Raw genomic sequence first — 72,089 nt, forward strand, 5'->3', positions numbered from 1 at the left:
TAGTCAGAAAATAGGGAGACGCAGCAGCAAAGGGAGGCGTGGGCATGCCTTGGCGCCACTTGCCATTGGCCACACCCCATCCTAAAACCGACCCTATTTCCCTCGACCAATCAGGTCGCTTTAAACTCGCCACACGCACATAAGTTGTGGCTGGGCCCATACTTGCCGGGCCCATTTTCCGTCGACCAATCAGGTCGCTCTATAGCCGCCACACTCTCACCAGAAGTGTAGCCATGCCCATGCTTGGCCGTCCCTCTTTTAGTCGACCAATCAGGTCGCTCTAAAGCCGCCACACTCTCACTAGAAGTGTAGCCGCGCCTTATGTTTGGCCGGCCCCTTTTATTGGCCAATCAAGTCGCTCTAAACTTACCACCATACATTAAAGGCCAAACGCACCCTGCCGCGCCACCATACTAACTGCCAAGCCAAACGTGCCCTGCCACAACAACATATTGATCGGCACACCAACATGCCACTCTGTCGCGGTAACATGCCACTTCGTGGAAACCTTCCATAAATAGCGCCCTATGTGCTAACCTACCTCTTGTTCGTGGCCAACGCCATGAAAAGCTTAAGATTAGGGTTTTCGGGTCAAAAGCATGCCTATGCATTAACCAAAGCCCTAATTTTCAGTCGTGTGATGATTTTTCAAAAGTTGTTGTAGTGATAGTGGTAAAAAGATTCGTTTCAGATTTATGAAGGAAATAATTTTTAGATTTAATAAAAATAAAGCAAATTAATTTTCAAATAGTGATGTCAAGATTTAAAATAGACTAAGGCTCCGGATTCACTATTACTTCAAGTTGACTGGTTACAAAAATATTTCATAATTATTATCTAGCTCTTTTTCCATTAAATCACTTATTAATCTATAAGGTGTCCAAATATTAAATTGTAATCCTTAAGCATGATTTATCAAAGAATTAATTCTAAGCATAAAACATCAAACTGATTCACAACTAATTAAGAAAACCATTTTTATCTCCTTTTTTATTGATCCAAGTGAATTAAATGAAATAAATAATTAAGAAATTATAAAAAGAATTTACCAATCAAACATGAGTGAATAGCTCCTCCGTCGCCTCAGTCACCAGGTATTTTAGCCGCTCATCATGTTGGAAAACCTCTCAAAATATTTCATTGATGCTCACAAGTGTTTTACAAATGATGAAAAGGAAAATAATTGAGTAAAATCGGGTGTTTGCAACACTTATAATTGTTGCAGAACACTGTTACAGAAACGATAGAAATAAACTGCTGCTGACGGTAATTCTAAGACCCTCACGTGTTAGCCGTTATCACTGTTGAAGAACGACTGCCCTGGTCTGTCCGTTCTTCGTGTTCTTCAATGGCAGCAGCAGCAGCATAAACTTTCTTGTAACTTGATTTTCTCGCTCTGTTAATGCTTTATACTTCTCCCAAACTCTCCATCCCCTCTATACTAACCCAAGAGTTATATTTATACACCTTTGGACCAAGAATAACTTCTCATTAATCCAAAAAAATCTTCCCATTACTCGACAGTGAATGAAAATATTCCCAAGAAATTTTCTTTCCATGCACGCGTCTGCTGGCTTGTTTTAACCTCTCCAAAATCTTCATAAGATGTGCCCAAATCAAACAGAATATCTTCTTACCCATCTGGTCACGTAACTTCCATAATTGGAACCAAACAGGACCCGTAATAACTCATGGCGCTGTTTTGCCGAGAACAAATTATCCAACCCAATCTGCTTCGTGAAATCACTTGCACTAGCCATGTTTAGCTTAATCACGTTCAGCCCAGCTGTTTCTAGCGATTTAATCTCTTCAAATCTGCTCCAAAATTCGAGTCCAAAATTATCCAGTGAATATGCATGAAATAACCAGTTTTCCCGCCAAAATTATGTTTTGAATTTGGTAAGAAAACTGACCTCCCCCTAATCCAGTTATGGTGTCCCTTTAGCACATGCCCCTCATGGGGTGCCCCTTATCCAAAGTGAGAGTCTGAATAACACTTGTCCTCCTGGGAACTTTTACCAACTTTTCGAGCCGAATTTTCCAAAAAATGTTTATTTTCCAAAGGTGCCTACAAACATATAAAACACCAAAATTAGTACAAACTCGAATTCCAACAATATACATTATTGAGATCAAATTAGACACAAAAATGTGTCTATCATCGTGGCACAAATCATGTCACTTCGACCCCACAACATGCCACGAGCCGTGTGGGACCCGGGAAGCCCTAGGGTTGGCGCCATATCATAGCCACCCACGGAAATCCCTCCTCCAGTGGTCATTTCCACACTATGGCCTTGCCATAACTCCTTTGGCATAGCTATGGCGCCATTTGCACAAAATTATCGACATGCCGCGGCCGCATGCCACACACACTAATTAGGGTTTCGACATGCCAAACCCTAATTTGGGCAAAGTTGATACGCCAACCAAAGCCAAATAACGTTACCCAGAGCGATGGGATTGATGTGGCAACATGGCCAATGTTGCCACGCCACACGTGGGTCCAACACCATATCACCAAACCCTAGCATTATCCATGCCGCCAAACCCTAGCCTTGGCCATGCCGCCAAACCCTAGCTTTGGCCATGCTACAACGCCACAGGCATGACCATGCCCCAACTCTACTTGCATGTCACTATACCACGCCTACTAGCATGCCACTCTGCCATGGATACTAGCATGCCGCTATACCACGGCTACTAGCACGTTTCTATGCCACGGCTACTAGCATGTCGTTATGCCACGGCTACTAGCATACTGCCATGCCACGGTTACGCCACTGGCATGACGCTATGCCATGGCTCCACCAGGCGCCACTATGCCAATGGCGCCACTCCGCTATACAACAAGATGCGGCCATAATCAATGGCCATCCTTCCTCATGTGATGAAATCTCGGCCATCCAAGTTCGCCACCGAACTGACAGACTTGTGGCAAGTTTCAGGCAATCAGCTGCCTAAATTTAGTGGCCATGGCTACGCCAGGCGCCACTTGCACCACCGTGCCAATGGCATGCACGATCCATGCCATCCATGCCACATTGTCACTGGCGTAAACCAAAACGCCACCGCGCCATTATCAAGCGCCAACACAAGGTATCCATAATCAACGGCTACCCTCCTTCATGAGATGCGATCTCAGCCATCGAAGTTCGCCACCGAACTGACAAACCTGTGGCAAGTTTTAGGCGACCAACCAAAATGAGCCTAATAGCATTACATGCTATTTTCCTGCGGAAAGTCCCTTGACTTCCAATTGCCACCCGTAGCGAAGTGCTACATGTTTTCCACGAAAACACTCGAGACATCAACATGTCACAAACTGGGGGATGCTCATCAGGGTATTGGTCTGGCGGTTTACAGCATGCGGCGTGCAATGCGCCCATTACTAGAAAGTGTCATGAAGTGGGACAATTAGTGGTGGTAAAAAGTAACGGTGTAAACGAATTCATTTCCTTCATCATGGAAGCATAATGTCTGACGGTTACACAAATTCACTTCCTTCATCATGGAAGCATAACGTCTGACGGTTACACGTTACTCTTTTCTTCCACCACTCAATCGTTTCCACTTCCTACGAGACCAGGGTATGTTTCAATATGACTTGTATAAATAGGGTTCACCTATTTTCACCAAAGGATAAGTTTTGGACGGCAACAATACAGTATCTAGAAATCACCTGGTAGCTTTCCATTCTGCTAGTCAGTTCTACTTTGAGATACAAAGTCATAAACAACCACACCTTCAGAATCAACTATTCTAGTCTCAACACTCTCTTCGCTTCCCTACCTAAGACCAACCCTTCTCCTTCACTTTGTGACCGAAGCAAGCCTGGAATGGCCATTTCTTGGTTTAGGCCAGGATTGTACAGATTGATCTCTCGAATCAAAAGTACTCCCGTGCAGTACATTGTTTAGGGTTTAGATTCGTTTCTCATCCACACACCCAAAAACAAAGGAATCCAATCTTTGAAAACCGTGGCTATATTGTTCATGAATTGATTCAAGTGGATCAAACCGAATTTGTTTCAATTGTGTCTATGAATAAAGACCTAAGCAATTGAACAACTCTTCAACTAGTTCTTATGATTCATTTGAACTAGCTATGAGAAAGATGAATACGGTTAATATGAAAATGCTCATATGGCTAACCATTGGTTAACTATTTGTGAACCAACTAAGTGTACACATTTAGGTACGGTTACTCAAACCTAAATGAATACATTTTATTTGTGTGTGTGACAAGCTAAGTTTCGATCTAACGGTTGAAAGATAATAGCTTGGTTGAATCAGGTTTTTCATCTAACAGTGAATATTGAATGTTTTTTAGCAAGGTAACTTAGATTGCAAACCCTGATTTGAAAACTATATAAAGGAGGCATCTAGCATCTGGAAGACTAATCCCCACACCTCCTGTGTGATACTAGTTGGTTTTCTAGAGTCGATCCTCCTTTAACCTTAGGTTTCTTCTCGAGACCCTGTAGGTTAACGACTGAAAGACTTCATTGGGATTGTGAAGCCAGACGAAACTACTTTTCTTGTAGTTGAGTGATAATATCTTTCCATTTTCTATCGTACGAGTTCAATTGAATAATAGGCTTGAGATTATATCTTCGATAGGGAAAGATAAAAATAAATCACAAACATCTTCGTCTCATCGTTTGTGATTCCACAATATCTAGTTTCGCTACCATACGATTTAGATTATTATGAGGTGATTGATAATACTAGGCTGTTCTTCGAGAATATAAGTCTAGTTTAACAATTAGTTCATGTTCACCTTGATTTATCAAAATACGGAACAAAAACTCTTGGGTATTTCTGTGGGAGACAGATTTATACAATTTTATAGACTTTTCTGTGTGAGAAATATTTGTCTATCAAGTCTTCAACTTTGGGTCGTAGCAATTCTTAGTTGTGGGTGAGATCAGCTAAGGGAATCAAGTGCGTAGTATCCTGCTGGGATCAGAGATGTAAGGAGCGCAACTGTACCTTGAATCAGTGTGAGATTGATTAGGGTTCAACTACAGTCCAGACCGAAGTTAGTTTGTAATAGGCTAGTGTCTGTAGCGGCTTAATACAGTGTGGTGTTCAATCTGGACTAGATCCCGGGGTTTTTCTGCATTTGCGGTTTCTTCGTTAACAAAATTTCTGGTGTCTGTGTTATTTCTATTCCGCATTATATTTTGTTATATAATTGAAATATCACAGGTTGTGCGTTGTATCGATCAATTGTGAAATCCAACCTTTGGTTGTTGATTGGAAATTGATTGATCCTTGGATATTGGTCTTTGGTACCATCCAAGTTTTTATCCTTGTATTTGATAAAGACTCGTAGATTTCTATTTGCTTGAGTAACGATCAAATCAAGAGATAAATATATAAAACTATTTGATATACTTTTCTATTGATTGAGTCTAACTGTCTAGTTGATTCTCATAAAAGTATATTGGAGTTTGTCCATACAGATTGCTAATCGAAATATTGGGTGAGGTTGTTAGACCCCCGCTTTTTCAACTTCAATACCCTGACATGAAGGTGGCTGATATATTATTGGATGGTGAATGGGTAATTCCAAGTGAAATACTGGAAATGGTTGAAGTAAATGAACTTCCAGTTGTAAATAATGAAGATGATAGGAGAGTGTGGTGTGGCTCAATTACAGGGGATTTTTCAGTAGCTTCAGTTGTGGAGTGTATCAGGAAAAGTATCCAAAACAGAAGTGGTCAACTCAGGTATGGAATACTTCCATCCATACAAATATTTCAAGCACTATGTGGAATCTTGTTAGTGGTGCATGTCCCACTGATGAAAAAATGAGGAAAAGAAATTTCAGCTTAGCATCAAGATGTGTTTTCTGCAAAAATGCTGAAGAAACTTTAGAACATGTATTATGGCATTGTGATTATAGTGAAATAACCTGGAAATGGTTAGGAGACATGTTTTGCTTCATCAATACAAAATCCTTTGAGGATGTTTTTAATGCTGCTAAAGGAAAAATTCCAGCTGTGCAAGAAATTTGGAGAATTGCAGCTTTTATTACCATACAAGAATTGTGGTTCTTAAGGAATAAGTGTGTCTATGAAAATGAGAAGATAAATGCTAATAAACTCAAGACCAAGATTATGCACTATATTGAAGACTGTGAAGTGAGAATGAAATCTCCAATGTGGAACTCAACATATGATTTACAAGTGTTGAAAAAATTTGTTCTGAAATGCAGAAAAGTAAAAATGACAAGAATCAGAGAAGTTTTTTTCACCTTGCCAGAAAGAAACTATTTTTTACTCTGCTGTGATGAAGCCTCCAAGAGTAACCCTGGGATTGTTAGATTTGGTTTTATTGGCAGAAATGACAGTGGAGATTGTGTAATAGCTGTGTCTGGTGGACTAGGAGTGACTACAAATTTTTATGCAGAAGTCATGGCTGTGTTATGTGCAGGAGAGTGGGCAATTCATCATGGTCACTTTCTGCTCATTTTTAGATCAGACTCATAATCAGTAATTGAAGCCTTCAGATCAATGCATATCCCCTGGTTTGCAATCTCAAGATGGAAGAAAATCTGTGAAAAAGCCTTGGATTGGAGATTTATACACAGTTACAGAGAAGTGAATTTCTTTGCAGATACAATGGCAAAAAAAAAATGCAAATCTTCGAAGGGGTGAGTGCATCAGTTACAATCATAGGACACCTTTCCTTACACAAATGGAAAATGAACAACAAACTTACTACAGATTCAGCTAGAATTATAATTTTTGGTAATTTTTGTATTCTTTTGTTTTAAATCCCTTTATTGGGTTCTCTTTTATAAACCTTTGTTAAATATTTAGTAATCAATGAAAAATATTATTATCGAGCAAAAAAAATGTTGGGCTTGATTTCCAAATGAAAGATGATCAAACGGATTAACTACCCACAATTACTCGATCATTATCTTTTCCCACAAAGTTTTTGGATATATATTAAATGCTAGATAAACTATCAAGTTGATTTAAGTAAGTGTTAATGGGTAATATATCGGGTGTTTGATTTACCACCATTAGTGGATTCTTTTCGGTTCGAGATCCTTGTTCTTTTTGGTTCCTAGACGCGAGAGCAAAATTAGCACTTAACAGAATACACATGAGCCGGTCGCACACACTACATAAGGACATTTTTGACAGAATTTTAGACTTAGGGGGTAACTTGCTAATATTAACAAACTAGGAGGAAAGCTAGATCACTAATTCGTTTAGGGGATACCTCCAAAACCCCTGGTGATAAAGCCAACGAAACTTACTGAAGCGCCCAAAATATGGGATAAGGGAAGCCAGGTCGGTTTAAAAGAAAATTACTATTTTACCCTTCATACTCATCCAATGATATCTTCTTTGTCCGGTATCCGAATAACACGTTCGAGTAGTCCATTTAGCCTAACTCTTCGAGACCTATTTAATGATACTAGTTTCGTATCTAAATTATTGTTAGACTAATTTCTATTAATTACAATTTATATTACTAATCGAGTTATTAGCGGCTAAGACGTGTCTTGACTGGTCTAATAACGTTGGCGAGCTTAAGGATCTTTACAAGTAATTACCAATTATATACTTGAGAAACCTTGATGCAATCCTCATATTCTCAAGTTAATAATGAGGATGCATACATCACTATAATTAGATAGTGATGGAGTGAGCATAATGCTCACATCTTGTGTCACAAGGTAACTTATCAAGGTTTGTTATACAAACATGCCTCTTACCTCGTCGAACTCTGGTTCTTTTACACTTATTCTTGTCTTCAGGAGTTCCCTGTTGGTTATCCAAAGCCAAATTCATCCTCTGCATGTCATTCTGAAGTTTGGCAATTCGTTTTTTGTTCCTCTTGAATTTCCAACACTTACTTTGAACATGATTTGCATTTTCACAACATAAACACTCTAAGGATGATTCGTTTTGCAGATTTGACTCATGTTTATCACAATTTTTAACATCTATTATTCCAAAACCGGCCGGAACAAAAGAGTTGTTTGTGCTCACAGTCTTGCTTTTGAACCCCAAACCATTTGTGTTACCAAAGGACTTCTGACCGAATAACATAGCTGAAATTTTATCAGAACTTCCAGATAACCTTTGCAGGTCACACTTAAGGGTGTTAATCTCTTTTTTCTTTTAGAGATAGGGTTCTGGTGAATTCATCATTAAGACAGTCAATCTCAAGATTTTTCACCTGAAGTGATGATTCAAGTTTCTTCAATCTCATTTTTGGTTGATGATTTTCTTGATGAATTTCTTCATTTTTATCAAAGAATTCAAAAATCTAAGTGTCAAACTTGCATTCTGTATCAGAATTTGAGTTAGTAGAAGTTTCTTCAGTGAAAGCTCAAATTTCTGTGCAAACATCGTAAGTATGCGGATTGACCAACTGAATTAATTTTTCTTGTATTGAATCATCTGAAGCATCAGAAAGAGAGAGATGTTCCTCAAATATTTTGCTTCTTCTCACAATATCTTTGATCTTTTATAAAATCAATGGTCTGTCAAGATTAATATGATTTGGACAACATTCATCAGCCCAAGAAAAGTTAGGAAAAAAACTTGTGTTGGTCACAACATTGAACGCTGATGTTCTGGTTGTGTTCTGATCCTGATCAAGAACTTTTAACTTTCCGATGAGTGAGTTTCTGGAAAGTGCATCAAGGTTATTTCCTTCAACGATGGCATGCTTCCTAAAATCGTATCTAGCTGGCAACGATTTGAGAATTTTCATCACAATGTCTTTTTTCACGAATAGCCTTACCCAATGCAAAAGATGTATTAGCAATTTTAGATACTTTGTGATTAAACTCATCAAACGAATCTTCATCAGCCATACGAAGGTTTTCCCAATCATAATTTAGGTTTTGAAGCCTAGCTTCTTTCTCAGAGGAATTTCCATCGAATACTGTTTCTAAGATATCCCAAGCATCTTTAGACTTAGTGCACGTAGTCACATGGTGCTGAAGATCTGAGGTAATGGCATGGATAATAGCATTTAATCCATCAGAATTTTGCTTTGCAGCGATAATATCGGTAGGATCATATGCACCAATATCCTTTGGAATCTGTAACAACCGGAAGATTATAGCCATCAACTACACGAACCCATGATACAAAATCACGTGCTTGGAGAAAGGCACGCGTGGAAATTTTCCACCTAAGTAATTCGAGCCATCGAAGACTGGCGGTACGTTTATAGAGATAGCATTTCTGTCCATAAAGTCAGATTGCTACAAACACAGACTTATGAGGTCTTAAATGTGTTTGCCTGCTCTAATACCAATTGAAAAAGCGTGGATCTAACAACCACACCCAATATTTTGTTAGGAAATCTATATGGAAAAATCCAATACAATTCCAAAAGAAACAACTAGACAGTCAGACTCAATCACGAAAAAGTATCCAGGAGTTATATCTTTATTTCTCAAATCAATCTGCAATCGAACAGATAGAAATATGTGAACCGGATCAATGTGAGAAATAAATTGTACGGTACCAAAGACCAATGCTGAAGTGTCAATCAATTTGAATCAAAAACCAAAGGTTGGATTTACCAATTGATTGAACTATGCACAACCTGTGATATTACAATTATATAAACAAATATAATGCGGAAAATAAATAACACAGACACCAGAAATTTTGTTAACGAGGAAACCACAAATTCACAAACAAAAAAAAACAAGGGACCTAGTCCAAATTGAACACCACATTGTATTAAGCCTCTAAAGACACTAGACTACTATAAGATTAACTTCGGACTCGAATCTAGTCGAGCCCTAACCAATCTCACACTGATAAAGGTACAGTCGGGTTCCTTACGCCTCTGAATCCCAGCAGGACTCTACACACTTGATTCCCTTAGCTGATCTCACCCACAACTAAGAGTTGCTACGATCCAAAGTCGAAAAATTATAAACAAAATTGTTTCCCACAGAAATGTCTATTCTGAGAGGTAAATCTGTCTCCCACAGAAATACCTACGAAGTTTTGTTCCGTCTTATGATAAATCAAGGTGCAGAGGAACCAATTGATAATCCGGTCTTATATTCTCGAAGAAAAGCCTAGAAATATCAATCACCTCACAATAACTTAACTATATGGTAGTTGAACAAGTTATTGTGGAATCACAAAAAATGAGACAAAGAGCTTTGTGATTACTTTTTATATCTTACCTATCGGAGATAAATATCGAGTCAATCTTAGAGAAGATAGTACTCAATGCAATAGAACAAGTAAGATCAGAATACACCACTACAGATAAAATAGTTGGATCTGGCTTCAGAATACCAATGAAGTCTCCAAGTCGTTAACCTACACTGTTTTGAAAAAACCTAGGTTAATATAGAACCGACTCTAGTACGCAACTAGCATCACACAGGAGGTGTGGGGATTAGGTTTCCCAGTTTCTAGAGTTCTCCTTTATATAGCTTCCAAATCAGGGTTTGCTTAGTTAGCTTAGAAACAAAGCATTCATTATTCACCGTTAGATGAAATCATGATTTAAGATGCAAGCTAAGTTTTGCTTAAAACTAAAGCAATATCTCTCCACCGTTGGACGGTCTTAGCTTGTCACACACAAATTAAATATACTTCATTTAGATATGGGTAACCGTACCTAACCGTGTATACTTAGTTGGTTCAATAATTGTCAACCAAGGTTAGCCATATGAACACTTTTTTCTAATCCACATTCGTCTAACACATCTAGATCAACTATGATGATCAAAGATAATCAACGTATCTAATTGTGTTCTTCATAGAGTTGTTCAGTTTTCCATTATCTTATAGTAAAATACAAGAACGAATCGAAGCAAAATCGGATTGATTCGGAAGAATCAATTCATGAACATTTAAGTCATGGTTTGCAAAGAATGCATTCCTTATTATATAAATGTATTTTTCATGAGTATGAAATCATACTTTACCGATTTAAGAACTTGGACCACTTAAGTTTACAAACAGGTATGCAAACTTAAGTTCCGGACATTGGTCACAAGCTAACAGTTTGCAAATAGGTACACAAACTTTAGCTTCAGACCGAACTCAGTTGAAACCTTTTTCGAACGGGTACGCAAACTTGGTTCCAGGACTTCGACAGTTAAATCAGCTTGCAAACGGGTATGCAAACTTAAGTACCCTGACTTAAACGGTTGAATAAGCTTGCGAACGGGTATGCAAACTTCTGGTCTTGAATTCCGTCAAAACAGTTCGTACACTAAGTATACAAACCGTAATGTATCCAGACATGGGTTTTAACTCTTAACTCTCATTTCAATCATTGAAACATTCTTAAAAGACGACAATGGATGTTTCACACACACCATTAGATAATAAGAAATTTTCAAGTGATTGAATGATCAATACGAAACATTCCAAGTCGACATCAAATGACTGTCTCACACAAATCATGTAAGATGTTTCAAGGAAATTTCCACATGATCATCTTTTGACATAAAGCCAAAAATAATAATGAATGTAGCTAAGACAGAAAGATACCAACACGTATTTCGAGAAATAGATAAGCGAGTTATACTCGGCTCGAAATATCAAATGTGTATGATACGAAAGACTATATCATATACGACTTTTGTCTTAATAGGAGATAAGTAAGAATAAAATAGACTTCTGAGGATAGATAAGTTTTAGTCTCCACATACCTTTTTGATGTATTTCAAATAGTGATTGTAGTTGCAGTGGTAAAAGGGGTTCTTTTCGAACTTGTGAAGGTAACTTTTTTTTTTTAATAAAAATAAAGCAAATTAATTTTCAAAGAGTGATGTCAAGATTTAAAATGGACTAAGGCTCCGGATTCACTATTACTTCAAGTTGATTGGTTACAAAAATATTTCATAATTATTATCTAGCTCTTTTTCCATTAAATCACTTCTTAATCTATAAGGTGTCCAAATATTAAATTGTAATCCTTAAGCATGATTTATCAAAGAATTAATTCTAAGCATAAAACATCAAACTGATTCACAACTAATTAAGAAAACCATTTTTATCTCTTTTTTTATTGATCCAAGTGAATTAAATAAAATAAATAATTAAGAATTTATAAAAAGAATTTACCAATCAAACATGAGTGAATAGATCCTCCATTGCCTCAATCACCAAGAATTTAGCTGCTTATCATGTTGGAAGACCTCTCAAAATATTTCATTGATGCTCAAAAGTGTTTTACAATGAAGAGAAAGACAAGCAAATGATGTAAAACAGAATTTTGCGACCCACAGAAGGCGTCCAGAATCAACGACAAAGCTGAAGTGCTTTTGTCATTGAAGAACTACGACCCACAAGTGACAGTCGATGTCACTGTTGATAAACGACGGCCTTGGAGAGTCTGTTCTTCACGTTCTTCCTCCTCGCAGCAGCAGCGGCATCAATCAATGGTATCTTCCTTGTTTCGGCTCTGAACTCTCTCCTCCTTCTCTCTAAACTTTTCTAACCCTTTTTATGACTTGAAACCACTCTTATATATCCCACAGACCCCAAATATCTCGTATAAATTCCGACTTTTTCTTTTCTTTTTCTTCTCTGCGCTGTTGAGAGAATAATCGCTTCTGTTGAGCTTTTTCACGTGCTGTTAACTATAAAATAGCTACCAAACTCTTCCCTAGACTTGAATAAGACCATGTACATGTTAATCCAGCGTCAAAGTCCTCCAGAAATCTCTCAAAAATCTTCTAAACTCGAAACAGAACACGTCTCTCTGTTGAGACTTTGAAACCCTCTCTCGGCCATTCCAGCCCAATTGGCCGGATCCAATTGATTGTACTGGGCTTGAGTGATCTTCTACAGTCCATAGAAACCGATTTAGGCCACTGAATCTCCTAAAATCACGTAGAAATTCGATCTCCAAATCTGCTCCTCGCTGCATGCATTTTCCCGCCAAAAACCATTATTTGAAATTTGAAGAAGACCTCCCCTATCCAGTTCTGGTGTCCCTTTAGCAGCTGCCTGGAAATGGGTCACCCCTTATCCAAAGTGAGAGTCCGTATAGTAATTTTCTCCCACGAGCGCAAAAACCACTTTTTTAGCCAATTTCGCCGCAAAAGCTTATTTCTCCAGAAATACCTACAGGGACATAAAAAGCCATAATAAGTACAGAAATGGGTACTAACACAATATACAATTGGGCTATATTAGACACATAAATGCGTCTATCACTTTTGTTGATGAAGTTCCTTCGAGTTCTTCAGTAGATCTTCATCTTCAGTTGTAAGCGCCATGAAGTCTAAAGCTCAACTATACAATCTATCCTAGTCTGAAACTCCTATAGGTGGACTAGAAATCAAGATTATAGTTTTGATAAACTAAACTTTACAAACAAGCTTGAGATAACAACGCTTGTGAGTTCGACCGAGCAATGCTCTAACATCATCCTTATGAACAATTCCTAAACATGCAACACCTTTTATGTTCACCAGTCCTGGTGCATGCGGATGATCAATACTTCAATATGAACTTAACATTATCTTGCACCAAGGCACCAATACACTTCGTCCATAGTTTTCAAATGCTTATTTGTTGAATGTTGTTTTGGTAATTTCCATAATTTGAGTTTCTCATGGAAAATATCCAGATAGTTGATATCCGAAGAGATCGTGAACTTGGATGAATCTTTGTGACATGTTCTGCCAAACCAGTGCATGTCTCCATTTAACAAAAAAATACCATTACATCGATCTGACATAACTTTCTTGGTTAATGAAATCAACGAAAAACAAAAATCTAATGTAAGAGGTCCATTATCATGTTGTCAAAAACCTTGAAATGAGATGAAATTTCAAAACTCACTGCATAAGGGAATAACAAATAAAGCACAGTGCAACCGCTGCGACACTGGTGGCCATAATTGGTACAAAAGAAGCAAGTATCATCATCATATATATATAGTCAGCACTACAGGCATGCAAATAAAACATAATTTTTATGAATTCTATAAGTTGCGCTTTTGTTGCACCACTAATGACCATCCTCATCAACTACTTTCCTACGACACACCTGGTACAGGTCATTGGATGCAAAAGGCAACAAAAACAACAATTACATGTGTCTCTTATATCAAGTACTAAAGGGATCCAACTTCATGAGACTTTTCATTTTACCAACGAATGTAGAACTAACAACTATATAAAGATGATAATACTTTGCTAAATAAAATTCCTCACAAGAATATCCTTTTGATTCATATGAAATCACCTACAGAGTACAGTTCTTGCAGGGATGAACTTAATAACACTTCTCCTTGTTTAGGCAACCCCACAGAAAAACAAAGCACACTGATAACAAAATATGGAAAAAGAAAAAAGACTCCATCCCGCATGAACATCACTTGGATGGTTTTAGATTGGGTCCAAAACCATCTCCAATCATTTGTAGAGGCAAAAAAAGTCGGTACAAACTCATAGATTATTGCAGAGGCAAAAGAAGTCAATACAAACCCCATAAATTATTTAAAAAGAAATTATTGGAACCTCATATTGTAGGTGTTGTTGTGATTCATTAATATATGCTCTTGCCTCATTCATAATTAGGGTCACACTGAAGTACAACCGGCAATTGGTTCGTTCTGATTAAGCCTGATTTATTTATATGTGGAATCTTGTAATGAATTCCTCCCTTGATTCTTATTACAATAAAACTTATATTAAATAATATGCTTGAGACCACCATAATCCTATTATTTAAAAGACATATTATATAATCGATAATTTAATAATTTATTATTTTATGGATATATTAATAATACATTAATTTAAAGAATATTTCCTAATTTTTTGAAATTGAATCATTGTGGTTTGATACAAAGTACCTCGGAAGTGTAACCATTGACGAATTTGATAGAAATTTCTAGATACTAAACTATTGGAAATTGTATAAATATTAAAATTATACTACATATACAATGTATTCATAAACCCTAACCTAATACAAATACTAGTATATAACATACTGGTTGCATATAAATTAAATTTGATATATATTAAAATTATTTTTTATTCTTCCAATGGAATTATTATTTTATATAATATTTGGGACCTATTAATGCGTAAGAGAAACTTTTAGGATGTACTACATTATAATATCATCGAATTTATTATTTTAGCATTAAGTACCCGAATCGGGACCAGAGAATTTTATTATTTTAGCGAGATTATTATATTATCGAGTATTATATTTAAAACATTTTACTGTATCTATTTCATGCATGACTGTAAAGTGAAAACACATTGTTCGAGCTTTCAGTTGAAAACAATTTAAAAGATCTAGTAATATGTGCAATGAATTCATCAACTATAGTTGGAGCATCTTTACGTTGAAGTACAATGATAGCTCCGAGAAAAATTAATTAAAGGTCTAGGACATTCAAGTATGAACTATTTGAAGGTTGAGATAACAAGCGAATAGTGACCCCATGACTTCTAACAGCTTGCATAAAATTTTCATCGTTCTCATGAAGATATGGTCTCGCATTATCTTGTTGAAAAATCACTGTCTTCTATCTTGTGCAAGGACAATTCTCAATAATAGCAGGTAAAAACTCATTTATCGTATAATTTTTTTTTTCTGTAACCGACTTCATAGCTTTAGTTTCCATAGTACCAGCAACATGATTTTTGCTGCTCCTATTTCCAGCATCCCTAATCACAAACATCCATATCCCTATCTTTCCATCGAACATTTCTTGCACAGTATGATCAAATCCAGGACGAACCAAAGCAGTTAGTGTTAGAGCACACTGCTCGGTCGAACTCGCAAGAATTGCTATCTCAAGCTTGTTTGTCAAGTTTAGTTGCCAAAACTATAAGTCTTGATTTCTAGTCTACTTATAGCTATGTCTCGGATTATGATAGAATGTGTATTTGAGCTTTAGACTTCACGACGTTCATCGATTGAAAACGAGAAACTACTAAGGGGATCTTGTGGAACTTCATAAACAAAAGGTAGGTGGAGACTTGAACTCATTTATCACTCAGAAGTCTATTTCTATTCTATCTCCTATTGAGACAAAAGTCGTATAGCTATGTATAATTTATTTTATACACATTTGATATTTCGAGCTGAGTTTAATTCGCTTACATATTTCTCGAAATATGTGTTGGTACGCTTTCGCTTTAACCAAGTTCATATTTATTCTTGATGAAAGTCAAAAGATAATTATGTGGAAAATCGCCTGGTAACATCTTATATGATTTGTGTGAGACATCCATTTGATGTAGACTCGTAATGTTTCGTATTAATCTATTGATCACTTGAAAATTGCTTTGCAGCTAATATTTTGTGTGAGATATCTATTCCTGTCTTCCAAGAATGTTTCGATGACTAACATGGAGTTTAGAACGATTAACCATTGATTGGATATAGCATAGTATGCATACTTGTATGCTAACTGTTGCAAGTTATTCAAAGTCCGAGAACCATAGTATGCATACCTGTATGCGTACTAGTTTGATAGTTGAAGTCCGGAACTTAGTATGCATACCCGTATGCCTACTGGCTTAACATTTCAAGTCCGGGAATTCAACCGAGGTTGGTCATATATGATAGTATGCATGCGTACCCGTTCGCATACTGGCGAACCCAGACCAAATCCGGAACTCTAAGTATGCGTACCCATTTTCATCCTTGAGTGGGTTAAGTTCTAAAATCGGTTTGTTCATGAAAAAATACATTTATATATTAAGGAATGCAATCTTTTGAAAACTGTGGCTATAATGTTCATGAATTTATTCAAGTGAATCAAAATCGATTTTGCTTTAGTTGTGTCTTGCATACTTCTATGAGAATATAAACAATTGAACAACTCCATAACTAGTTTAATTTGAGTCATTTGAACTAGTGGTGATTAAGATGAAAAAGGTTGATATGCAAGTGTTCATATGGCTAACCTTGGTTAACTATTGTTGAGCCAACCAAGTGTACACGTTTAAGTAAGGTTACCTATATCTAAATGAAGGCACATTTCATTTGTGTATAACAAGCTAAGTTCGATCTAACGGTTGAAAGATATTAGCTTGACTCTAATCAGGTTTTCATCTAACGGTGAATATTGAATACTTTGTTACCAAGGTAATATTGATTGCAAACCTCGATTTGAAGACTATATAAGGGAGAACTCTAGCAACTGGGAAGCCTAATCCCCACACATCTTGTGTGATACTAGTTGCGACTAGAGTCGATTCTCCTTTAACCTAGGTTTTTCCTATAACCATTATAGGTTAACGACTTGAATACTTCATTGGGATTCTAAAGCCAGACCCAAATATTTTCTCTGTAGTTGCGTATTCTGATCTTACTTTGTTCTATCGCGTTGAGTACTATCTTCTCTAAGATTTGCTCGAGATTTAATCTCTGATAGGTAAGATAAAAGGTAGTCACAAACATCTTCGTCTCATCGTTTGTGATTCCATAATATCTTGTTTCACTTCCGCGCGATTAAGATTTTTGTGAGATGATTGATATTATTAGGCCGTTCTTCAGGAATATAAAACCGGTGTATCAATTGGTTCCTGTTCACCTTGATTTATCAAAATACGGAACAAAAACTCGTAGGTATTTCTGTGGGAGACAACTTTATCAATTCAACAGACTTTTCTGTGTGAGATAGATTTTTTTATCAAGTCTTCGACTTTGGGTCGTAGCAACTCTTAGTTGTGGGTGAGATCAACTAAGTGAATTAAGTGCGCAGAATCCGGTGTGGTTCAAGTGGCGTAAGGAACGCGACTGTACCTTAACTTGTAGTAGGCTAGAGTCTGTAGCAGCTTAATACATTGTGGTGTTCAAATCTATAATAGGTCCCGGAGTTTTTCTGCATTTGCAGTTTCCTCGTTAACAAAATTTCTGGTGTCTGTGTTATTTCTTTTCCGCATTATATTTTTTATATAATTGAAATATCACAATTTATGCGTAGTTCAATCAATTAGATAATCCAACCTTTGGTTGTTAATTGAAATTGATTGCCACTTGAACATTGGTATTTGGTACGGTTCAAGTTATTTCTCTTATTGATCCGCTCACAGATTCCTATCTGTTCGACTGCAAATTTATTTGAGAAATAAAGATATAACTCTTAGATGCATTTTCCTTTATTGAGTCTGGCTCTCTAGTTGATTCTCTTGGAAATATATTGGAGTTAGTCCATCCACATTGTCGAATCGAAATATTGGGTGTGGTTGTTAGACCCCGCTTTTTAGTTAGAAACATAATCTTCTTAATGTATCTTGTACTTTTACATGTACGTAAAGGTTCATCTTTTTCAGCATGAAAATAGTATTTTTGGCTAGTATTATTAATGTAAAACCACTTCTCATCGATATGGATACGACCATACATGTCAACAAAAAGAAGGATTTTGGGATTCATTTATACCTTCGATAAACCACTCTTTATTTCTTATTATCATCGGTTAGATCCGGCCTCAAGGCATTTGATTGTGGCCTGATATTTTCATTACTAATTCTTCCATATATAGTGAAAGTTGATAAGTTTAACGAATATGCAAAAGACCTCATGCTTGTTCGGCATCGTAAATATATAGATTTTATCAATTCCAAATCAATCTGAATTTATTTCTCCCAACCCTCTTCACCATCTTAGGATATATCAACCATCACACCATGTTAGTGATTTATCATTTTCCTAAATTTCCATTTATGATTGCTTGGATCAAATTCTGTATAATTACTCTGTTCAAATAGGAGGCCAGATTTTTCTTCTTATTCCCCAAACATATGTTTCGTGGTTGTATCATGTTGTTACTTGGAGAATGTATCTCCTCTTCATTTTCTTTCTCCTATTCTTCATGATTATCATGTCCTCTTCTTGGCAGCATACATTTAAATTAATAAGACAATATTGGCTCTTATAATTTGCTGGAATTGGAGTATTTCACAAATATTCTACAAGAATTTCATTCAAGTCAAAATCCATTTCTTCTTACAATTGATTCTCAGAGTAATTATGTCAAACAGGGAGGATGACATATCTTATTATAATAATAAAAAAAGGAAAGACATAATAAATATAGGTACCTTGAGCATAATCGGTGAAGATCAATTCCATCCAAATCAGTAATGACTTCTTCAGTAGAACAAATAACACTAATTCAGGAGATGATTTTGATTTTGAATCTGATGTTTTTCTTTGTTGATCAATAATGCTTCTCCCATAATCTGGAGAGACAATGAAAATTCAGGTATCCCTTCTGAGATCCTAAGATATGAATGTAAACTCTTTAAAATATTCGTACTTTAATGAAGATTACAAAATACTAAGTATGAATTCTTTGTCAGATCCGACATTGGGTTAAAGTTTTGTATTAAAAATCAAAATTTAGTGATTCACTCAATAACATGCTCTAACTAAAATTTTCCAAAATCAGATAATATTTTCAACAAATTTGAAATAATGTGATTTTGTATCCTTCAAATCAGGTGGAAAAAAGATTTTGAGATGACGTGATCTGAGAATTTAGTTTTTCGAATTTAAATATTGCTGAATAAATTTGGTAGTTATTTGAATGCCGCAGAAAATTTAAGTCACAGCTTAATTTAAAAATTTAAACTAGGAAGAGTGATTTAGAAAAAAAACAGAAAAAATTGACGGTAATGATTAAGATTTTTATTTTTTGTGCAAGTCAAACCTGCCAATTTTTTATAAACAGAGGGAGCAGAATAAATGATGTATGAGACGAATGAGGAAGCACGCCTCAACATTTCATCCTCTAAAACTTTTTTTCCTAGTTTTAATATAATTATCTTTTCTATGAGGGAGAGAAGAAGAGGAAAAAAAAAAAAAAAAAAAAAACGACTGTGAGGGGCAAAAATGATTTTTGTGGCACCTTGTGGTTCCATTAAGCAAGGTGCACAATTTGTAGGCTCCTTCCTCCAAGTAGACGCCCTAACCCGCAGAATCAAAGTCAACAGATCGAGTCGCTAAACCCTGACTTTTCTCTATTTCTTCCCCCACTCTCTCTCTTTATTCTACCCCAACAATCTAGGGTTTTACTTTTTTCTACGCGGGCTTCATTATTTTTCCCCCCTTTTCAAAAAAATTTATAGGGTTTCTGATTAAATTTCTTCTGAATCATGGCTTTAATCGAAACACAATCAAATGGTATACTAACAGGAAAACATTACGAAAACATGTTGAAAGAGTCAATAGATAGATTCTTAGAAGAATTTCAGAAAAAGAAAGACACAGATTTCTCTGGTTTCACTTCCATTTTCTTCCGTTTTCTTCAATCAAGACTCATCCCACCACTTGAAACCATCTGGTTTTACTCTAGTGTGAAGTTTCTAAGCAAAAAATCTGATGATGATTTGATTAGACGGGTTTTGGAAATTAGGGATTTGTTTCAGTTACTTTCAGCTTCTTCTGCTCCATGTAATGGGGTCAAATCTATTGCTGTTTTAGCTCCGGTTTTGTTTAAGCTGTATCATTTGGTATTGGAGTTGACGAAGAAAGGCGAGAGCGTGGGGGTAAGAGAGAAGAAGGCGATGAGAGAGATTGAGGGGTTAGTTGATGGTGTTGTTGGGTATATTAGCATTTGTGGTTGTAATGGGGGAAATGATGATGGTGGGGATGATTTATCTGTATCTTGTTTTGGGGATTTGGTTAAGGTTTGGACTATTAAAGGTGGGAAGAATGGTAGAGATGAAGTTTTGAGAGAGTTTTTGCCTCTTGTTAGTGATGAGATTAGAGTTGGTTTTGGTGGTGAGGAGGAGGGGATTAAGATTGATTATCTTGCTGGGGTTGTTATTGTTGAAGCGTTTTTGCTGAGTTTGTGCTTGAAATGTCGTGGGGGTGCGGGTAGTGGTGTTTCGAAGGTGGAGCTGGAGAAAGAATTGAAGGCATGGGTTGTTGGTTCAATAACTGGTTTTAGAAACTGCTACTTCTTCGGTGCGTGAATTTTTTCATTTGCTTGCACTGAAAGATGATTGTTCATTTTCTTATAAGTTAAAATAGAATTACATCAGTGTAAGTTGTTTTTGGTCTGTCGGTGCTTTGTGGTTTCAGCAATGTTTAGTAAGAATGTGATATTGCCATTGCTTAGCCTTAATTTGATTTTGTGAATAACTGCTGTTTGTATACATCATGAGTTTTCCTCCAAATAATTGTCTTATTGCTTGTTTGGATTGTGACTTTAGGTTTTGTGATGAACATTTTGGTTAATCCCCATGTTTGATTCTTAAATTATTACCTTAGTTAGCATTCTAGCGGGCAAAATAATTGTTCTGCTGCTCGGGGGGATGTTTCTGTATCTGTTTTATGTTATACATTTTCCTTCTCTTGTTTGTTTTTTGTTTTGTTTACTGGTCATGCTCTTGGTGCTTAGTTTGATTTTGGGAATGACTGCTGTTTATACACATCACGGGTTTTTCCAAATAAGTGCCTTATTGCTTGTCTGAATTGTGAGTTTAGGTTTTGTACTGTACATTTTGGTTATTCCCCATGTTTGTTTCTTAAATTACTACCTTAGTTAGCATTGTAGCGTGCAAAATTATGACTCAATGTTTAGCTCAACCAAATTTGCTGTGTTGGGGGGTCTTTCTGTATCTGTTTTATGTTATGCGTTTTCCTCGTCCTGTTTGTTTTTTGTTTCTTGGTTATGCTCTTTGTACTTAGTAGTTTTTGGTTGGTGATTGTCAGGGATACTTCTAAGGATGTTGTTGGAGCCAGCTTTGCCTGTCATTTCCCTACTGGTAAGTCGTGTTGCTGTATTTTTTATTTCCCCTTTCACTGAGACTAGGAAGGCCCCTACAGACTAAGTTGTTTGTTATTGTCAAGTATGCAATTGCGGTCTAGTTTCTAGATCTGGATTCCGAGTCTTTCCCCTACATATTATGGATTTCATGAAAATAGTCAAGTACTCAAGTCACTGTATCATGTCTGTTTTGATTTTTTTTGTTTTGTTTTCTTTACTTAACGGCTTCCTTCACATTTTCTTATCGTGGAGATAGCCATTCTCAGTTTTGGGAAGTAGAAATTATCTGCATCAATGCTAATTGCCAAGAACTTGTATATTCAGCCTTGTTATGGAAGCGGGTTTCGTTGTTGTTGGTAATAGTATGGTACAGGGTTAGGTTTGGTTTTCCCAAAGAAATAGTTTGTTCGTTGTGGCATAGTGGTTATGTTATACTTTACAATTTTTGTAGTTGAAATTTTGGCCCTTACCGCTTCGTGGTTTCTCTTTGTCCTGTATCTTCATATGTTCAACTCTGTAACAGCTCATTAGTCGTTCCTTTATTCTTATATACTATTTGAGCAGTTCATATTTTCTCTCTACTTTGCTTGAATTGAAACTTTTGCTAGCTCTTTTTAGCTAAATTTGGGTTCCCCAAAGCTAAGAAAGTAAATTCTTTTGCTTGTGCCCTTTGAATGTTTTTGCAAATGTTTGTTTCAAAAACTTAGTTTCAGATAACTCATTTAATGCTAGCATGATGAAGTACTGAAGTATCTTTGATTCGTTAGTGTTATTGACAATGTAGGTTCTGTTGTTTTCACTCTCCAGGGTTCCAAAGACGAAGCTCTGTTGCGAAAAATTCTGTTTGATGCAGTGATTCTGGTGGACTATTCCTTCCTTAATTCTGACAGAGAAACTGGGGCATCAGCTGACTACATGAAAAATCTTGCTATTACAAAATTGATAGTAATTCATGAAGCCACACAGGCTGCCAGGTGAGAGAAGGATATAGTAATTATATTCTAGATTGTCACGTATTGTTGCTTTGTCGACTCCATTGTCTTAAACCTCAATAACTCAAATTGTATTATTTTTTGCTTTGAGCAGGTCCAACAAGGATCAGACAAAAGCTATTACTTGCATAAATGCTTTCTCTAGATCTCCTTTGCCATCTCAATTGGTCAAGTGGGCCTCTAATCAGATTGGGATAGAGCAAAATGCAAATAAACTGAATATCACTACACCTGAGACTCTTATAAGTAAGCATCTTCTTTCCTGTCATTTTAGTTAGTTGGCGATTATTTTTGTTATTACCCTCTATTCAGTTTTCCAAATTGTCTTTCCTCATCCATAACATTTAATAATTTGCTGTCCGGAACTATGTTTAGATTGGCTATTGAACATAGAGCAGAAAGGAGTGCAAGTATTTGATCCACGAATGTCAAAATTACGTGCCAAGTTAGTGCTTGATATGTCTAAAATGAAGTATGCGGAGTCAACATTCAAGTCAAACAGCAAGGTGGCAGACGAAGATCTCTTCTTCATTGATACCAAAGGTGGAGCAGAAGAAGCCAAAGATGAAGATGATCAAGAGATGGTTGATAGCGTGGATGCTGCTTTTGTAGCTGCTGCTCGTCAAATCAAAGCATCAAATGAAAAGACAAGAAAGCGCAAAGGAGTAAAGACTAATGTCGGTGCTAAAGTGAAATTCCAAAAGTACGATCTAGATAACATCTCCGTGGAGAAGATGTCAGCATCTAGTGACAGTGATGATGTTAAAAGCAGTGGAAGTGAGGTGGACGATCCACTTTCTGAAGATATGGAAGAATAAGGTGGTTTGCTAGATTGAAAGCAGGAATACAGGCATGATTCACTTGGAAGAATACCAACCTAACTTTGAGCCAATAGTTGTTTTTTGTTTTTATTCAGAGCAAACTCATTAGATAATCTTAACTAGTTGCATGGATAATGTCATTCTGCAACTTTTCCTGCATGAAGTCTGGAAAATTGCTGTACAATTTCCTCTTACCTTTTAGGTTTAGTTTTCCTGGCGAACTTTGCGATACAGTCTGCAACTTTGTTACCTTTCCTTATTAATATAAATTACATCACAGTTAACAGAAGGAGAGATGACAATCTCTACAGTATGGCTCAACTTGAATTGTAACAGCTATACTGTTATAACATCAGGGGCTATAAGCATAATGAACATGCACCTTTAAACCTTCATAATATGTGGATGTGAAATAGGACGGTTTAGAATTGTGCATGCTCTTGAGTTAGATGCTGGGTCGAGGAAACACCATGGTAGTTTCCTAAATCAATTTTCCGCGGAGATCAGATTTGCGCGGACTCGAGACGTTCAGGTATCTTATTTATTGTAGGAATGTGTTCTACAATCTACAGGACTTCTTTTTTCACGGCAAATTCTAGTTTATACCTAGGTCTATAAATACGAGTCATAAACTTTTGGTTTTCTGTATCGCAGTGAATCCTGAGAGTTGCTTGAAGAAACAAGTTCCATTCTTTGAGTTTGAAGAAGTTTGTTTTGCTGCAGTGGAGTAAGCAAATCGCAGAAAGGTAATTCTTTCTTTGTGTTCTTGTTTGATTTCAGCATACTTTTATTGTTTATGGTAGAAGGTTTCCGCATAGAGGTTTTGGGTGTTTATAAAGTAGGAAAATCTTAAGCACAAGAAGATATTCAGTTTAGAATCTGACTTTTTTGTTTCCAGATAACAAAATCATGAGTAATCCAGGCGACTGTAAACCTGGATTTGATGAAGAGAGTGGTAATCTGCACGAGAAACACTGTAAACCTGTCGATGATGGTGAAAGTTCTTCTTCCGGTCCTTTTGATCTTCATAGTACTAAGAATGCTTCTATTGATAGTCTCAAAAACTGGAGAGAAGCTACACATGCTGTCTTGAATCAGTACCGTCGGTTCCGGTACACACGGGACTTTAAAAAGGATGAAGAAAAAGAAGAAACTATAAGCAAGATCAGAGCACATGCTCAAGTCATCCGGGCTGCAGTTCTTTTCAAAGAGGCTGCGGTTAAAGCCAAGGAGCAGAAGCCGTTTGAACCTGCAGTTCCTCATGGAGATTTTGGTATTGGACCAGCTCAGTTAACTGACATGACCAGCAATAATAACTTTGGTGCTTTAGAACAGCATGGTGGCGTTAATGGGTTGTCAGATATGTTAAGAACAGATGCGGATAAGGGTATTACTGGAGCTGATGATGATATTCTTAGTCGGAAAAACATATTTGGGGCTAACACTCACCCTCAGAAGAAATCTCGCACCATCTGGAGCTTCCTTTGGGAAGCTTGGCAAGACCGGACGCTTATTATCTTGATCGTAGCCGCAGCAATATCTTTGGGTTTGGGGATTAAGTCAGACGGTTGGAAAGAAGGGTGGTATGATGGTGGGAGCATTGCGTTTGCTGTTATTCTTGTTATAATGGTTACTGCTGTCAGCGATTACCGACAATCTCTTCAGTTTCAGAGCTTGAATGATGAAAAACGAGACATACATATGGAGGTCACTAGAGGTGGTAAAAGAGTGGAGGTCTCGATATTCAACCTCGTGGTTGGTGATGTTGTTCCTTTAAAGATTGGTGATCAGGTCCCTGCAGATGGAGTTCTAATTTCTAGCCACTCTCTTTCTGTTGATGAATCTAGCATGACTGGGGAGAGCAAGCTTGTTCTAAAAGATCCCAAGCATCCTTTTATGATGTCTGGTTGCAAAATTGCTGATGGTTATGGCACTATGCTGGTAACTGGTGTTGGGACAAACACTGAATGGGGGTTGCTGATGGCCACCATATCAGAGGACAATAATGAAGAGACTCCTTTGCAGGTACGTCTGAATGGTGTTGCAAGTTTTGTTGGTATAGTTGAGCTCGTGGTAGCTGCTTTCGTGTTCGCTGTTCTTTTGGTTAGATATTTCACTGGCCATTCATCAAATCCATACATCAAAGGGAAAACAAGTTTTGGTGATGCAGCGGATGCATTTATTAAGATCTTCACGGTTGGGGTCACCATTGTGGTCGTTGCAGTTCCTGAAGGTCTTCCTCTTGCCGTTACATTGACCCTTGCTTATTCAATGAAGAAGATGATGGTTGACAAGGCTCTGGTGCGGAGGCTTTCTGCCTGTGAAACTATGGGATCTGCAACAACTATATGCAGTGATAAGACTGGCACATTGACATTGAATAAGATGACTGTCACCGAGGCTTATATTGGAGGAAACAAGACTGATTCTCCTGACAACGTCTCATTGTTATCTGCCACTGCACATTCTCTGATTAAAGAAGGTGTTGCACTGAACACCATAGGAAGTGTGTTTACCTCTGATAGTGGTGAAGTTGAGATTTCCGTGTCTCCTACAGAGAATGCGATTCTTTCATGGGGTGTCAAGCTTGGGATGAATTTTGAAGAGCTAAGGTCGCAATGTAAACTTCTTCATGTTTTTCCTTTCAACTCGGAGAAGAAACGAGGGGGTCTTGCTCTACAACTTCCTGACTCTCAAGTTCATATTCACTGGAAAGGTGCAGCTGAGATAGTCCTAAGCTCGTGCACAGAATACCTTGATGCGGATGGATCCTGCAAAAGAATGGATGAGGGCATGGTGAAATATTTCAAGGACGCCATTTCAGAAATGGCTGCAAATAGTTTGCGATGTGTTGCTCTTGCCTGCAGATCATATGCAATAGAGAATGTTCCGAAAGATGAAGATAGTTTGGCCGAGTGGGTTATCCCTGAAGATGAACTAGTTTTGTTGGCTATCGTCGGGTTAAAGGATCCTTGTCGTCCAGGAGTTAGAGAAGCTGTAGAACTATGTACCAAGGCTGGTGTTAAGGTACGCATGGTAACAGGAGACAGCAAAAGCAATAGCTCTGGAATGTGGAATTCTTGCTTCTGATGTGGATGCTATGGAGCCAACTCTCATTGAAGGAAAGAGATTCCGTGAGTTGTCTGAATCCGATAGAGAAGAAGTTGCTGGAAAAATTTCGGTAATGGGTAGGTCTTCTCCCAATGACAAGCTGTTGCTTGTTCAAGCACTGAAGAAAAGAGGTCACGTTGTTGCAGTGACTGGGGATGGCACCAACGATGCTCCTGCGCTAAAAGAGGCTGATATAGGTCTTGCCATGGGGATTCAAGGAACTGAAGTAGCAAAAGAGAGCGCAGACATTATTATACTGGATGATAACTTTGCTTCGGTCGTAAAGGTTGTGCGCTGGGGAAGGTCTGTGTATGCAAATATTCAGAAGTTCATTCAGTTCCAGCTCACAGTTAATGTTGCTGCTCTCGTCATCAATGTTGTCGCTGCAGTATCCTCTGGTGAAGTTCCCTTGAACGCTGTCCAGCTTCTCTGGGTCAATATTATCATGGACACTCTTGGAGCACTTGCATTGGCCACAGAACCACCAACAGATCGTCTAATGGACAGAGCTCCAGTTGGTCGAAAGGAACCGCTCATTACAAATATCATGTGGAGGAACTTATTTGTGCAGGCAATATACCAAGTGACTGCTTCTCGTCCTTTACTACAAGGGTGAGAGCATCCTGCATCTGACGAAGAGTGAGCATGATATCAAGGTGAAGAATACTTTGATCTTCAATGCATTTGTCCTCGCCCAGTTATTCAACGAGTTCAATGCACGAAAGCCTGATGAGTTTAACGTCTTCCCGGGAATCACCAGAAATCGCCTCTTTATGGGCATCATCTCAGTAACTCTTGTGCTTCAGATCCTGATCATCTTCTTTCTGGGAAAATTCACCAGCACCGTGCGACTAAGCTGGGGATTGTTTCTGATTTCTGTTGGTATTGGTCTTTTCAGTTGGCCTTTAGCTGTACTTGGGAAGTTTATACCAGTGCCTGCAACTCCCCTTAGCCATTACTTCACAAGACTTTTCCGCAAAATTCCAAGTCCTGAATGAGGTTCGGGGTTCTGTAGGCGTAATTTATTAGTAATGGATGTTTAGGATTAGTTTAGTTGCAATTCCTATAATATTTTCTGTTTTTTTTTTTTTTTTTTTTTGCTCAATCAATTCGAAATGACACGTTACAGTTATCTGTTTGCAAAAAAGAAAAGAAAATTACATTAGAATTTTACCAAGTACACCTCAAGTAGTAAAACCCATATATACTGCTGTGGATGTAAGGTATTTACATTATACATTTCTCATCCATCTTCTGGTTAGTACTCTTGTGGTTCCTGGTTCACAGGCAGAAGTGATCCACGTCGTGACGCCAAAACCTTCTGTTTGCAACTGTCTTGGAACTTCAAAGTTCAAATAATCTCCTGAATCAAAAATTTGAGGAACCCGAAAATTGATAAATGCAGCTTCAGTTAACACCAACGACAATAAAGAAAAGACTTGGAAGCAGGGAATCAACAACTAGAAAACACTCTTTTTTTTTTTTTCCTAGACAAAATCAGCAAGGTTGGTTGTTTAAAATTTATGAGCACAAACGAAACAAGAAAAGCCGTATGCATTCAGAAGTTAAATTCTCATAGAAGTGGCCTCTTACCTGGTCGTCTTTCCAATATCCTTTTAAACATGTCAGGTGAGAAGAATAATCTGGCGGAATGACAATGAGCAGACTTGCTCGCAGCTGCTTTAACTGGGAACTTCTTGTGTACACAAAGCATCTAAGATTGTGTTAAAGTTTATATCTTGATCTGACTCAGTCGTGTAACAGACCCATTCTTCCTTTAGCTCCATGGCACATGTCTCAACATTCAGCTTGTTTCTTTGATTAACCTCTGAGAAACAGAGTTTAACAAGCCAATACAATGATTTTGCATCTGAGAGTCTGAAATTCAGCATGAATGCAACCTGAAATTAGGAATAAACATCTTATCAATATAACAAGGAACCGATCATTAACAGAACACGAGTAACAAAGTCACAGCAATAGTGATTCTTTTTTCTCATAACTGATAATCTACCTAAGAATATGATGCCACACGAGAAATAACCTGTAGTTATATCATGTCCTTTCCTAATTGCGTGCTTGTAGCTGAGCTATTTTCTGACACATCCCAATAGCTAGTCATATAAGCTTTTAATCAGGCCATCACCAATAATCCCGACAAGAGCAAGAACCATTCTGGAAGTGGTGGAAACGAGTAACATCCCGGATAATAATATCTCTATCAATGACATCTGAGAGGAGTTTCATGGCATTATGACAGTCTCCACAGATACGCAGATTCTTGAAAATCCGAATGGGTTTTGCAGGTCCCTTGCTTATGAGGGCAAAGGCAAGGGCCAATCTTTCACTGTGATAAATAAGACTTTCCTTCTTCTTTTCTTCAGAAACTTTATTAAGCACAAACTGGGTGTTTGGAACATATCCTGCTGCTTTCAGTTTCTGGTGCAGTTCGTCCAACTTCAGGTAAATCTCTTTTACCTTTGGATGAGAACCATCTTTAGATAGAAATGTATGAACTTCACCATTAATCTCAACCCAGCTACACCCTGGTTCTTTTTTCACGCCTTGGCTAGACATCTTCAATCTGACCTTTTTCACATCACCCCACATTCCCTTTGCTGCATAAATGTTGGATAGCAAAACATAAGTCGAGTCTGTTTCGGGTTCAAGTTGAAAGAGTTTTTCAGCGGCTCTTTCCCCATATTCCACATTACCATGCATTTTACAAGCACCCAAAACTGTCTGCCAAACCAATGCATTAAGCTTGATAGTCATTTTCTTGATGAAATTATCTACCTCGTCAAGTTTACCTGCCCGACCAAGGATATCAACCATACAAGCATAGTGTTCAATTGTTGGAATAATGCCATAAACTCCTTTTATTGATTCAAAATGTTGTTTTCCTTCTTCGACCAGGCCAACGTGGCTACAAGCCGAAAGTACACCTATAAAGGTTATCTCGTTGGGTTGTATACCTTCATCTAGCATACTACTAAATGTCTGAAGAGATTTCTCTCCATCTCCATTCTGAGAGTACCCACAGATCATTGTGTTCCACGAAACTATATCCCTCGATTCTGAACTTTCAAATACCTCCTCTGCATCTTCTATGGCCCCACATTTCCCGTACATATCTACAAGAGCACTCGTAACAAACACATCACATGAATGACCGGACTTGGTGACCTGTGAATGAAGCTGTCGGCCACTTTCCAGAGCTGATATAGTAGAACAACCTCTTAAACAGCTAGCCAGAGTGAACTCATTAGGCTTCACACCTTCTTGCTGCATTTGGCGGAAGCACTCAAACGCCTTTTCCCCTTGACTTGCCTGTGCATATTCACTGATAACTGTGGTCCAAGTGAATAAATCTCGTTCTTTCATTATTTTGAAAACCTTGTGCGCATCTTCCAAGCACCCACATTTGGTGTACATGTCTACAAGTGATGCTCCAACAAAATCATCCGTTTGTAGATTGTTCTTAACGATTTGGCCATGGATTTGCTGGCCAAAGCTCATATCTGACAGGCTAGAACAAGATCTCAAGGTGCTAATGAATGTGTATTTGTTAGGTTTAAAACCTTCCATAACCATCCTATTGAAGATAATTGGTGCCTGACTACAAGCATCACCTTCATGGAACCCAGACAAGAAGGCATTCCATGAAATGACATCCCTGTCTTTCATGGCCTCAAACACCCTGAAACCATCTTGAACTGATCCCCATTTCATGTACATTGTGATAAGTGCATTACTAACCGACTTATCAGAGTCAAACCCAGATTTGTAGATGCAGGCATGGACACTTTTGCCGTATCGGAGTTCACTTAAATTGGTGCTAGCACTAACAACACTAGCAAGCGTATATTGATTCGGTCTAAGACCAGCTTTCCCCATGTCAGCAAATAGTTTTGTTACTTCTAAGGTTTTTCCTTGCTGATCAAGACAAGCAATCATTGTACTCCAGGCCACCACGTCTGGATTTAAAACTCTAACGAATATTTTTTGTGCATCTTCAGCCAGTCCACACTTGGAATACATATCAACCAGACTGCTGCTCAAAATCCCATCAAGTTCAGTTCCAGTCTTGATTGCAAGAGAATGAACTATCTGACCTTCTCTTGCGTTTCCTAAGCTTGCACAGCCCTTTAGCACACTGGATAAAGTAAACTTACTGAATCTAATATCCGACTCATACATTTTACGGAAAAGATTCAAAACCCTTCTCCCATCACCAATCTTAGCATACCCATTCAGCAATGCATTCCACGACACAACATTTCGCGCAGGCATGTTAAAAAACACTCCCTCTGCAAGTTCCATCTCACCACATTTTGCGTAAAGATCAAGAAGAGCAGACCCAACAAATACGTCCCCTAGAACTCCAGCTTTTACCACTTCTCCATGCATCTGCTTCCCAAATTCCAGCGCCAAAGACATTGAACAAGCCTTTAAAGCAGAAGCAAAAGCAAACCCATTTCCAAAAATACCTTCACTTCGCATTTGACGAAACAAACCAAGACCCTCATAACCATTTCCTGCTGCAGAATAACCCGCAATTAACGCAGTAAAAGACACAACATCCCGATCCGGCATTTCATCAAACACAAGATGAGCAAGCTTCAAATCCCCACACTTTACATACATATTTACAAGACATATCCACAAATATGAATCAGGGTTCAACCCACTAATAATCACCTTCCCATGAACTGCTTTACCATTATAAAGAGACCCTTTCGTTGAACAATCCTGAAGCAATCCAGAATACATCTTCAATGTCTCCTTATCATAAAACTTTGGTACTACTCGTTCAACACAACTAGTTGAATTCATAGGTAATGAATTCATCACTAATCTGGGTTTCTTCTTTTGATGTGATTTTACAGAAGAAACCATTGAAGAATCATTGTTATTGTTAATACTAGTTGTATTACAAAATGGGTCTGGTTCTATAAAGTTGAAAGACCATGATAAGGATAATGTAGACATATCAGAGCAATCTAAAAATTTGGGTTTGTTCTTCTTTACTACTTGATGATAACGTAATGGAAAGAACAAACCGCGGAAACTAGAATGTGTCTTAAGCATTAACAGCAGCAACTTGTCAGAAAGTGGAGGCGATGCCAAAAGAAGAAGGGGAAGACGTATTATTCCTACGGGTCTTCCTGTTTTCCTTTCGAATAATACAGATTCGTTTTTAAAGACAAATGGCCTATGGGAATAAATTAGGGTTGCACAAAGTACCCGCTGGCCTGTGGCCTGTTAGGTCTGAGAGAGTTCATGGATGCCCGACGGCTGGTCATGGACTTGCGCAGCTTTGCCCGATCTTTTTTTTATATAAGCAAAGACCTTCAAAAAAAGCTAATGATCCCCCTCTATAATTGGCATAAGCCAAATTGGAGGCACAGACCCGTACATAGAAGATTTGTTTTTTTCTGCCCATTGAGCAAGCTCATGAGCCACGGAGTCACAGATACGAGGTTGAAAGGAAAATACACAAGCTACTAAACTAGAAGAGAAAAGTTGAATATCCTTAAAGATAGTATCCGTACTAGGATCACCGTTAAACATTCCAACAGAAAATTGATCGATGAGATCCTTAGCATCACTTTCAATAATGATATGAGAAAGCTTTTGCTCCACAACTTTTTCCAGAACTGCCCAAATACCTCTAGCTTCAGTTTCTTTAGCAGAATCCACGTCGAAAACTATTGAGGCACAATAGGAGGCTTTGCTTGAAAAATCTCTCATCACATAGCCTACACCATTATCCACAGAAATGTCATCAAAGGCACCATCAATATTACATTTTATCCCTCCAGGGGGTGGGGGCATTCATTTGTCACAAAATCCTATAGAAATAGAAGAAGGGATGGGAAGTCTAGGTTTCCTAGTCAAAAGCATAGCTCTGGTTCTGTGTAAAAAACCAATATGAGATTCCTTAGAGTTTTGAAAAACTAGATTATTCCTAATACTCCACAGATACCAAAAAATGGTAACAAGGAACATCATCCAATCTAGAAAGGATTTACTAGTAAAAGCCCGAGTATTGATACACAGAGAAGACAAGAACCAAACACGACTGACAAAGGGACAAAGGACTAAGGAATGCATAACAGACTCATTTGGGTCCTGACATCTAGTACAAATAACACAGAGCATAGGCATTCTAGTATTTAAAACAGTCCTAGTAGGTATGGCATTTCTAGAAGCTTTCCAGGCAAATTTTTGTATCATATGTGGAACTCTGATTTTCCAAATGTGTTTCAAAAGATTGCTACAAGGGCAAGACCTCCTTTGGTTCCCAAGTAGGCAGATTTCGAAGAAAATGTACCATTCTTTGAAAGATCCCAAACCCTCCTGTCACGAATGCATAGATGTCTTAAGGTAATATAGATGATCTTCTCAACAGAAGCATCATCAAAATGGGTATTGAGTCTACTAACATCCCAGGATCTAGTAGCAGAGTCAATGAAATAAGAAACTTTAATGTTAGAATAAGGCGGGACAAGATGATTTGGTGTTGCAGATCCCAGGGTTGGGATCCATTTATCACACCACGGGTCAATGAATTTACCATCTCCCACAATCTAAGAAATAAAATGTTTTATCATCTCTTTAATGGCATGCAGACATTTCCAAGTCCAAGAACAATTATTAGGACATTTAACATTCATGAAATCAGTTCTAGGAAATAGTTAGCTTTTATTGTAGTAGATAGAAGGCTATTAGGATTTTCAATAATCCTCCAAGCATTTCTGGCTATCATAGCCAGACTATTTAATTCGGCTTTCCTGAAACCTAAACCACCTTCAGATTTAGGAGCACAAAGGATATCCCATCCCAAAAGATAAAGTTTTCTATCTTTTGGATCCAAAGTTTCTCTCCACCAAAACTTACAAAGGTGGGAGTCCATTTTTCTTCAGATAAATTTAGGAATAAGGAAAGCCCCCATTTGGTAAAGAGAGATAGCTTGACCAACATGCTTAATCAAGGTAGTTCTAGCAGCCTAGGATAACAGTTTTTGAAACCAAATAGAGATTCTAGCATCCACAGCTTGGAGAATACCCATATAGGTTTAAATTTTAGAAGCTCGAGAAACTATAGGAGTACCAAGATATTTTTCTCCCAAGTCTCTGTTCTGAATATCCAGAATGTCAGAAAGCTAGTTTTTTAAAGTTTCAAGGATTTTTTTTTTACTAAAAAGGGATACCAGACTTATGAAAATTAATTTTCTGGCCAGAAGCCAAGCAGTACTTTTGGAGGTACTTTTTAATGGTTTGGAAGTCTCTAATGGTGGCTTTATAAAAGAGAAGAGAATCATCAGGAAACATAAGGTGTGTCATAGCAGGAGCATCTTTGCACACCTTAATGCCTTCAACCAAACCTTTTCAAGTAAGAGCATCAATGTAAGAAGACAGAGCCTCAGAACAAATGATGTAAAGATAAGGAGATAAAGGTTCTCCTTGTCTTAACCCTCTCTCAGGTTTTATAAGGCATGTAAGACTACCATTGAGAAGGACAAAACAAGAGGTAGTTAACAGACATTGGTTTTGTTAGAGCATTGCTCGGTCGAACTCGCATGCGTTGCTATCTCAAGCATGTGTTGTCAATATTAGTGATCAAAACTATATGTCTTGATTTCTAGTTTATTTATGACTAAGTCTCGGTTTAGGATAGTTAAGTGTAGTTGAGCTCCAGACTCCATGGCGATCATCTTACGAAGATGAAGAACTACTCGAGGAACAGGTGGAACTTCATCCAACTAAAAGGTATATGGAGACTTGAACTTATCTATCACTCTAAAATCTATTCTATCTCCTACTCTTGAGATAAAGTCGTATAAGTATGATAGTTTTCATACATACACATTTGCTATTTCGAGCCGAGTTTACTCGCCTATCTTTTTCTTGAAATATGTGTTGGTAACCTTTCGCTTTAACCATTTTCATCTTTACCCGTGATGAAAGTCATGATGACGTTTCAATATTGAAAATAGCTTTGATGACGATAGTCGTGAATAACGATTGTTATAACATTATAGAAGAACGTACCCGTACGCGTACCAGCGGAAGTTTTCATACCGAAAATTTCTGCTGAGTTTGTAGTTTGCAAACTAGTAAACCAATCATCTTAGGTACGCATACCCGTAGACGTACCCACGGAAGTTTTCATACCCGAAAATTTCTGCTGAGTTTGGAAACCAAAGACAGCTCAAATCCGGTAGATAAGGTACGCATACCCATACGCGTACCCAAGCTGGTTATTTCTTAAATCGGTAGTTCATGAACTTAAAACAATAATTTATAAGGAATGCAATCTTTGCAAACCGTGGGTATATTGTTCATGAATTGATTCAAGTGGATCAATCCGATTTTCTTTCAATTGTGTCTATGAATAAATACCTAAGCAATTGAACAACTCTATCAACTAGTTCTTATGAGTCATCTGAACTAGTTATGAGAAAGATGAATACGATTAATATGAAAGTGCTCATATGGCTAACCATTGGTTAACTATTTGTGAACCAACTAAGTGTACACGTTTTGGTACGGTTACTCAAACCTAAATGAATACATTTCATTTGTGTGTGACAAGCTAAGTTTCGATCTAACGGTTGAAAGATATTAGCTTGGTTGAATCAGGTTTTTCATCTAACGGTGAATATTGGATGCTTTGTTACCAAGGTAACTTAGATTGCAAACCCTGATTTGAAAACTATATAAAGGATACATCTAGAAATTGGAAAAACCTCATGTGTGATACTAGTTGCTAGAGTCGATTCTCCTTTAACCTTAGGTTTCTTCTCGAGACCCTGTAGGTTAACAACTGAAAGACTTCATTGGGATTGTGAAGCCAGACGAAACTACTTCTCTTGTAGTTGAGCGATATGACCTTGCCATTTTCTATCGTACGAGTTCAATTGAATAATTAACTTGAGATTATATCTCCGATAGGGCAAGATAAAAAGAAATCAGAAACATATTCGTCTCATCGTTTGTGATTCCACAATATCTAGTTTCGCTACCATACGATTTAAATTATTAGGAGGTGATTGATAATACTAGGATGTTCTTCGGGAATATAAGTCCGGTTTATCAATTAGTTTCTTATTCACCTTAATTTATCAAAAGACGGAACAAAAACTCATAGGTTTTTCCGTGGGAGACAGATTTATTCATTATCATAGACTTTTTTGTGTGATACAGATTTGTTTATTAAAGTCTTCGACTTTGGGTCGTAGCAACTCTTAGTTGTGGGTGATATCAGCTAAGGGAATCAAGTGCGTAGTATCCTGCTGGTATCAGAAATGTAAGGAGCGCAACTGTACCTTGAATCAGTGTGAGATTCATTAGGATTCAACTACAGTCCAGACCGCAGTTAGTTTGTAGTAGGCTAGTGTCTGTAGCGGCTTAATACAGTGTGGTGTTCAATCTGGACTAGGTCCCAGGATTTTTCTGCATTTTTGGTTTCCTCTTTAACAAATTTTTGATGTCTATGTTATTTCTATTCCGCATTATATTTTGTTATATAATTAAAATATCACAGGTTGTGCGTTATGATCAATCAATTAGAATATCCAACCTTTGGTTGTTGATTTAAATTGATTGACACTTGGATATTGGTCTTTGGTACCATCCAAGTTATCTCTCTAGTATTTGATAAAGACTCGCAGATTTCTATTTGCTTGAGTATAGATCAAATCGAGAGATAGAGATATTAACTCCTTAGATATACTTTTTATTGAGATTGAGTCTGACTGTCTAGTTGATTCTCTTAAAAGTATATTAGAGTTAGTCCATACAGATTGCTAATCGAAATATTGGGTGAGGTTGTTGTACCCCCGCATTTTCAATTGGTATAAGAGAATGCAAACACGTTTAAAGACCTTAAAAGTCTGTGTTTGTAGAGATCTCACTCTATGGACAGAGGTGATATCTCTATTAACGTACTACCAGTCTTCGATGGATCACTACTTATGGTGGAAAATTGCTATTCGAGCTTTCCTTCAAGCACGTGATTTTCAATCATGGGTATATATTGTTAATGGCTATGATGCTCTCGTTGTGGAAATAGGTAACTCTACTGTTCCAAAGAATATTGGCGAATACGATGCTACTGAGATACTTGCTGCAAAGAAAAACTCCGACGGTTTGAATGTCATCATACATGCCATTACCCCAAATCTTCAGCACCATGTGTCAAATTGCACTAGGTCTAAAGATATATGAGATATCTTAGAAACCGTATTCGAAGGTAATACCAGTTAAAAGGAAGCTAGGCTTAAAAACCTTAATTCCAATTGGGAAAACCTTCGTATGGCAGATGAAGATTCATTTGATGAGTTTAATCACAAAGTGTCTGAAATTGTTAATGCATCTTTTGCATTGGGTAAGACTATTCCTGAAAAGGACATTGTGATGAAAATTCTCAGATCGCTGACATCTAGATACGACTCTAAGAAGCATGCCATTGTTTAGGGAAATAACCTTGATACACTTTCCAGACACTCTGATAGGAAAGTTAAAAATTCTTGATCTTGACACGGGCATAAAGTTCACGCTCAATTCTGTGACCAAAACAGGTGTATCCTCTCACTTGTCTTGGGATGATGAATGTTGCTCCAATCATGTTAATCTTGATAAATCACTGATAATCAGAAAGGTCAAGGATTTGATAAAGAGGAAAAATAGATGTGATGAATGTCCATCTTCAGTTAATGCTTCTGATGATTCAATAGAAGACAAAACTACTCTGGATGTCTCAGATGAGTCTACTATAGATTCTCTTTCCGCTTCAACTTCTGATTCAGAACTTGAGTATGACATAGAGTTTCTTGATCTCTTGAATAAAGAGATTCTTCAAGAAAACCTTCACTTAAAGGCCTCCTTGAAGAGAATTGAATCATCACTCCAGGCGAAGAATATTGAGATAGAGCGTCTTAATGATAAATTCGTCAGAACCATGTCTCTAAAGGAAGAAGAGATTAATACTCTCAAGTATGACATGCAAAGGTTATATGGAAGCTCTGATAAAATTGCAGCAATGTTATTTGTTCAGAGATCCTTTGGAAACACTAATGGTTTAGGGTTCAAAAGAAAAACTCAAAGATCAAAGTTGTCCGTCCCAACTAATCAAGGAACGACAATTATTGATTGTTGTGTTAAACAGGAAGAGTCATATAAATACGAAAAATCCTCATTGATTTGTTCCTTTTGTGGACGTTCGAAGCATGATCAGAAAACTCGTTGGATATTCAGAAGGAGCAATAAGAGAATCACTAAACTTCAAGAGAACATGCAGAAAATGAATCTGGGTCCGAATAACCAAGCTCTTTTAAAAGAATCCAGATCTAGACGAGGTAAGAAATATGTTTACACAACAAACAGTGATAAGCCATGAAAAAATAAGAAATGTGAGCATATGGCTCACTCAGTCACCAACTAATGCTGGTGACGTCCGCATCCTCATTTTTAGCTTGGGAAAAATGAGGTTTGCACTAAAAATGGCTCAAGTCTTTGTTTTTGTAAATCTTTTTATTATATTTGTTAAGAAAATATTCTCCTAAGATGATGGAAGGAGAATAACAAATCCTGAAAGACTCATTCAATGTCTTCTAGGGTTTTGTGTTCATAAATCCGTTTATATTTTTGTGTTCTCCCTTTCTCTTTTCTTATCAAAAGATACAGTCTCATAGCTCCTGTAACTAGAGGGATCACAAAAAGAGATGCAATTGAAGCAGTTAATGTGTATGTTTGTGAAGGAATATCTTCCTCAAGAGTAAAGAAAGTGAAGTCGACAATCAAAGGAGAAGGTTCTTCCTCTAACTGTCTCTTATCTGTTTGTCCTTTTGATAATTATTTTAGAGGCATGGTGAAAGATTTCATCAAAAAGAGAAATGATTTAAAATATCAAATCGTCTCGTCTTTGGAAAAGATAACTCACTACGAACAAATGTTGTCTCTAACCAAGAGCATCTTGTGTGAACTAAAAAGAGAAATTAGTGAGTTAACTGACATTTCTGAAGACCTAGAGGAATTGAATGATCCCATAATCAATAGTATTTTCAATAATGAGAAGGAATTCTCAGTAGATGCTCTGAGAAAGCTCTAAAATGTCTAGTAAATCTTCGGATAAGAATTTTTATTCTTGTTTATACAACACCAAAATAGACAATTTGTAACGTTAATAATATGTTACGAAGGCCTTCTGTAACATCTGTGAAACGTTACTGTTGAGGGTGTGGAAGATTTCCCGTCACAGTTTTTAGATGTTACAGATACAGTTTGTAACGTTTCTCTAGCGTCGGCCATCTGTTCTATTTTGTACAGGTAGTAACAGAGATTAACTATTACAAAGATTAGTCTTTGGAACATTAGTTAAATATCACCTGATCCCAAATGTATTAGGGTACCTGTAACAAATTTCAAGCGCATCAAATCGAAAGAAAGAGAAAATTATATTACATTTCTCGGAATTTCATTATTGTGGAAACAAGAAAAAGAACCAAAAAGAAATAAGATTGGATCATTTTCTTCCTTAACAAAAATGAGAAGACAAAAAATACATTCATAGAAACATGGTCAACGTAGCCTTCAATAGCCATCTTTTATATGCTTTGCGCTACCGCAGCTCTTCGGTTTTCTGTGTCTGAGAAAGAAAGAGTTCTGCCAGAAATTGACATGAATTATTATTCAGAAAGCGAGTGATTGTATCATTGTATCATATTCTTTGTAAGTTTCAAAAGAGAATTACATAATAAAATAAAATTTAATGGTGGTGTCTGCGAGTAGCTTCAACCTGTGCGTCTTATATATCATCAATTTATAACATGTATTTGACTATTTGTACATACCTTATTATAGATTTCAAGGTAAGACACACAAAATAGTATCTCCCTTCCTGGAGTCTACAAGGAAACGATTAATTCGTTAGTAAATAATGAACGTTTAAATAATTAATGAATTACAACTTCACGTCAATATCACCAACATTGGGAAATTCAAATTTTGGATTGTGATGAAAACATCCTTGACGGCTATAAGTAAAAGTATTTACATCCTAAAGAATAAATCATACAGAGTATACTGCAAGTGAATTGATATTCTATAGTCATTTAAGCACCTGTATTACTGAGAGCATATTATTGTTCTCTAATGTCTAAGTTCTAAGACATAACATAATTCATAACTAATATGCTTCATTTATCAATAATACCGTTACAACAACATAATTGCACCAAAAGGAACAATGTGTTGTTCCGTTAAATTAGATGGATACTTATTTAAGAACTTCAACTACATACCATAAAAACTGGACTGAATGCTAGCTATGGATATCAGTAAAACCAGACTTAATGGGGCTATGATTAAATTTTGAATTCCTTCAATTGTTTCTATGAAAATGAATCTTACAAGATCAAAAACCAAATCAACCATAAAGCTTTGTATACCAGTTTAGATTAGATAAGATACATTATAAGTTATAACAATATTCTAAAAACCTGTTGTGCCCTTGTCTTCTCGGTTTTTTTTGGGCGCGATTTCTAAGAGACATAACGGGAGTACTGCCTACATAATCAATATAGACGGACATAAACTTTAGCAAGTGAAATATTGGTCATATTTATTTTTCACAAGAGTAATTAAGGATACACCTCATATCACAGTAGCATCATATGTGGGTTCCTTACAACCAATAGTTTGGTTCATACATGTCCTTTTTTTGAAGAATTCATCAAAAGATATCGACAGAACCAACTGCAAATCAGTGTTCAACCAGAAAATTTTTAATTGGTATAAAAAAATCCATTTTTTTTTCAATAGGTAAAGAAATTAACATTAAATAGATTGAATGTAACATAAAGTTGGATATATCTTTAATGTATTTATACCCACATTATTTTTTGTATTCTGAAATCACCGTTGGCAATAATTTCAGCCAATTCAACCAATTGAGGTTCATCTATTAGGTAAAAATAAGGTGGTCACCTGTGATATATGCAGAGCTCTTAAAATTCCAGTGTGATCTGCTCCAAGATTGCTTTTCTGCCATTGTGGAATCAACTCAACTTCCGCACTCAAAGTTGGTTTAGTATGTCCATGAAATCTTATGATCTTGTCAAGGTCAAAAAGTAGGACATTAGTAATCCACGAACAAAATATAATAAGAAAATCAAGAGTGATGTTGCATTTTTGAAAGGGAAAAATGGATCATGAAAAATGGAAATTAGAAACTACAATTACATTTTAAAGTATAAAATCACATTGATAGGGAATTTGCCAGCTCGCTCATAAGATTCACTTGCCTGATGATAGAAATTTGCAAGTATTGGAACAACATTAGCTAGATCATAAATACTGCGCATAATAATGTCAATTCAATACCGTAAACACGAAGGAGAAACGTAATTAGAAAAAACTGCATATAAATACTTACCCGGTCACAAGAATATATATCAACAAGAAGATCACTTGCCCGATTGAACTGCGTATAATTACTTGACCTCGGATCATCAAGAAAGAGGTGTACAATATCTCGAACTGGTCCTGCTATAAGAGTAGCATTTCTTTCTTGTTCATCCATTAAATCACATTTTCCAAATTCTCAGCCTTCAAATACCGTGGCACTGTACCTGTGAGCTATGAGATTAAGGTACTTTAGATGACCAATGGATCCTTTCACTCAAAAAACAGATGATAAACTAAAAATAAAAAGATAACCAAGTTAAGAGTAGTGATGATTACCACCTTTGAAACTGTCTTGTATAGAACCTTGCTATTTAGGGACAAGAGCACTTATCACAAGCCATAGATGTGTTGAATGGGTTGCGTATTACCAGTATTATTTAGAGCGTTAGTTGGACTCTTAGCAATTAAGGGGACCATTCAACAAACTTAGCAGCAAGACAATTGACACATCCCCTTCCTGATGTTCTTTTCCAACTATGAACTAATATCTAAATCAAAACAACACCCCCCCCCCCCCCCCCCCCCCCCCCCCCCCCCCCAAAAAAAAAACGCGTGAGTTTGCAAGGATTCTATTAAATCTTAAGTTGGTAGATAAGATCAACAAAGATAACAAGTTGTATGTGGCACCTACAGGAAAGATTTCATGTAGAAAGTTCAAGCTTTACTAGTAAGCACCACTCAATATTAATATATAAACACTGAAATGTACAATCATAAAGCTTTATATTATGTCACACAGCGACAAGGAAAGACTCGCATTCTTAGTACTAGCACCACACATAATACAACCAATAAGAACAAAGAAGTGGTATGTAGATAAGAGGACAAAATCACATTCAAGCAGACTGACATATGTAATTCGAGAAAAACAAATCAGTAATACCTATTGATGAAATTTCAAGACTCACATTCAAACAGATCTAGCCCGAATGCCTATTGATGAAATTTCAAGAAATACATGTGACTGTCTATTTTATTTCAAACACGAAAACTTCTAAGGTCTGCCTAAAAGAGTTCTAGCGTCTGCCTAAAGATTGACATATGTGCAGATAAGAAAGTTCCAAACTGTGTTAGGTTGTGTAAATTTTCATAGTATGTTTTTCAAATATAAAGCAGATTTAAATACTCCACAAATTGGTAACAATCATTTATCAGTAACTCAAGCAGTTCTGCACTTGCAAGTTAATCTAAAAAATTGCTTGTTGTTGGTAATGTATTCTCCAGATTTTTAGCCATTAGAATTATGCTAAGTCTTTCCAATTAGACTTTCCATCTAGTCATTGTTGCTTCAGTTACGTAACTGAAGTTTGGATTTTTCATTTCAATTGAAGCAAACCTCAATAATAAGTACCCACATTCTTAAATCTACTTATAATCACCCAACTAGTACGAATATGGGTATTAAAAGTTCCTACCCTAACAAATTAAGATTCAATGATATGAAATCGAAAATCGTTAACTTACCCAAAGTGTTAATATCTCCAACTTGCATACGTTGATTTCTTTTTCTGAAATCTAGGGTTACAGAATTGCTATGGAACAAATATTCGTCCAGTAAACTGAATGAATTAGTTTATCTAAAAAAAGAAAATGCAGTTGAGATCGTGATAAACATCCCACGATCTTTCAGGGGAAAATTTTGGGAGGGAAATTTGCAAACGAAAATCGAAAAGAAGAGGGAAAACATAGTGGAGAGAAGAAGAAGATTTTATTGAAAGTGAAAGAGAAAAAGGGCGGGAGGGGAGAAACGACTTACTTATTTGCTGCTCGTTTTTTTTTTTAGAAGTGTACTTGGATTTTAGCACGAGTGTATTCGTATATTGGATCATTAGTGTCTGTAAGTGCCCATAACACTGAACAAACTGTTACGACAGAGTAACAAAATGTTTCAAAACCGGAACAATTAAAACATGTTACGGACTACTAGAATGCGTTACTAATGCCGTAACATTAAAGAAATGTTACAGTTTGATGTTACTGATTCCTCAATTTGGTGTAGTAAGAAGGACGACTAGGGTTTGGAATAGCCTTTATTGTGAGTACACATAGCTATGTCCAACGTTTTCATCTTCTTGTTTTTAGATTTATTTGTTTAAATTCTAAAGTTGGTTTGGAAGATGATTTTTGAAGTATTAATCTTTATGGTTTTATATATTGCAATATGTTATGGGATATGTGTGTTTGCGTCCGTGAACTATTATTGTCCCATAAGATGTCAAAAATTATCTCGTTTATATGTCGATATGCAAGTATTGATACAAGATCGATGAACTTTTGACAAACAAAAGTTAAGCCTATTATGTCATTTATTGATGGAATATAGGTTAAAATCTTTTGTTTACGAGGATTATGTCTATTGTATGTCATTGTGCAAATAGTGATGAGAAATAGAATGAATCCTTGTATATTCCGCAGTATTGATCTTCTCTGATCCATATTTTATGTATATAATGTGTGGCTCCATAAGTCTTCTTGTGTGAGCATTTCCAACTAAACTAATCATAGATTCGTTTGTGGTTAGTTTGGTTGTGTACTCCGATTAAATTAATCATGGGTTCTCTTGTGGTTAATGTAATTGATAATTTTTGGATAACAAAATTATTTTGTGGTTTTTGGTGTCCAAAGAAATCCTTCTTTTCTCGTAAAAGTAAGGTCCCTCATGTTGTTATTTCGGGAATGACATCAAATGGGGGAGAGTTCTTTTGAACTTGCGCTTAATTTCCATATCTTTGTGTGGAGTGCGGCTGTGGAATTTTTGAGGAGTTATCTTGTATCTTTATAAACTCCGTGATGAATGCATTTAGCTTCGGCTTTATGATTTATCTAAACAAAGTTGATATGTACTTTTCTTTGGTCTTGAAGTGTCTCCATGAAAATTTCATTAGGATCCCGTTTTCGTACCTTTGCCAATTTTATTGACAGAAAGGGGGAGAATTAATATGTAGTTCACACTATAAGTACATATGGTTTTCGGATCATTATGTAAGGGGGAGTGGTTTTCGTGTTGAGACGAAGTATTGACTAAGGGGGAGTTATACATATCACCATAGTATTGTTGTCGAAGTTGTGATATGAGAACTTTTATGTTGTGTAATAATATTATGACGCTGTATAACAATGATCGAGAGCTTTCTCATTGTTTTGGCTACAGATCTTCAACAACTATGATGCTGAATTGAACATCTATGGAATCATGGAAAAGACGAAGTTTTCGAGTAATGTTGAAGCACCAAGGAGATCAAGCATGTTGACGAGAAGCTACAAAGTTTTATATATTTTGTAATCCATATGTATTGATAGTTTTGTCACTAAAATTGACAAAGGGGGAGATTGTTAGAGCATTGCTCGGTCGAACTCGCATGTGTTGTTATCTCAAGCATGTTTTTCAATATTATTGATCAAAACTATATGTCTTGATTTCTAGTTTATTCCAGACTCCATGGCGATCATCTTACGAAGACGAAGAACTACTCGAGGAACAGGTGGAACTTCATCCGACTAAAAGGTATGTGGAGACTTGAACTTATCTAACCCAAAAGTATATTCTATCTCCTACTATTGAGACAAAGTCGTATAAGTATGATAGTTTTCATACATACACATTTGTTATTCCAAGCCGAGTTTACTCGCCTATCTTTTTCTCGAAATATGTGTTGGTAAGCTTTCGCTTTAACCATTTTCATCTTTACCCGTGACGAAAGTCATGATGACGTTTCAATCTTGAAAATAGCTTTGATGATGATAGTCGTGAATAACGATTGTTATAACATTATAAAAGAATGTTTCAATCATTGAAATGTAGAGTTGAGATTACCATCTATGGATATAAGCATATATAGTGTCTTTGCACATTAGTGTATAAATCCATGTGCCGGAAACCAAGTGCGTGCATATGTGTGCATGCAGTATTGGTGAAGGAGACACGTTGAGTACGCGTACCCGTACACGTACCAGCGGAAGTTTTCATACCAAAAATTTCTGCTGAGTTTGTAGTTTGCAAACTAGTAAACCAGTCACTTTAGGTACGTATACCCGTACGCATACCCGTACGCATACCCACGAAAGTTTTCATACCCGAAAATTTCTGCTGAGTTTGGAAACCAAAGCCAACTCAAATCCAGTAGCTAATGTACGCATACCCGTACGCGTACCCAAGATGGTTATTTCTCAAATCGGTAGTTCATGAACTAAAAATAAATAAATTATAAGGAACGCAATCTTTGCAAACCGTGGGTATATTGTTCATGAATTGATTCAAGTGGATCAATCCGATTTTGTTTCAATTGTGTCTATGAATAAAGACCTAAGCAATTGAACAACTCTATCAACTAGTTCTTATGAGTCATTTGAACTAGTTATGAGAAAGATGAATACGGTTAATATGAAAGTGCTCATATGGCTAACCATTGGTTAACTATTTGTGAACCAACTAAGTGTACACGTTTAGGTACGGTTACTCAAACCTAAATGAATACATTTCATTTGTGTGTGACAAGCTAAGTTTCGATTTAACGGTTGAAAGATATTAGCTTGGTTGAATCAGGTTTTTCATCTAACGGTGAATATTGAATACTTTGTTACCAAGGTAACTTAGATTGCCAACCCTGATTTGAAAACTATATAAAGGAGACATCTAGAAATTGGAAAAACTAATACCCATACCTCCTGTGTGATACTAGTTGGTTTGCTAGAGTCGATGCACCTTTAACCTTAGGTTTCTTCTCGAGACCTTGTAGGTTGACTGAAAGACTTCATTGGGATTGTGAAGCCAGACGAAACTACTTCTCTTGTAGTTGAGCGATCTGATCTTTGAATTTTATATCATACGATTTCATTTAAATAATTGACTTGAGATTATATCTTCGATAGGTAATGATAAAAATAAATCACAAACATCTTCGTCTTATCGTTTGTGATTCCGCAATATCTAGTTTCGGTACTATACGATTTAGATTATTGTGAGGTGATTGATAATACTAGGCTGTTCTTCGGGAATATAAGTCTGGTTTATCAATTAGTTCCTGTTCACATTGATTTATCAAAAGACGGAACAAAAACTCATAGGTTTATCCGTGGGAGACATATTTATCTATTATCATAGAATTTTCTGTGTGATACAGATTTGTTTATTAAAGTCTTCGACTTTGGGTCGTAGAAACTCTTAGTTGTGGGTGAGATCAGCTAAGGGAATCAAGTGCGTAGTATCCTGCTGGGATCAGAGACGTAAGGAGCGCAACTGTACCTTGAATCAGTGTGAGATTAATTAGGGTTCAACTACAGTCCAGACCAAAGTTAGTTTGTAGTAGGCTAGTGTCTGTAGCGTCTTAATACAGTGTGGTGTTAAATCTGGACTAGGTCCCGGGGTTTTTCTGCATTTGCGGTTTCCTCGTTAACAAAATTTGTGGTGTTTGTGTTATTTCTATTCCGCATTCTATTTTGTTATATAATTAAACAGGTTGTGCGTTAGGATCAATCAATTAAAATATCCAACCTTTGGTTGTTGATTTAAATTGATTGACACTTGGATATTGTTCTTTGGTACCATCCAAGTTATATCTCTAGTATTTGATAAAGACTCGCAGATTTCTATTTGCTTGAGTATAGATCAAATCGAGAGATAGAGATATTAACTCCTTGATATAGTTTTTATTAAGATTGAGTCTGACTGTCTAGTTGATTCTCTTAAAAGTATATTAGAGTTAGGCCACAAAGATTGCTAATCGAAATATTGGGTGAGGTTGTTGTACCCCCGCATTTTCAGGTTTATCAGATTAACCCAGTGATCAGGAAAACCCATTTTTTGTAAAACCTTTTCTCAGAAAAGATCACTCCAGTTTAATATATGATTTATACATGTCAAGTTTAATAGCAGCAACGCCATCAGTACTCTTGTGGTGATTAACAACAAATATGGCCTCATTAGTTAGAAGAATATTATCAGTAATACTCCTCTTTGTGATATAGGTACTTTGGTCTTGGGAAATAATGTTGTTTATAAAAGGCTTAAGTCTGTTGGCAAGAGTCTTAGAGAGTATTTTGTAAATAAAGTTACACAATCCTATGGGTCTATAATGAGAGACCAACTCAGCAAGAGGAACCTTAGGAATTAGAGAAATGTTAGTTTGATTAAATACTTGCGATAAATAACCAGTTCTAAAACAGGTTTGGATCATGTCAATAATAGCATACCCAACAATATCCAATTTTTTGATACAAAAAGTCCCATAAAACCATTAGGTCTTAGGGCTTTTTTACCTCCCATCCAAAAAACAGCATTCTTGATTTCCTCACTCAGAGGAGAATTCAGGTGAGAATTATCTGCAACTGTGAATTTCACAGATAGATCTTGTAGGATTTGATCTTGAAATTTTTGTGGGTGGGAAGAGTATAAGGTCTTAAAATAATCAAAAAAAGAGTTTCCAATACTATCTCTATCAGTTAGAATAGTACAAGAAGAGTCTTTTGTCCAACTAATGACATTTCTTTTCCTTCTGAAGAGGGTGACTCTATGGAAATATGGAGAATTCTTATCTGATTTCATAAGACACACCTCTCTGGATTTATCCTTCCAGTATAATTCCTCCAAATTATACAAATATTCCAATCTGGCTCTTAGTCTGGAGATGGAACTAGAGTCAGTTGGGTTGGAAGTTTAGATTTCAGTTAACTCTTCCCTAGTCGTTGAAATATTAGTTTGGATATTACCAAATGAGGATTTATTCCATTCACGTAGGCCTTTTATATATAGTTTTTAAAAGTTTAGCTTTTAGTTTATAGGCAGGAGATCCCTCTACAGTAACAGACCAAGAATTGGCTATTATGTCTCTACAAGTGGGGTCATCAATCCACATGGCCATGAAATGAAAGGGTCTAGGAATAAAAATATCTTCAAAATTAAAACCTATATGCATAGGACAGTGGTCATAGAAGTCTCTAGGAAGGTTATTGACACAAAGTTTAGGGAAAAAACTTTCAGCAATCTGATTAATAAGATATCTATCTAATCTTTCTAGTATAAGATCAGTTCCTTCTTGCATATTAAACCAAGTAAATCTAGGGACATAAAATCCAGGATCATGTAGAGCAAGCACATTACAAAAATTCCTAAAATTAAGGAAATCAGAATCATCAACTTCTAAGCCTCGATTCTTATTTTCAGTACCTAATATAGCATTAAAATCTCCAATAAAGAAAACATGCTCACTAGGAGGCATTGGTGGAAACTGACATTGACTATCCCAGAACTCTTGTTTGATACTACAATTAGGTTCTCCATATATAAAATGGATATGAAAAATTTTAGTGTGAATAATATCATTAGTTGTGACATAGATGCCCCTCAGACTAGAGGATACGATATTTAGGTTGATTTCTTTTTTTCCAGGCCAGAACAATACCACCAATTCTGCCAATACGGGGAACATTAAAAGTACAAGTAAAACCCATATTTCTCATTGTTATAGGAGAAATATCCTTCTTCATTTGGTTTCAAATAGGAAAACAATGCCAGGGTTGATGTCCTTAGAGAAGATTCAGCTCTTTGTTAGCAGTTCTTTTTCCCAATCCTCTAGTAGACATAGAACTAGTAGCAGCAGGGGGTGGGGGTGGAATTAGTACCACCAGTTACCCCGTGGTTCAGGTACCACCATCAAAGTCTAGAAAATATAACAAAGTTTTGATTACGATGACCACAATAACATATTCATGAAGAGCCCTATCCGCTCATCAATCTAGGAAGAAAATGATCATAGAAACCCAATCATTCTATTAAGACTGAACAATAAAGCATAATATACATACGTCCAATTTCCCAAAATAAAACAATTATATAATATTGATTGCTTTACGCCCCTATTAGAGAGACTCATGCAATATAATTTCTTAGTCCCTGCACTTCAGTGTCCTAGTTGCTTACTAGATTCGTCCTCTGAAAACCTAGGTTTCCTCTGAGAAACATAATTAGGTTACGAATTAAAAACTTCACCTGGGGATTTGTGAATCCATGTCTGACTATCTTTACCTAATAGTTTGTGTAGCCAGATCTTGTTCTTATTGATCTTTGAGGTTCTTGTTATCTCAGATCAGAAAAGAGATAGATAGGAATCACAAAGTTCTCTTCGTCTCAGACTTTGTGATTCTTCAAGATTATAAACTCTTCTTCGATTTATTTGGATTTCTCTTGAGAGGTGGTTAGTAATCCAGGCTTCTCAGCTAACTGAGTGTAAGTGTTCCGGATTCGTGAGGTTTGTTGGTCTTTGTCTACTGCAAATAGATTTCCAAACCTAGATCGAAAAATCAAAAAGGAAATCAAATTGGTTTATCTTTTAGATGCAGATTGGTATCAAAAGTCTTCACTTCGGTTGAAGCAACTCTTAGAGAACCAATGTAACTGAGTATCAAGAGAATGATAGGTTCAATGCAGTGCTTGTTTAACAACACATATTTTTGAGTCGAAAAATCATTATCTTTACTATTTGATAAAAACCACTGGTTGTTCAAGAAAATGATAGGTTCATTTCTTTAACAAGAGGAACTTTGCTTGTTGACCTGAGAACAGAAACTCTTGTTAAATTGCTAAATATTTAACAAGAGTATATATTGAATCTAAGTAATATAACATAGCAAGAGTAGCATAACTTCTTTACAACAACCAAAATTAAAATATTCACCGATAGGAAGGCGTGAGATCAATCCAAAATTGATAATTCAATTCTGGAATATCTTAAAGGACATCTTAATAGAAAACTGTAATATTATCTACCAATTTCGTATGATAAGCTTTGTATACATGTATAATACCAATATTTTGTTCTTAGGGTTGGGTGTCTAATGGATCGGTGATGTTCATCCGCGTTAACCCGTGAAAACTGAGGGTTTCAAAAATCCACCCGTGTCCAATCCTCAGATAGGAGGATCGTGTGTCCACCTGTCAAAATGCAGATTAGGTTGGTTAAAATCCACGAACTTAGGTGTTTGAAAAATTGAGGCTTTCAAACTTTTATTTGTGTACAAGGTCATTTCATCCAATGGAAAGCATGTGTTTCATTCACATTCAACATGAGGCTCTATTCATCTGAATTTTAAAGTGTATATTTTATAGATATATAGTCTTCGAGAATGATTTTTCTTGTAAATTCCTGTTGATTTTTCAATCCAGAAGAATAAGCTTATACTCTTCATTAGAAATGATACCAACATCAATCAAGTTTTGGAAAGCAAAAATATCAAAGACTACCTCAACTGCATCTCCAACAGTAACAACAAAAGATCTTAACTTTCCTCCGGTTCCGATTTAGACTCCTTCAGAGACAAGACCTCTTAAGACACAGATATAAGCAACTACGGTGATACTAAAGACACAAACGTGAACAAGTTTTAGAAGACTGATTTTTATGAGAACTCAGCCGAGCCAGATACTACGGGAAAAATCATCATTGACGACTACAAATTAGAGTTGTAGTACCCCTGCGACAACTCCATTTTACGCATTGTGGAACGGGGGTATTGTAGAATGTCCAAGCTTTTCTACAATGCTTGACTAAGAGTTGTAAAGGGTGATGTGATTCATGATTCGACAATATTTTGCCAAAGTTGTGATTCTCTTTCATTTTTTTTTTTGAAAGCCTAACACAACTCTTGCTTGTGTTGTAGGACTATTTTACACAACAAAGGATGCGTATCGTAGAAATATGTAACACAACACTTGTATAAGTTAAAGGACTATCTTAGACAATCTAGGATGTGTATTGTAGAAATATGTAACGACTCTTATTACTATTATGAATAAGATTTGCACGACACTTGTTAGAGTTGTAGAACTATGTTGGACAACACCTAGTTATGTCGTAAAAACATTCTTTCACAACCTTTGGTTTGTGTAGTTGAAATATGGAACACAACACTTATTAAAAGTTGTGTGCATATAACTAATTTGAAAAAAAAAAAATTATATAACTAATTTGAAAAAAATAAAACTATAGCTGAAACCAAATTGCCGAAAGTAATTCACATACAAATTAACCTGCCAGTGTAACACATTTACATTCATTCAAGTTAAACTGCCAGTGTTAAACACACATTCAAAAAATGGCAGTGATATAGATGTTTCTTACCAAAAGTTAAGTTTCCTGAACAATATGAAGATTAAGATGTTATGAAAACATTATCCGATCCCTCAATGCTTTTGAATGAACTAGCACTGGAAAGTGGAAACTTGGAGAAGAATCACCCCCAGACCAGGGGTAAGACCTATGCCCCTGTGACCAATTAGCTGCATTGGTGGTAACTTTGTGGACTCGAGAGATCTGCGGTCACCTAGTCTTGTCATAGTTACCTGAATTCATTACGCAAACCAGATAAACCCATATCAGAATCATATGCAATTCATTACAGAGGCACAAGCTTATAGTGAATCAGATTAGTAATTTCCCTATGTCATACTTATACTCAGGATTAATTGATAGTCATTCAATTTTTTTCAAACAACTTTTCCGAAACTATTTATTCAACTTCAAAAATGGCATCCATACCCCATATATCAGAATCAAATGTAATTCATTACAAAAGCTTATAATGCATTAGATTAGCTATTGAATGATACAAACACCATTCAATATTTTTTCAAACAAAACTTTTCCAAAACAATTCATTCAACTTCTAAAATGGCATCAACTCATAATAGGTCATGACAACGATAACATTATCAAAGAATCGAACTCACATTGTACTGACTATTTTCTTAGTATACTAAGAAATGCAGTTCATTCAACAAGCATTTTATTTCAAAATTAAAGAAAGGATTAAAGAAAGGATGCAAGAAAACACGAGCTCATTACAAACATTCAAAATCAATCACATATAAACTATTTAAACCCATTCTAAATTCATTGCTAATATCAGAATCACAAAAACCACATAAACCTATCTGCAAATGGATACCCAACTTTAGTAATTACGAATCAAATGTAAACAAATACCCAACATCAAAAATTTATTAATGCCAATTTAAGTGTATGAAATCACATGACTATCATATTCTTTTTGAAACAGTACAGCAGAAAAACTGGCATCAAACTTTGCAAAAGAATCTGGTAGTCATGAGACTTCAAACCCTTAAAAAAACTGTAGCTCCTTCAAACACAATTCACGTTTCAGGTTTCCACTATAACCAATAGGAACTTTAGTTTGCTAAAAAGGTTTTACAGGCTAGTTCTTTTTCATTCTTAAGCAAGCAATAACGAATCTTGTTTTCCATTCTTTTCCGTCGACAAAAAGTTACCCTTTAACTTCAGAAATCTATATATTTCCAAGCCGGAACCCCATCCTTAGACTTATCCTTGTGATCCATTCAAGTTCCAAACAAATTCTCTACACAGTACTTTCTACATGCTTCACATCCACATTATGCCAAATTTACAGAAACTAAAAAGATAAGATTATGTTAGCAAAGGCTTACAAGTAAAAACTACATATTGAACTAAAGTAAATGAAAGATATAATAGGGCTGGCCAGAAATAGTGAATTTGTAATAGGTCTGAATTCTCCGAGTTGTCACATTTTCTTCACACATTTTGTAGTTCACGCAAGTTTTTTTTCCATTTTCACCCTCCTAATCCTACCTCACTTCCCTAACCAAGTCAATTGACACATCAACTTCACATGTTGCTTATAGAGTAGATCTGTAAAGCCTTTAGTTCAGAACAACTAAAGAAGGTTAAAGTATAGCACAAAAAGAAAGATGGGAGTGACTAAATATTTCAATAAAGCATAGAAGTCTATGTAACTGAACTCCAAAATGAACAAAAAGAAAGATGGGAGTGCCAACATTAGGTGTTTGCAGAGAATTTACGATAAAGGAAGGGGAAGAAAACCTACCGGGCAGAAATTTTTCAGTATCATGATTTCTCCACTGGGGTCAACTTCGTATCTTGCAGCAAGGTACTCCAAAACAATAGATCGTGCAGGTAATCATGATTTCTCCACTGGGGTCAACCTGCACTCTGGAGCAACACATTGCTAACAGAATTAGAACTGAAACAAAAAAACGAACCAAAATATCCTAACTTACAGAACACACACAAAAAAAAAAAACAGGACTCTTACACGAATGGGAACTCACAATTTCCAAATAACTGCAGCTGCGTTGATGCATTGGCATCATATTGAAAGTTTGAAACTGATTTTCCCCAATAAAACCAGGAAAAACGTGGTGGTTATTAGCCCTATCAGCACCATTGTGTAGCATCAACTCCACACAACCTGCCTACCCATTCTCTTCAAGTCCATCAGCACACTGCCTAGCCATTGCCACAGCTCAATGACCATCTCAAATTCATAACCTTCTCAACTCTTGTAATCTCAGCTGCGACTTAATTCTGTTGCTTCAGTTCAATACCAACACTACTACCACCTAGCATCACATCCATCTGCAACTTCTTTGCATCAGCTGCACAACTCCAACAACCACAGCACCTTCTAAAATTTGCCTTCATGTTGTCCAGCCAAACTCTGAAGCTTATTCTGCAAACAAAAATCAACAAAAATCAGCCAAAATTTCCCAATAAATCAACAAAAAATCGATTCCTCTTAAAAAAAACAACAACAAACCTTTCAAGATGCAAATCAACAAAAATCCTCCCCAAAAATCCCCAATAAATCAACAAAAAATCGATTCCTCCACCAGCTAATTCCCATTTCACCAGATGCAAATCAATTTCAAGACCAATAAATCTCTGATTCTCTAATCAATTTCAGTTCCATCTATTTCTTTCTCGATCTCCATTTCATTTTCGTCATCTCAAATATACTCGATATCAATTTCATTTTCGTCATCTTCTCTTCCCATCAATTTCAGAAGCCAATTCAATCATACCCATTACAAATATACTCATCAATCAAACATTTTAGATCTTCTCCGTCGATGAAATCACCACCACCATAACAGTAGAATTCTTCATCTGCAGCTCACAAACATCAAATATTCATGGCAAATGCTCATTCTCTCGCTCGTCTTCTCAATTTCAGCAAATATTTGGTTTACTTTCAGATCAAAAGTTAGGGTTTAAGTATGAGTTCAAGGTGAAGAACAATAGTGAAATCAGAGTTGAATCTAAGGGGTTATGCTGGAATTAAAGCCAGCTATGTTTGAATTAGGTATAAATTGAAGAGAGAATTGGAGATTTGTATAATCAATGAATTAGGGTTTCGTAGAGATGTTCAGAGAAGATTTAGAAGACGAAATAAATTGTTTAAGGGGGAGATTAGAGGTGGGTTCGACGTTAACTAGGGTATAAGGATGAAGAACAAGTCGAAAATGTTAGTTAGGGTTTTGAAGTAATGATTCTACAGTTCCAGTTGAGGTTTATGAAATTAGGGGCTGAATCTGTTAATAAGAGCATCTCCAACGGGAGTTTCTCAAATTCCTATATTATAGGCCGCATAGGATTTTTGCATTTTTTATAAAAGAAACTTCTCCAACGGAGATGTGAAAGAGGGTGTGAAGATGACGCGGTGAGTTAGTTATTACCACGTCATCTAGTTCATCCTCTAGTTTCAAAGGTTGAGGTTCTTACGGAGGATGTGATAAATCCTAGTCACATATCTTAGCCAATCAAAATAAAATTAAACCTTAGCCAATCAAAATAAAATTAAACCAACAGAAAATAGCAAATAAAAGTGAAGAAAATATTTCAACCAATCAAATAAATCTAAATGGATTACAAAACATCTGTCATTGGAGATAATTTTTCTTAAATTTCTAAATTGTAGGAAATTTTTGAGTTTAGGTTTTAAAAGGATGTCTTCCTGGACCATCCACGTAGGATACACACCACAATCCATTGGAGATGCTCTAAGAAGATGACGGTGATACTGAGTTGATTGTGGTGTAGGAAAAACGAATAATCTGGATCATCTGCTTCATTTAGGAATTTGGTTTAAGGTAATTTTTTCTTCTTTCAAGGAAATCAGAGGAAGGGGCTAGAGGATTTGGTGGGAGAGGTGTGATTTTTTTTTTTTTTTTGATTTATCTAAAAAGAATTTGGACGGTGTAGATTCGCTTTAGGATGGTCATACAGATTGAAGAATTTAAGGGACGGTGTAGATCCGCTTTAGGATGCTCATACGAATTGAGAAGCTTGTGTGTTTCTCTTTGTGCTAGTTCAAACTTGTGTATTCGATTTTACTATCAATTTCGACATGAAAAAAATCCAAAAAATATATCAATAAATTTAAGATATTATTATGACCTTCAGTTATAAAAAAATTCCGAAAAAAAATATGGGAATGAAGCAAAAAAAAGGTGTGTTTTCTTTGTGCTTTCTCTTTGTGCATTTGTGCTTTCTCTTTGTGCTTCCGGTTTGAATTTCAATTAGTCACATAGGTCATGAAGTAATTTTGACAAGTCATACATGTCATGAAGTAGCTTTAGCTAACATGATACATCAACGAAATCGAAAAATATGAAACTCAATGTCGATTCCAACTTCAAATGTGGTATAACGACAAAAAGACAATGAATCATGAAGATGTGGGTGGGTTGTGACATCAAACTTAGCGTGATACATTATCAAAATCGATAAATATGGAGCTCAGTGTCGATTCGAACTTCAAATGTGGTATAATGGCAATCAATCTATGAACCACGAAGTTCCAGGAGGGTTCTAACTTCAAACTTAGCATGATAGATCATCAAAATCGATAAATATGAATCTCAGTATCGATCTGAACAACAAATGTGGTATAACGGCAAACAAACTATGAACCAAAAAGATCCGGGAGGGTTCTCACTTCAAACTTAGCATGATACATCATCGAACTCGATAAATATAAAGCTCAGTGTCAATTCAAACTTCAAATTCAGTATAACGACAAACAAACTAAGCTCCGGGTGGGTTGTGACATCAAACTTAGCATGATACATTATCGAAATCGATAAATATGGAGCTCAGTGTCGATTCAAACTTCAAATTCGGTATAACGACAAACAAACTAAGCTCTGTGTGGGTTCTGACTTCATATAGTTAACCGAACTTAGCCACATGAACACTTTTAACTTAACCATATTTATCTAACACCTCTAGATCAAATATGATGATCAGTCAATCATGAAAGATAATCAAATGAATCTAATTGTGTTTCAAACTTTTCATTAAGCTATTGTTTGCAAACTTTTCATTCTATAGATCATAAATGTTTTAGTTCATGAGTATGAGAATCATACAATACCGATTCTAGAATTTAACAACCGTGTTCGGATACCAGGTACGCAAACAAGAGTTTCGGACCTTCTCAGGTAATACCCTCAAACCTTAAACAGACCCCTTTTCATCAACTTCGAGGCATGAACCTGGCTCCGAGATCGAAACGTGGCGGTAAGTGGACTATAAGTCGGAAACTTCGTAAGAACGATGAATCCAACCATATAGTTAACCGAACTTAGCCACATGAACACTTCGTAAGAATTATCTGATTTTTTACAGAGAAGGCTTCGCACTGTTTGCGGCTCAGTCACCTGAGCATTATTTTTGAACATTATATTTTGCTTTACAACTCTTATAAAGGGTTGTCATAAAATTAGTATATTAAAGAACCACAAACTTGACAGAACTTGTGATAATGTAGGTATGGTTAGTGGTGCACTTTCCATGCAGGAGGCTGAGGATCAAATCCCCCCAACCTCATTTTCCGACATTCTATATTTTTACTTCAACAACTCTTATAAGTGTTGTTATACATTTTTATTAAAAAAACAAAAAAAAAACCCAAAACTTGTGAACTGTAAGGATGGTTGATGAGCTAGACTTCCATGCAGTAGGTTCATGTTCGAATCTCCATTCTAACACTATTTTTCATCATCATATTTTTGTGTTCTTCAACAATTCTTGTGAAAATTGTGATAGGCTTAGTCACTAGCTTTATGGAACAGAGTTGTTATAGCTAAATGTCGTCACAACTCTTTTTCTTAAGGAGTTGTCCTTTGTTTTCTTAGCGCAACCCCTTGGACCTAAGGGTTGGTAGTGATGATATATGACAACTCTTCCTTTGAAACCAATTGTAAAACATAAGACTTTCTACGATGTTTAGCAAAGAGTTGTAAAACCCCAGTTTCAGGTTAACAGATTTAGGTTATTCAGGTTACCTATATTACTGCAACTTACTGTTACCTATGTTACCGCTACTTCAAAAAAATTATTGAAAAATGGTTGGATTATGGATCTTTTTACGTTTAAGTCATTTTCATTTTAATTTTGAAAAAAAACCTTGAAAAGTGGTTAGATTTTTTTATAGTGACATTTTTATTGTTAGAAGATTTGTTATGTGGTTTGGATGAGTTATTTCGATCTAAACCAGGCTATTTGAACTTGTCTTGTTAATTTGGAATCAGATTGGCATGATTAAGGTTCATTTCAGATTATGTCCTACAACTATGATACTGAGTCATTAGAATGTCTCTGTTGTTTGTGTAAAATTTCTATAACTGTAGAATATTCTCGATCAGTCCTATAACCTATCCCGATCTCGAATTGGAGAATTAAGAACAAGACTTGCCTCTTTTTCAAACAAAAAAAAAACATAAAGATGGTTTTTTGATAAAATTTGATAATACATGTATACAAGACAAAAAGAAGCATACAAGACAAAAGAAGCACACATCTGCTGTTTTACTTTTTGGGCTAAAAACTACATAAGTTTTCATTGGAAAACTTCTCCCACACCAACACATAACATCATGGCTTAGCATTTCAAGATTTCCTTGTCTCACAGAAAAGATATCAAAGTTAAACGATTGGTCCTGGGTGTCATTGAGGCTGCATGGATTAGCTCTTCTTGTTTCTCATCTTTTATCTTTCCCTTGCCATTCTTTTCGAAATGAAATTTTACTGCCGAAGATGGCATGTTTTTTTTATGGTCTCTGAACCATATTTCGCTCACTGGATTAAATTCACCTCCAATCAACTTATTCTTAGTTGCCCATCTTTGTATCTTACCCGATGTAGTTTTCTCTACACTTCCATTCTTAACCAACACAACTAACCCAACCTCAACGTTGTTATGTTCCCTCCAAACCGCTTCTCTTATGCCTTCACATAGTCTCAGTAATACCCCGGCATCCCTTTCTTCACTTCTTTGCAATTCTGCTACAATAACGATGGTTTCTGGAATCTGGAATGCAGCTATACAACCTCCTCGTAGAAGCTTAGGGAAGCTTTTGTAAGCAGTTGTTTCTAAATAATGAGGATGAATTTGTTGATAATTTTGGGTCGTAATAACATCTAAACATCGACCCAATACAAACAAGTACCTCTCTTTTCCTATAACAATTCCCTTGTCGCTGGTTCTCACGTATTGATAACTTACTCTTCCTTGTAATCTTCCTTGAAAAACTTCACTTGTTAAATAAGGGTAGCCGAGGTAGCCAGTTGCGTTGCTTGGTGACGAAATCCATATCTCTCCTTCTACTCCATCTTCCACTAGTTCATGTGTGTCTTGGCTCACAATAATAATATCCATTTCGTTATCATACTCCTCATCATATTGTTCAGATGGATTCGAAGAGAGTCTGGCACTAGGTAGGAGCTTCTTATATGATGGCATGTTAGCGAAATCCTTTCTCCATGAAGTTGAGACAAAGGTGCAATTCTCGGCCAACCCGTAGGAGGGAGAGATACAAGCTGAATTCAACCCCACAACCGTAAATGTACCGATAAATTCTTTGACAGCTTCTTCTAATTGGTTCATTGATGAGAATTAAGTTTCGCAAACTCCATAAATTTAAAGGTATTGCACCTTGATCAATCCTGCCTCGCCGAACAACAAGCGGTAAAGCGAAGGAAGGGACAGGAGTACAATTCCCTTTAAACTCGGTAATCAGTTCTAGCCATAAACGTGGTCTCTTCACAAACGACGCCGGTGAGGTGAGTATACAAGTTGCTCCAGAAACAACTGTTAATAAGAGAAACATGAGTCCACAATCATGATATTGAGGAAGCCATGAGATAATAACGCTACTCGGATCAAGATCATAAGCCTTCCTTGCAGCTCTAACATTATGAGCAGCTGATCCCGCAGTTACGAGAACAGGCTTTGGTATTCCAGTTGCACCAGATGTGTACTGAATCAAATATACATCCTCAGCTTTGCATCCATCATATGATACATGAGAAGAAGAACGATTTAGTTTGATCGACTGATCATCATCGACGTCTTCCTTCAAGTCATCCACAGATACCCATTTCAGATTCTGCAAGAGTTGAATACCACTAATATAATCTTGATGAGAAATGACTGCTCTGGGTTTAGTCTGTGAAAGAACTCTTATAAGATGATGATGATGATTAGGGAGAGAAAGATCTGGTGGGCATATGGGTACACTTAAAAGACCGGCTCTCTGGCATCCAAATATAATTTGAACCAGTTGAAGACCAGGTGGACACAGAATAAGAACAGTGTCTCCTCTCTGTAAAGAAATGAGAAGACGCGAAGCTATTGCTTGAGCAGAGGAATTGAGTTGAGAGTAAGTGAGCGTAGACCTACTTGACACGCCAGTTGCATCATCTTTGTCTTCAACCCATACGAAAGCTGCTTTAGACTTGAAGGATGGTTGGTTGGCCCATATAGGAAGATAGAGGTCTACAACTGGTTGGTCAGGATAACATGGGTCGTAATTCTCAGATGAATGTCTCATATTCTTTCTGTTGATCAATTTTACCCTATTTTTTTTTTCCTTTGAATGCTGGGATAGTTTCTTATCGTGCATTTTAGAGGTTTAAATAGGCTACCCACACTCCATTAAACGCTTAAAATATTTCTTTGATAGTATAACATGGTATGACTCGTTCAGGGTTCATGGTTGTCACCAGCGAAGAAAAACAGGAGCTAAAGTCGAGGATCCCAATGGATATCCAATAGAATAAAAGCATATCCAAGTTTCACTTGAACTTAACATCGAAAATGTCACCAAGATATTGATGGCTTTGTTTGTAATAGTACTCAACATTGTCCATCTAGTAATAATCTATAAGAACATTTCTCCCTATAACCCATAGTTTAGATACTAGATGTGTATCTCAACATTGTCCATCTCATCAATTCTGTCCCCTTCAAACTTGACGTAAATGTAAAATGACCCCATAACGGTAAATGAACACAACCATTGCTGAACATCGAGATAAATTCATGGTTCAAAGAGTGATGCAGTACCTTGTGTCTTTTGTTAGATATTGTTGATGTTTTAGGAAAGTTTCACCTATTTACCATCCACATTTTTCCTATTTGCCACTCTTATTAATTCCCATTTATCATATTTATCACTCATATAATTTTTAATAAATCCTAATTCTTGACTTTTTGTTTGCTCCCAACAATAACTTGATTTAATTTATATGGATCTCTTGGGCCCTATTCAACAACCTACTGTTGCTGGTTGTTATGGTAGATGATTACACCAGATTCACTTGGGTGGGTTTTTTAGCTCATAAGAATGAAACCCTTGATGAACACTTTTGTTATAAGGAGGGAGGTTTTGGATCAAGGGAGTGGAAAACTCGTGCTTGACTCACCTGATTTGACCAGTCCAATACTTTCATACGAGTCAGACAGAACTACCCTCACACAAAATCCCCATTTCAGAACAAAATACTAATCTTCCTCCTGTACTTCTTCCCATTAACTGTGAAGAAACAGTTCCATTTATGACTAATCTAATGTAAAACACAGAGATTTCGAATACTTCATCACTCAAATATATATCTTCCGAAAATGAACGACGATAATGATGGGCGAATATCTGTCTGGAGTCTAGACCAAGAAGGTTGGGAACAATTTTCCAAGGCTAAAAAATCATATGAAACATTTTGTGAATATGTGTTTTCAGATACACCAGAAGGGTTCATTGTAAATGAAAAATTATAGGTATCGAAGTGATTAAGTCATCATCCACTCTTTTTCAATTTAAATTTATCCTTATGTATATGGAGGAAAAAAAAGAATTTGTAAGACCTTGGTTCGTTCGTACCAGTAAACGAGAAATGAAACATTCATGTTCAAAATAATGAACGTGAATTCCAAATCTCTGGAAGCTCTTTTTTGTTCTTGAACCACAGCAAGGAAATGCCACTACGCATAGGTCTGTCGTGAACAGAGACTTGGGAAGGCCGGAATCTAGTGAAGCTTCTAGAAATTTCCATGGTGGGAAGCCACCACCAAGTCAATGCAGCATGCCGGGCTTAATGACATGCCGGTGTGGCAACAAATTCTTATTACAGGAGCTCCAGAGATAGCGTTAAATTCAGCTACTACAACAGCAAAATCCGATGAACATTCCACCCGCCTTGGCGAGACAGTTAGCTGAGCAGTTACCATCTGTTATCAATGGAATGCCCGTTCACGATGGATCCAACTATTTTTGGCCGAGTGAACACATCGGAGGTGAACCAAAAGTTCCAATTGGTCGCAGCACGAAAGATCTTCTTCTGTGCATGGATTTGCCAATGGACCTGTGTTTTCACATGATCAAGGGAAGGTGGATCGTTCCTAGGCACTAGTTCAATAGCAGTTCGATCAGTCGTTACATGGTGCTCATGTTTCTAACACAAGAGGTGAATTTAATCTGATACCAAGCCTGTATTAAGACACTATAGACTGTGTTATTTCTTTTGCGGATTATATTTTTATATAATTGAAATATCACAGGTTGTGCGTAGTTCATGAACTTTATATAATAAGGAATGCAATCTTTTGCAAACCGTGGCTAATGTTCATAAATTGATTCGAGTGAATCAAAATCGATTTTGCTTCAATTGTGTCTTGTATACTTCAATGAGAATATAAACAATTGAACAACTCTAGAACTAGTTTCATTTGAGTCATTTGAACTAGTTTTAATTAAGATGAACAAGGTTGATATGAAAGTGTTCATATGGCTAACTTCGGTTAACTATTGTTGAGCCAACTATGTGCACACGTTCAGGTACATTTACTTATACCTAAATAAGTCACATTTTATTTGTGTATAACAAGCTAAGTTCGATCTAACGGTTCAAATATATTAGCTTGACTCTAATCAGGTTTTCATCTAACAGTGAATATTGAATGCTTTGTTACCAAGGTAGCATTGATTGCAAAACATGATTCGAAAAGACTATATAAGGGAGAACTCTAGCAACTAGGAAACCTAATCCCCACATCTCATGTGTGATACTAGTTGCGACTAGAGTCGATTCTCCTTTAACCTAGGTTTTTCCTAAAACCATTATAGGTTAATGACTTAAAGACTTCATTGAGATTCTGAAGCCAGACCCAATTATTTTCTCTGTAGTTGCGTGCTCTAATCTTACTTTTTTCTATCGTATTGAGTACTATCTTCTCTTAGATTTTATCGAGATCTAGTCTCCGATAGGTAAGATAAAAAGTAGTCACAAACATCTTCGTCTCATCGTTTGTGATTCCACAATATCTTATTTCTCTACCATACGATTAAGATTATTGCGAGGTGATTGATATTACTAGGATGTTCTTCGGGAATATAAGTCCGGTGTATCAATTGGTTCCTGTTCACCTTGATTTATCAAAAGACGGAACAAAAACTCGTAAGTATTTCTGTGGGAGACAGATTTATCTATTCAATAGACTTTTCTGTGTGAGACAGATTTGTTTGTCAAGTCTTCCACTTTGGGTCGTAGCAACGCTTAGTTGTGGGTGAGATCAGCTAAGGAAATCAAGTGTGCAACTGCATTTCAGTCTGAAGTTAACTTGTAGTAGGCTAGAGTCTATAGCGGCTTAATACAGTGTGGTGTTCAAATCTAGACTAGGTCCCGAGGTTTTTCTGCATTTGCGGTTTCCTCGTTAACAAAATTTCTGGTGTCTGTGTTATTTCTTTTCCGGATTATATTTTTATGTAATTGAAATATCACAGGTTGTGCGTAGCTCAATCAATTGGTGAATCCAACTTTTGGTTGTTCATTGAAATTGATTGACGCTTGGATATTGGTCTTTGGTACCATCCAAGTTATTTCTCATATTAATCCGACTCACAAATTTCTATCTGTTCGATTGCAGATTGATTTGAGAAATTGAGATATAACTCTTGGATGTATTTTCCTTGATTGAGTCTGACTGTGTAGTTGATACTCTTGGAAATATATTGGAGCTGGTCTATATGGATTGCCTAAACGAAATATTGGGTGTGGTTGTTAGACCCCCATTTTTCATTGAAACACTAAGAAAACATTCATTAACGAATTAATAATTTTTCTTTAATACTTTCACTAATTTTGATTAACTTAAGACGAAAAAGAAGAACCATAATGCACATCAAACATTTAGAATTAACAATAATGGTCTAAGGATTCTTCATCGAGTAATTCGTTTACTCCTCCACGAATTGGATGATACAAAATTATGAAATAATAAGTTTTTCGTACGCTATAATCAAACAAAATTATAACCTATCGTTAATAGATTTTAAATGAAAATAGGGATTAGTGAAGATAAATAATGACGATTAATAGTTACATTCAAATTCAATTTGACTTTTATTGGTGGTAAATAGGGAAAAAGTAAAATTAAAAAGTAGAATCAATTATTTTGGAAGTTGTGAGAGGCTGGCAAATAGGAAAAGTGTGGGTGGAAAATAGGTAAAACCTGTTAGAGCATTGCTCGGTCGAACTCACAAGTGTTGCTATCTTAAGCTTGTTGTCAATTTTAGTTGTCAAAACTATATCTTGATTTCTAGTCTACAATTAGTTAAGTTTCAGATTAGGATAGAAGTGTAGTTAAGAAACGGACATCATGACAGTCATCATTGCGTTCTACCGTTTGAAGGCGAAGATCAACCGAATCTTTTGGAAAACTTCTTTAAAAAAGGTAAGTGAAGACTAAGCCACCTATTTCTCAAGTTATATTTATCTTTCTATCTATGAGACATTGTCGCATAACTAATTAGAATATTATAAGCATATCAAGAATTTCGAGTCAAATTTATCTTAATAATTAGTTCTCGAAATATATATGACTAAGCTTAATGAACATTTGTTCATACTTGATGAATTTCGGTTAAGAACAATTTATTGTTCGTAATCTAAATTGTGATTCAAGATTATCATTTGAAAATATCCTGGAATAGTGATATGTGTCATTGATGTAATTTGTAAATGTTTTGAATTGATCTAGAGAGAAATACATAACTACTTTAAATCTGATTTACAAGACAGTATGCATACTAGTTTCACAAATTGGGAAAACTGTTATAGGTCCGGAGGCATAGTACATATACCCAGTACACGTACCGGCATAGGCTATAGTTCGGCAGCGACTTAGCAGTACGCATACCCGGTATCCATACCACAAAAACTTTGTGAACTCGTGAACCTGGAATGGTATGCATACCTAGTATACATACCGAAAAAGAACTGTTAGTTCTGAAACCGGTATGGTATCTATACCCGGTACGCAACTCAAAAAAGTTCTGCATGTTCGGAACTTATATTTGTCTTAAGGATAGACATACCCGGTACATGTACCATGACAAATATAGTCACGAACAAGGTTGAAGTACATGTACTTACCCTGTCGAATATTTTCAGATGCACACAAAATTATTTTTGTCAGACAATTAGCATTTGAATAAATATCTATGACCACTATATAGACATGATTGATCACATTATAACTTATGGTTGTGATTCAAACTTAAAGTCTTAAGTGTTTATGAAAATTATTAATCTTATAGTTCAATCGGCTAGGTTCGTCTAATCGTTTATGGATAATGTCTTTGTACACGGTTCGGTTACGGTTCATCCTAACAAGAGTGTATATCTTGATATATCAATCACATTTCAAAGATTCATCTAACGGTGAATATTGATTTCTTGGTTCCAAAATTATCTTAGTTTAAACCTAAAGCAACCTATTATTTGAAAGTCTATATAATGGTTTTCAGAAATTGAATTTTGATGCAGTATTTCTGAAAGAAAATAGGTATATGGGAATAGGACTAATTGATTTTAATGATGCATTTAATTTTTTTGGTGCACAATCAATCCATGGACTAGCGAATTATGAGGAGCAAGCTGAGGCTTTGGCGACACTGACAGGATTTGCTTATAGAATCACTGACAACCGCGGAATAACGGATCTTGAGATATTATGATGAATAATAAGTAAACCAATCACAAGCAACTATAATAATACGAGAAAGATAAATCAACTCACAAGACACAAGATTTATAGTGGTTCGGCCAATACATACAACTTGTATATGTTGTCTACGTCCACTTTGAGCCGCACCAACTCAAATCAACTATGAAGAAAAACGATTACAAGGTCGTGTGAATCCCAGCAAACCCTTGTGATGCGTGTCGTAACCACAACAAATTAATTAATATTTTTCCACCTAATTAACAAGTAATATAGTGTAGTCAAGTTCGTTCCCACGAGGAGCAAGAGGTTTTAGTTGTTTAGTTGTCACAAAAAGGGGGGATTGATTTTAGATTTTAAAAACAAAAGAAAGTAAATAAAACAATTGAAAGTTTAAGTTGAAAACAATAAGAGAGATTAGATCAAGGAATCCTTCTTCGTTGCAAAACAATGATTCAAGTTATGTTCTTTTCCACTTTTTATTAGACACAAATTATCACCAACCGTAAATAAAGCAGCTAGCTCAGTGCTAAACCCCTAAATCCCTAGTATCACCGGATACAGAAGTTCTCGACTACCGGATTCTATTCACCAAACCACCTAGTAGTATCTCACTCAAGATGTAATTTAGTTAAACGCATTAAGATTTATGAATTTATTAGGTTGATATTAGTAGTTAGACTCTTAGCTCAAGGTGTACTTGCTAACGTTGTTTCCACACACAATTGCTCCACAGAATCCCTCCGCAAGGTCTCGTGTTTGCTACTTGTGTAAAGAGTCAATAAACGATTACTTATCCCCTAACTTTCACTAGATTTAGATCAATTAACAAATCAATTTATTTGGCCACCTAAACAATCTATCAATCAACCATGAATGTATAAACATTCCTATTAGTAAAAACAAACGATAATCATGTGAAAAACTTCAAATTAGATTTAAAAACAAAACTCAAAACATGTTAAGAACTAGGAATTCATCCTCAATCAATAAGAAAATTAGCTACTCATGTTTTTGAAATTCACACAAATAATTAAAGGGAGAAGTTTTAAAGTTCACACAAATAATAAGAAGAATTTTGAAAGCAAGCAAAAACACAAGTGCTATGTGTGTAGAGGTATAGAAAAAGTAGTAGAGAACTTCTCTATTTATAGGCTTCAATGCTCTCCAAATCTTGTAGGAAAAGAATCCTCATTCCATAATAACACCACTTTCCCAATTTGAGCCTAATTACAATTTTATGTCTAATTCTCCAAATCTTCCAAATTTCCATCCAACATCCAAATCTAAGTATTCACACCCATGAGAAGAATCCACACAAAAATCTGTAAATTTGGGTTGCCTGAAAAGTTCTCGGGATCACCGAATCACCGGAATCCGGCCTGAAAAGTCGCCGCCGGCAACCTGAGATTATTCACTGCATGAGGAATATTCCGTCACTGTTCTGTTAAACTAAACGGTCAAGAAGGTCAACCCGTTAGTCATCTGGGTCAAGGTAGGATAGTCATCTACTGAATCAGCTGCTCTGATTCGGTCTTAATCGGCTGAATTACTGAGTCACATGGATGGATCGGTCATCGAACTCGTCTGGAACGGTCATCGCCGGCACCGGGTCGACTCGTCAGAGTATAATGCGACAGAGTTTCCTTTGTTTCAGGTGTATTTCAAGGCCATATTCGGGCCGATTTCAGATTCATTCCCTGTACACAATCCTAAACATATATCTACCATAATGAAATCATTCATCTGCTACTTCTGCACTAGAAAGATCCCCTTCTGTTCTCTTCTCAGTGTGTTGTTGATTCATTCATATCATATTTACCAATCTGGAGCATCATCTCTTCCTTCTCTTAATTTCAAATCACAACAGACAACCTCAAATTCATCACAGAATCAAACCCATCTTCTATATCATCACCACCATCGTAAATCCCTTGTACTCTTCAGTTCATCTTATCAATTCCAGAAGGCAATAGATCTTCACAACAAACCCCAATCTCATCACAGATCTCCTCTCTTCACTTCCCTGCACACATTTTAGCATTTATTCAAAACAGTTTTGAGAACCCATTCTTCTGAGTTCTATTTTGAGCTCTTTCTCTGTATTTGTAGCACCACCAGCATCTCTGCATCACCTTCAAATCCTTGCTTCTTCTCGATTCAATGACAACGGCAGCTTAATCATCTTATTTATTTATCAACGGCAACAGAACCCATTTTCTTTCCTGCAATTTCAGTACCACCTCCCATGAACATCAGCAGCATCAATTCTGTCATGCCTTCCTTGAATTTCAAAACCCATCTTCTCAACATGACCCATTTGATCACCACCTTCAATCACACAATTTCAACCAACACTACAAACCCATCTTGAATCTGTTGCATATCCATCGTCTTCTTATCCTGTCAATCCACCACCACCCTTCTTCTCCATATCTCACTGTAATTTTTGAATTCATCAATTCCATCATAATCTTCAATGCCAGTAACCACAAACCCTAATCTGTTGATAGACACATTTTTGTGTCCGATTTGTCTCGAGTCTATATATTGTTAGGGCTTATTTTTGTACTTATTATGGTGTTTTATTTATTTGTAGGTATTTTTGGCCAATAAAATTTTTTGGCATATATGTTGAGGACTGGATACGGACATTTATTTTTCTAGTAAAGTGAAAGGCCTGGTCATACAAGATAAGGGTTCAGATTTCATCACCGTTCTCTTCTTGCCCGCTTTAGGAACGCGTAACCTACGCGAACCTAAGCCTAAAATTTTGACTAGAACGAGACTGATAGGGTAACGATCTTAACAGGAAATTCATTCGAAAAATATTGGTTACTCTTTCAAGCATACTTCGAAGTTATTGACGGTTTCTGTAAGTTGAATGCATGACTGCGCCGCCTTGTAATAACCGGTGAGGTCTTGGGTATCAAAGCTCCACCGAGCTTCCCTCGCCTCTGTTCAACTTACGTTAACTCGGATTGATTCCATAGGGGTTTTCTTAAATTGTAATGAATTCCCGTCCGAAGGATCTAAGTGGAACCATCATGCTTTTTGTTTGCTAGAATTCAATAGGTTTGATTTGGTTGAGTCGTCCTTGATCTGTGTTTGCTTACCCTTCCAATTTAGAAAATTATATTGTATGCCTGAACGTAAAAGAGACGCACTAGGTAGATTTGTTAAAGAGAAACCTAGTAGTTTGAAGCGTCTCGATTACCTTAATCTAGAGAGTCCGACTTTTGAAGAGTCTATTTTTTAACGTCCTTTGACTGAGGAGAGAATCCCTATTGGTACGATAGCGCCAGAAATGGCAACTTTGAAAGCCTTGTTGAATCCAACTAGGACTACTCGTCCCTCATGTATCAGGTTAGCTGAGACGGAAGCAACTTATGAACTTAAACCTGGGACCTTACAGCTTCTCCCAATCTTTTTAGGGAAAGAAAATGAAAACCCCTATTTCTATGTTAGGGACTTTGAGGAAATTTGTAGTACCCCCAGGATTAGAAAGCTAGATGATGATGCTTTGAAATTTAGGTTGTTCCCCTTTTCCCTGAAAGATAAAGCTAAATCGTGGCTATATAGTTTGGATTCCGGGTCAATCGAAACGTATGAACAACTTACATCTGCCTTCTTGAACAAGTTTTTCCCTAGGCACAAAACATCGCCTATTAGGACGCAAATCTTCACGTTTTCTCAACAGGAGGGAGAAACTTTGTATAGGTATTTGGAAAGGTTCAATAATTTATTAGCCCAATGTCGTCATCATGGTTTAGAGAAGGTTAGGTTAGTTCAGATCCTTTATGAGGGTTTAAATTATCCCACTACAACCACAGTAGAATCTATGTGTACTAGTGGATTTGAGAACCAAACAGTTGATGACGCGATGACATATTTGCATGAAGTCGCCGAAAAAACCCAACAATGGGAAGTAGTAGGGGACCCCGGAAAACAATTCTTCTTAGCAGAGTAAACGTTAATAGGGTAGGGAGGCTATGAATCAGATGCCAAAATTGCTGCTATAGCGAAAAGGTTAGAAGCTTTAGAAGTGGGTAACACTAGTGGTAGATTGGATCCTCTTTGGGAAGGCCAGAATAATGAAGATCAAGCCAATGCTCTATATAATAACACTAGGTTTGATAATCGTCAGAAGTTTGCCAAACTAATGCTCAGAGCCTTGCTAAGTTAGAACTTCAAGTCGGCCAAATAGCTAAGACCTTAAGTGAGAGAGATAATGGTAGGTTCCCTAGTCAGACTAATCCCAATCCTAAAGGAGTTCATGAAGTAGGTACAAAACCATCGAATCAATTGAATGCTATTATAACCCTTAGGAGTGGTAGAATAGTAGACAATCAGGTAACCATTCCCAACTCAGGACCACTAGCTAAGGAAACTGATAAAATTTCTGATGATGCTAACTCAGTCCCTTAGAGGTCCGATTCTGTGCCTAGAGCCCCATTTCCTCAGCTATTAGTACCAACAAAGAAGGAATCGAACTTTAATGACATATTGGAAGTTTTTAAGCAAGTTACCATAAATCTTCCTTGCAATTAGGCAAATTCCTGCTTATGCCAAGTTCCTCAAGGATATGTGTACGCGAAAGAGAAAACTTAGCGTCCATAAGAAATCCTTTTTAGCTAGTCACGTAAGTTCAATTATTCAAAACACTACGACTCCAAAGTACAAAGACCCAGGTTCCCCTACCATTGCTTGTACAATAGGTAAACGCCGGGTAGAAAAAGCTTTACTTGACTTAGGAGCCAGTGTGATCCTACTTCTGTACCATGTGTACTTACACCTAGGACTTGGTGAAATGAAACCTACTCAGATAACACTGCAGTTAGCTGATAGGTCTGTTAAAATTCCTCGAGGTGTTATTGAGGATGTCCATATTGAGGTCGACAAGTTTATCTATCCAGTGGATTTCGTGGTCCTAGATACCCAACATGTCCCTGACGCAGAGAACCAGATACCTGTGATTTTAGGTCGCCCATTTTTAGCCACGTCTAATGCGATCATTAACTGTCGAAATGGTGTGATGAGTTTATCTTTTGGTAATATGACTATGGAGATGAACATTTTTAATGTCAGTAAGCTACCTCATGAGCTAGATGACACATGTGTTGAAGAGGTGAACATGATAGAAGCCTTAGTTCAGGAGTCATTACCAAACATTTTGTCTGAAGACCCATTAGAAAGTTGTATATCCCATTTTGGTTTAGGTTTTGACGACGATAGCACTATTGAACAGGTGAATGCTCTATTAGATTCTACCCCTGTGTTAGACACTGATAGATGGAAAGCTAGGTTCCAACCGTTACCATTTTCTGAGACTACCCTAATTCCTTCTTTAGAAGATCCCCCAAAGTTGGACCTTAAACCACTACCCGATACTCTAAAGTATGGGTTTTTAGGCCCATATGACTTTACCTGTGATTGTAGCTTCCGATTTGGATAGGGATCAGGAAAGTAGGCTAGTAAATGTAATTCAAGACAATAAGGAAGATTTAGGGTGGAATATAGCAGACATTAAGGGTATAAGTCCTACTGTGTGTATGCATCAGATTCATTTAGAGGAAGACTCCAAACCTTCTAGGGAGATGCAACGTCGAATGAACCCTAACATGAAAGAGGTAGTTCGAAAAGAGGTGCTTAAGTTTTTAGATGCGGGTACTATTTACCCAATTTCAGACAGTAAGTGGGTCATCCCTGTTCAGGTTGTCCCCAAGAAATCAGTAAGTGGGTCAGCCCTGGTCAGTCCAGAATGATAATAATGAATTAATCCCAACCCGAGTGACCACGGGATGGGGTGTGTGTATTGACTATAGGAAATTGAACAAGGTCACAAGGAAGGATCACTTTCCCCTTCCCTTCATCGACCAGATGCTAGAGAGATTAGCTGGACATAGTCACTACTGCTTTTTAGATGGCTACTCTGGTTATAATCAGATCGTTATTGCCCCAGAATACCAAGAGAAAACCACTTTTACCTGTCCCTTTGGTACCTTTGCATATAGACGCGTGCCTTTCGGGATTTGTAATGCCCCTGCGACTTTTCAGCGTTGCATGATGAGCATATTTTATGACATGGTAGAACGGTTTTTAGAGGTATTTATGGATGATTTTTCAGTGTTTGGTTCATCTTTCGATGAGTGCTTGCATCATTTGACATTAGTGTTGACTAGGTGTAAGGAAAAAAATTTAGTGCTTAATTGGGAAAAATGCCATTTCATGGTTAAATCAGGAATTTTGTTAGGGCACATCGTCTCTTCAAAGGGTATAGAGGTAGACAAAGCCAAAGTTGACCTTATTAAGACTCTACAGGTCCCAAAAAACGTAAAAGATATTAGGTCATTCCTAGGGCATGCAGGTTTTTACCGTCGATTCATTAAGGATTTTAGCTTGATTTCTAGACCTCTTTGTAATTTGCTTGCTAAAGATGTTAAGTTTGTATTTGATGATGTTTGTTTAGAGGCTTTTGAGAAGCTTAAGACTTTACTCACTACCGCTCCCATAGTCCAGGAACCTAACTGGAACCTACCCTTTGAGATTATGTGTGATTCTTCAGATTATGCTATAGGCGTCGTTTTAGGAAAACGAGAAAACAAATTACTTCATGTGATTTATTATGCTAGAAAAACTCTGAATGATGTCCAAATGAACTACACAACTACCTAGAAGGAACTTTTAGCCATCGTGTTTGCCTTGGATAAGTTTAGGTCCTACCTATTAGGTTCTAAGATCATAATCTATACAGATCATGCTGCTTTGGAATACCTTTTATCTAAGAAGGATACCAAACCTAGATTGATTAGATGGATCCTA

General features: G+C 36.6%; 4 protein-coding genes, 1 long non-coding RNA gene and 2 pseudogenes across 10 annotated transcripts; 2 read left to right on the forward strand and 5 right to left on the reverse strand.

The window, feature by feature from the left end:
• Window positions 1–19,953: 19,953 nt before the first annotated feature.
• On the forward strand, window positions 19,954–23,834 carry LOC113347998. The gene is made up of 5 exons (XM_026591688.1): window positions 19,954–20,929; window positions 21,680–21,732; window positions 22,542–22,708; window positions 22,821–22,972; window positions 23,102–23,834. Exons 1-5 carry the CDS (start codon window positions 20,116–20,118, stop codon window positions 23,542–23,544), a joined length of 1,629 nt encoding a protein of 542 aa, XP_026447473.1. The 5' UTR covers window positions 19,954–20,115; the 3' UTR covers window positions 23,545–23,834.
• Window positions 23,835–23,930: 96 nt separating this feature from the next.
• On the forward strand, window positions 23,931–27,693 carry LOC113347996 (annotated as a pseudogene).
• Window positions 27,694–27,736: 43 nt separating this feature from the next.
• LOC113347997 (pentatricopeptide repeat-containing protein At3g24000, mitochondrial-like) lies at window positions 27,737–31,866 on the reverse strand. Of its 4 annotated transcripts, XM_026591686.1 has the most exons (4): window positions 28,703–31,866; window positions 28,252–28,559; window positions 27,890–28,021; window positions 27,737–27,791 (listed from the first exon to the last, which is right to left on the reverse strand). In XM_026591686.1, the coding sequence occupies exon 1, from the start codon at window positions 31,747–31,749 to the stop codon at window positions 28,801–28,803; it is 2,949 nt and encodes a 982-aa protein (XP_026447471.1). In that variant the 5' UTR covers window positions 31,750–31,866; the 3' UTR covers window positions 27,737–27,791; window positions 27,890–28,021; window positions 28,252–28,559; window positions 28,703–28,800. The 4 variants fall into 4 exon arrangements, with proteins under 4 accessions (XP_026447471.1, XP_026447472.1, XP_026447467.1 ...); XM_026591687.1 differs by lacking the exon at window positions 27,737–27,791 and having other exon boundaries at window positions 27,848–28,021; window positions 28,252–28,536; XM_026591682.1 differs by lacking the exon at window positions 27,737–27,791 and having other exon boundaries at window positions 27,848–28,021.
• A 156-nt stretch (window positions 31,867–32,022) lies between these two features.
• LOC113351362 lies at window positions 32,023–32,496 on the reverse strand. The gene has a single exon (XM_026595364.1). The coding sequence runs from the start codon at window positions 32,494–32,496 to the stop codon at window positions 32,023–32,025; it is 474 nt and encodes a 157-aa protein (XP_026451149.1).
• A 6,609-nt stretch (window positions 32,497–39,105) lies between these two features.
• LOC113353508 lies at window positions 39,106–41,475 on the reverse strand. 3 transcript variants are annotated; one of them, XR_003361347.1, is made up of 6 exons: window positions 41,412–41,475; window positions 41,101–41,296; window positions 40,908–40,969; window positions 40,653–40,778; window positions 39,518–39,571; window positions 39,106–39,329 (listed from the first exon to the last, which is right to left on the reverse strand). XR_003361347.1 is itself a non-coding variant. In XM_026597077.1 (5 exons), the coding sequence occupies exons 2-5, from the start codon at window positions 41,245–41,247 to the stop codon at window positions 39,258–39,260; spliced, it is 399 nt and encodes a 132-aa protein (XP_026452862.1). In that variant the 5' UTR covers window positions 41,248–41,296; window positions 41,412–41,475; the 3' UTR covers window positions 39,106–39,257. The 3 variants fall into 3 exon arrangements, 2 of the variants coding, with proteins under 2 accessions (XP_026452862.1, XP_026452863.1); XM_026597077.1 differs by lacking the exon at window positions 40,908–40,969; XM_026597078.1 differs by lacking the exon at window positions 40,908–40,969 and having other exon boundaries at window positions 41,101–41,303; window positions 41,412–41,461.
• A 9,642-nt stretch (window positions 41,476–51,117) lies between these two features.
• Window positions 51,118–54,564, reverse strand: LOC113347999. The gene is made up of 4 exons (XR_003359383.1): window positions 53,739–54,564; window positions 53,251–53,651; window positions 53,007–53,131; window positions 51,118–51,465 (listed from the first exon to the last, which is right to left on the reverse strand). It is a non-coding gene; the product is annotated as an uncharacterized LOC113347999 (long non-coding RNA).
• A 3,326-nt stretch (window positions 54,565–57,890) lies between these two features.
• On the reverse strand, window positions 57,891–59,817 carry LOC113351363 (annotated as a pseudogene).
• Between the last annotated feature and the right edge of the window lie 12,272 nt (window positions 59,818–72,089).

Source organism: Papaver somniferum, chromosome 2 (assembly GCF_003573695.1).
Source record: "Papaver somniferum cultivar HN1 chromosome 2, ASM357369v1, whole genome shotgun sequence".
NCBI lineage: Eukaryota > Viridiplantae > Streptophyta > Magnoliopsida > Ranunculales > Papaveraceae > Papaver > Papaver somniferum.

What these genes read in the sequence shown, in the direction of transcription:
- LOC113347998 (XM_026591688.1), top strand. Translation starts at nt 20,116, where the DNA reads ATGGCTTTAATCGAAACACAATCAAATGGTATACTAACAGGAAAACAT. An exon ending in TAGAAACTGCTACTTCTTCG is followed by an intron (nt 20,930 to 21,679) that starts GTGCGTGAATTT and finishes GGTGATTGTCAG; the next exon opens with GGATACTTCTAAGGATGTTG. An exon ending in GAAGCCACACAGGCTGCCAG is followed by an intron (nt 22,709 to 22,820) that starts GTGAGAGAAGGA and finishes TGCTTTGAGCAG; the next exon opens with GTCCAACAAGGATCAGACAA.
- LOC113353508 (XM_026597077.1), bottom strand. Translation starts at nt 41,247, where the DNA reads ATGGATGAACAAGAAAGAAATGCTACTCTTATAGCAGGACCAGTTCGA. An exon ending in ATATATATTCTTGTGACCGG is followed by an intron (nt 40,779 to 41,100) that starts GTAAGTATTTAT and finishes GACCTTGACAAG; the next exon opens with ATCATAAGATTTCATGGACA. An exon ending in ACCTTGAAATCTATAATAAG is followed by an intron (nt 39,330 to 39,517) that starts GTATGTACAAAT and finishes AATTTCTGGCAG; the next exon opens with AACTCTTTCTTTCTCAGACA.
- LOC113347997 (XM_026591686.1), bottom strand. Translation starts at nt 31,749, where the DNA reads ATGCTTAAGACACATTCTAGTTTCCGCGGTTTGTTCTTTCCATTACGT.
- LOC113351362 (XM_026595364.1), bottom strand. Translation starts at nt 32,496, where the DNA reads ATGCCCCCACCCCCTGGAGGGATAAAATGTAATATTGATGGTGCCTTT.